The sequence below is a fragment of the Galeopterus variegatus genome, unplaced genomic scaffold (assembly GCF_000696425.1).
Source record: "Galeopterus variegatus unplaced genomic scaffold, G_variegatus-3.0.2 Scaffold183, whole genome shotgun sequence".
NCBI classification, from domain to species: domain Eukaryota; kingdom Metazoa; phylum Chordata; class Mammalia; order Dermoptera; family Cynocephalidae; genus Galeopterus; species Galeopterus variegatus.
In genome coordinates this window covers 305,703-377,791 of record NW_007726294.1, presented here as the reverse complement: position 1 = coordinate 377,791, position 72,089 = coordinate 305,703, and positions in this window count along the sequence as shown.

Below are 72,089 nucleotides of genomic sequence, written 5' to 3'. Positions count from 1 at the left end.
GTTTAGATTCGAAGAAAACCTTTTGTATTGATTTTTCCTTAGATCACCAACTTCTCTATACTACTCCAAATGTTGAGCACAAAATAACCTTTAATAATAAGAATCACTTTGATATATTTCAGGCATTTATCTGGTTATTTTTAATATTTTAAAACTTTCTTCAATATCAATTGCTTGTTATTTAAAAAAACTTATTTAAAATGTTTTTATTCCAACACAAACAAATAGCAGTTGCACAAGACTGGCTTTAACTGGAATGGAAGAGGTTCTCCGGACTCTCACTTAAGAAATGAGGAAGAGAGAGATAAAGTTGATGCTGTTCTGGTTTAGATTTAAAAAAAAAAAAAAGATTTTGTTTCCAGGATGAAGCATTGTGACACCTCGTATCATCATCTTTTTCCTATTTGCTAGGAAAATGCCATGTTCATAGAAAACTTTAAGATTTAACATTGAGTTGCATCAGTCCAAGTAAGATATGTTGGAGTCCTAATCCCCAGTTCCTCAGAATGTGACTTTATTTGGAGGTAGGATATTTACAGAGATAATCAAGTTAAAATTAGGTTATTATAATGGGCCTTACTCCAATACAACCAGTTTCCATATAAAAAGGGGAAATTTGAACAAAAACATATGCACATAGGGAAAATGCCATGAAAAGAGAAGGCAGGGATTAGGGTGATTCATCTACAAGCCAAGGAACATAAAAGATTGCCAACAAACTATCAGAAGGTAGGAGAGAAGCATGGAACAGATTGTCCCTCACAGCCTTCAGAAGGAATCAACACTGCTGACACCTTGATGTTTCCAGGGTCTAAAGCTGCTGAAACCTTGATATTTCCAGGATCTAAAGCTGAGGGGCAGTAAATTGCTGTTGCTTAAGCCATCCAGTTTGTGGTACTTTGCTATGGCAGGTCTAGGAAACAAACATGCAAGAAACATAAGCCTTAAGATGTTTAGATGGGTCTCACAAGTAGCAAAGAATTCACATATAAGTAGGAGATAACAGATAAGGCAAATGTCTCTGAGATTAGTGTGAGGATGACAGTAGAAAGGTGAGTCTTACTTCTCTATACTCATCTGGTCCTACTCTTCCCCTTGTCCCAAATTTCTGTGCTTCAGAAAGAGTGGCCCTATTTCACATCCTCTAATGTGCCATTGTCACCAATTCCTCACATGTTCTGTTCCCTCCACCTGTTAAACTCCTGTCATGTATCATTCAGTTATATAACAACCTAAATGCCATTTCCATCAGGAAGCCTTCTAGAATCCCAAAGGTCCACCAAAGCCCTGTACGTCTCCATCACTGTTGAAAATAACAATATTTTTATAATTTTTATTTAATGCTTGTTGAGACTCTAGATTGTAGCACTCATTAGAGCAAGGATGATGTATCTGTTTGTTAACTATTGTATTCCTATTACCTGGCTTATTTCTTGGCTCATATCTGTGTACTCAAAATAATTTTTGATTGGTGATGTGAGTATCCTACATTCTGCCAACATGTGCTGATAATTAAATCAATGTTAGAAACAGGGCGTATTCAAAATGACAATTATTGGTACCTAACTAAAATTATTTACATCTCTATTTCTAATATTTTAGGAAACAGCATAACGATGCTAAAATTGCCTGAGGCTATTTGATCCAGATTAGTTTTTATTTCCTTTCTGTGTTGCTCCAATACCCAAAATACCATCACTACTCCAAAGAGAATTCAACTAAAAGGCCAATTAAGTTTCTTCCTAGAGTGTTTTGCATGGTAATTGAAAAATGTCCTGTGCACGCATGTCACTGTAGCTAAAGCTGTAGTAATTTTGCTGAAGTTTATATTGCGATTTTAACATTACTCAGACTCACATGTTCTTGTAATTAAGGTAAAATCCTATTGAAAAGAAATTTGCATATCAATTGGCAGAGTATTTTCCTAAATTCCTGTTATAAATATTTAACCTTGTAACCTATTTGAGATATATAGTAAAAACTCCCTTTTTAAAGCAACTGAGTACAGTTGCACTTGAATACTCTTGTTCCCGTGATATGAGTCACCCTGTGTCTTACATGTATGTTTTGAGATATACAAATTGGAAATGTCACCTGGGAGGCTCTTGGTCTGTTTTTAAACTTATGTCTGTATTGTCTTAAAAATTTAAATTATTTTTAATTAAGAAAAGTACACCTGATTTATTTTTTATCTGATTTGAACATATACATATTAAAATATTCACAAGGGCATATAAAGTAGATTTAATCTTGCTTTCATCCAAGATCCTATTTGCACTCATTAGAGATTACTGTCAACAATAGTTTATTTTTCCTTGCAAAAAATTTCAATCACTGAATATATACACATATATGCATGTACATGTTTTTATTTTGTTGACAAATGGAATAAATTCTATGCATAATTTTATATTGTTTCCACTCAAAAATACACTTTGAATATCTTTCCATAGTAGCAAATAACAGATTTATCTTGGTTTCATTAAAGTTACATGATATTCCATGGTAGAAATGTGTCATTTAGCCTGTCTCTCTATAATGGAAATTTAGGTTGTTTGTATATTTTGCTATTTAATCTGATAGGAAAAAATCATTCACATACATATATCTAAATAGAGACATAAAAGTATATGTTCAGAATCAATTGCTACTTGAGTAACTGAAATTTTGTCAAATTGCATTTCAAAGAATTTGTGTCAATTTACGTTCTTATGAAGCTATGCCCATTTCTTCAGATCCTGGTAAACCCTGTGAATTACCTACATTTTTTAAATCTATGATCTGCTGATAAGAATAAGAATACCAGTTAACCCTTTGTTCCAGAAACTATACACTATGTGTGTTCTTGGATGTATTTGTGTACATTTGTGTGCATGTATATATAATGCATATATACATATTTACACATATAAAATTATATATATATTTAGGGAGAGGCTTAAACAGTTGTCTCATTTTTGTTAGTTTCATAAGCAGTAATTATGGGTCAGGATTACTATCATTTGATGTATGTACAAACACATACCACACATATATACTAGAGAAGTGTGCATAAATAGTGGCATATAAGTAGAACATTTTTAAATAATTCACAAAAAGTTTTTATAAGATTTTCGCTAGGAAAGGGATTTGGCAAAAGGTGTTATTACACTTTTGAAATTAACTTTTTATGTATGATTACATTTTTTACATATGATTGCATTTCTGTAATCAATGAAAAAACTAATTAATTGAAGAAGGAGAAAGAGGGGGAGAAGGTGGTTGGAAAAGGAGGAGGATAAATTACACTCAGAAGCTCCAATCCTGCCTAGGTGTAGTGGTATTTTTTTCAAGCTTTCAAGAAGCAGATAATAATTGGCTTATTTAAATGCTTCTAGAGCATATAGAGAGAAATACAGATACCAAATTATTTTCTTTTAATAAGAAAGTAATAGTATTAAAACTAAATAAATACAAAAACTAAAATTTATAGATCATCTTCATTTATTAATCATGAGGAAATAATTCTAACAATGGCACGATTTTCTGTCTAATTTGAAAAATCTTCTCTCACTGAAAATGTGTTATTCTAATGCACCTGCTATGTTAGACCACTACATTATAATTCTCACTTTTACACATGAATTTTAGAATTAAATAATGAAATGAAAATTGTGAACAAAAAAGTTATGGCTTCTAATTTTTGCTGCTATTAATCTAGTGGTGAAGACAGAATATAGGCAAGTAATTTAAGATGATGCATATCATGGTATGGGTGGTATAGAATGATATATTTTTAGTGATTCAGGAAATTCTTCCCTGAGGATGTTTTATTTGAACTGTGACCTAAACTTTATGTATAATTTACCCATAGAAGTTAGGGGTAGAAGTGGGATGAGAAGGTATTCCAGATGAAAAAATAGATCAGGAAGAGTAGTGGCACAAAGAAATAAATGAACCTGGCATGGTTGAATAACAGCGAGAGTGGGGGTGTTACATTAAATGACCCTGGAGATTTAGGCATGGGATTTATTGTGGAGAGCACTGTCAGCCATGTTAAGAAATTTAAACTTTAGCTTAAAGGAAGTTGCTTTACTCAACAAATAAATATTGTTAAATTATTCCAGAGATGTTTCTAGATCTGGAGTTTCATCAGTGTACGAAACAGACAAAATCCCCTGACTTCATGAAGCTCACATCCTAGTGTGTCTTGCAGTGCAGCGGATTGAATTATGTCCCCCCAAAACTCCCTGAAACTTGAATTGTGTCCCCCAAGTTCTATGTATTAGAAACTTATCCCCCACTGTGAATGTTAAGAGGGTGGGAAACCCTATTATGGTAATTGGAAGGTGGAGCCTTGAAGAGGTGATTGGATTGTAGGACCGTGCAGTAGTGAATGGATTAGAAATAGTGGTCAGGGACGTAGTTCTGGAGGCTTTAAAAGGAGAAAGTCTGTTTCTCTTGCTCTCGCTCTGCTCTCTCTGCTTCCACCATCTTGCAACGTGAGACCCCTGAGTCACTGTCACCACCACCAGATGGACTTTGGACTTCTCAGTCTCAGAAACTGTAAGCAATAAATTTCATTTTCTTTATAAGTCACCCAGATTCAGGTATTTTGTTGTAAGCACCAGAAATGGACTAATACACGCAGGTAGCTGTCATTAGACTTAAATTGGGATTAGCATCTGCAGAATAAATCTGGCTGAATGAAGCACAGATGTACAAACCAAGCACAAGGCCACCCAAGATGCCACAATCAGTAATAGATCACATCAGATGTCTTGTATATGGCTTCACCCACATGTGTGTTCTTCCCTTCTATGATATCTCATATTTGAACCAATTACAGTGGCTTACTTAGTAATCACTTTTGTTATGAAACACTTCTTAAAGTGAAATGGCTTCTGATTTTAGCATTGCAGGGCACAAGTCACAAACCAGTCAATAGTTTTATTGTATTGTATTGTATTGTATTTAGTTATATATTTTTTTAGAATTGTAGATGAAGTAGTGCTTAAAATGTAGGTGATCCTAGAGAAAGAAATAAAAGAACAAGATAAATAATTATGAGTTATTTCCCAAATCCTGGGTGTCACTAGCCCAGGCCCCATTTTCCCTATGTGTTTTTGAAAGAAATAATTTGATTTATAAAAATGGTGCAGTTGAGCTGGCCCGGTGGCACACTGCTACAGTGCGCCACTTGAGAGCGCGGTGGCGCTCCCGCAGAGGGTTCGGATCCCCCATACAGACTGGTTCCCGCTCACTGGCTGAGCGAGGGGCGGGCACAGCACTGAGGGTTGCGATCCCATTGCCGGTCCCGGTCCAGTACGGGCATGACACTGAGGGTTGCGGTCCGTTGCCGGACACGAAAAAAGACAAAAAGGAAAAAAAAAAAAATGGTGCAGTTGAGAAAGTCTGGTATAGGAAGGTAAATAGTTAAGATACTGCTAAATGTACACACCATATGACATGTGTAGGGTTTTCTAGTGATCAGGATTTCTTCACAAACATTAGAGAAAAGAGAAAAACAATAGAATATATTGAAGGAAAAAAGAAGCATTTTGTTGCATGTATACCACGTACAGACAATCAAATATATGCTTGTTATTTATACAACATTTTCTTTAATCCTTACAATACTCTTGCACACTGGCTTTTACAATAGAAAAAACAGGAAACTTAACTTAACTTACAATGTCACACAAATGGACTAAGTCTTTAAATACACATCTGCCCAATTTCAAAGCTTTGAGATCATGGAACTCCATAATTCAGAAGTATTTCAAGAGCTCTTAGTTCTCTGGAGACATGTGCATGTTCTGCTTTTGCCATAAAAAATGGAAACTTTTATTAATAAAAATAATATTCTTATTAATTTTTATTAAAGATAATATGGACATCTTACTTCATTTTTCTATTACAAGAAATTCTATTTAAGGAAAATCTGTTTTTTTTGCTCATTTTTGTGATTTAAAAAATTTTTTTCATTGACACATAATTATTGTACATATTTATGGGGTACAGAGTAATTTTTCAGCACATGTATATACTGTGTGATGATCAAATCAGGCTGATTAGCATATCTATCAGCATTTGAACTCTCAGGATGGAAGAGTGAGAAATAATTGAAGGACGTTAATATTAAAAAGTATCTTTCATTTTCTAGTCATCTCCTAAAGTGAAAAGATATTGCTACTTGCTGTCCAATGTGCTTTGAATACTTTTAAATTTGTTCACATGGCTTTACTGTGATACCAATCTACTTTTTTCCTCTTTCACTTCCACCATATCTTACTTTTTGGCTTGTTTAAAAAACATGCCATGAACTTTTGGGACTCTTTTATGCACCTCACATTGGTCTTTCTACCACTCTTTGTCAAAGATTCTTCCTCAAACTCTTTTTGATATCGTTGATATCCTTTAAGAACTAAGTCAGATGTCACTTTCTCTTTGAAACTTCTCATTGTGAGACAAAAGTAACTACTCTTTATTTTGTTTAAGTTTCTGTCAAAATATATGACACGTATCTTCCTTGGAAAAATGTCTAGTCCTTTGACCACTTTTTAATAAGGGTATTGGGTTTTTTGTTGTTGTTTTGTTTTGTTTTTGCTATTGAGTTATAGGAGTTTCTTATATATTTTGGATATTAACCCCTTATGTGATTACGGTTTGCAAATATTTTCTCTCATTCCATAAGTTGCCTTTTCACTTTGTTTATTATTTTCTTTGCTATGCAGAAGATTTTGAGTTTGATGTAATTCCACTTGTCTATTTTTTGCTTCTGTTGTTTGTGCTTTCAGTGGCATATCCAAGAAATCATTGCCAAGACCAATGTTATAAACATTCCCCATATTTTCTTCTGGGAGTTTTATGGTTTCAGATCTTATGTTTTAAGCCTTTAATCCATTTTGTGTTGATTTTTTGCATGTACATGTAAGACAGGGATCCAACTACATTCTTTTGCATGTGAATATCCATTTTTCTCAAAACCATTTGTTAAAAAGACTATTCTTTCACCATTGTGTATTTTTGGCACCCTTCTTGAAGGTCAGTTGACTGTATAGTCATGGATTTATTTCTGGGCTCTCTATTCTGTTCCATTGTTCTATATGTCTGTCTTTATGCCAGTACCATCCTTTTTTAATTACTATAGTTTTGTAATATATTTTGAAATCAGGAAATATGATTTTTCTGGCTTTGTTTTACTTTCTCGAGATCACTTTGGCTATGCTGAGTCTTTTCCAATCCTTAGATTGCTTTTTCTATTTTGTAAAGAAAACGACATTGGAATTTGTATGGGGATAGCATTGAATCTGTAAATCACTTTGGGTGGTATGGACATTTTCACAATACAGTCGTCCTCCTTCATCCATGATTTCATTTTCCACAGTTTTTAATTACCCATAGTCAACAGCAGTCCAAAAATATTAAATAAAACATCCCAGAAGTAAACAATTCATAAGTTCTAAGTTGCACTTTATCCTGAGTAATGTGGTCAAATCTTGCACCATCCTGCTCCATCCCACCTGGGACATAAGTCATCCCTTGTCTAGCATATCCAAGCTGTCTACCTTACCTGCCTATTAGTCACTTAGTAGCTGTCTTGATTATCAGATCGACTGTCACAGTATCATAGTGCTTGTATTCAAGGAACACTTAATTTTACTTAATAATTGCCCCAAAGCATAAAAGTAACAATGCTGGCAACTTGGATATACCAAAAAGAAGTCATGAAGTCCTCCCTTTAAGTGAAAAGGTGAAAGTTCTTGACCTAATAAAGCAAAAAAATTGTATGCTGAGGTTGTTAAGATCTATGGTAAGAATGAATCTTCTATCCATGAAATTGTGAAAACAGAAAGAGAAATTCATGCTAGTTTTGCTGTTACATCTTAAACTGCAAAAGTTACAGCCACAGTGCTTGATAAGTGTTTAGTCAAGATGGAAAAGTCATTACATTTCTGGATGGGAGACAAAAAGAGATATGTGTTTTGATTGATGGCAATCGAGTTCAGCACTCTCCACAGTCTCAGGCACCCACTGGGGGTCTGAGAATGTATCCCCCATGGACAGAGGACTGCTGTATTGAGTCTTATAAACACAGAGTGTCCTTTCATTTATTTCTGTCTTCTTTAATATCTTTTGTCAATGTTCTGTTGTTTTCAGAGTTTCACCTCCTCAGTTAAATTTATTCCTAGGTATTTTATTATTTTGATATTATTGTAAATGGTAGTATTTTCTTAGTTTTTTTTTTTTCCTCAGGATTGTTCACTGATAGTATACAAAAACATAACTAATTCTTGTATGTTGAAATGCTATTCTGCAAATTTACTGAATTCATTTATTAGTTCTAACAGTATTTTTGAGAAGAGGCTTTAGAGTTTTCTGTATATAAGATTCTCCAAAGAAGACTTACAGATGGCCACCAGGTATATAAAAATGTGCTCAACATCACTAATCGTAAGAGAAATGCAAATCAAAATCACAATGAGATATCACTTCACACCTGTTAGGATGGTTACAATGAAAACAAAAGATAACAAGTGTTGACAAAGATATGGAAAAACTGGAACACTTGTACACCTTTGGTGGGAGTGTAAAATGATGCCCCCACTATGCAAAAGAGTATGGAGGTTCCTGAAATAATTAAAAGTAGAACTACCAGATGATTCTGCAATGCCACTTCTGAATAAATACGTAAAAGAACTGAAATCAGAATCTCAAAGAGATACCTGCATTCCTGTATTCACTGCAGTGTCATTCACAATAAGCAAGATATGAAAACAAACCAAATGTCCACTGATGGATAAATGGATGCATTAGTCCATTTTGTGATGCTATAACAGAAATACCTGAGACTGGGTAATTTATAAGGAAAAGAGGTTTATTTTCCTCCGATTCTGGGACAGCAGCCTCTGGCATGGGTCTTAGGCTGCTTCCACTCATGGTGGAAAGCGACAGGTAGCCGGCAGGTACTGGCAGATCACATGGTGAGAGGAAGAAAGGGAGAGCAGAGAGAGGACGTGCCAGAGTCCTATAAACAACCAGCTCTCACAGGAAATAATAAAGTGAGAACTCGCTCATTACTCCCCCCACCTAGGGAGAGCACTAATCCATTCATGAGGGATCTGCTCCCAAGACTCAAACAGTTTCCAACACTGCCACATTGGGGATCAAATTTCCACATGAGTTTTGGAGGGGACAACACATCCAAACTCCATCAATGGATAAAGAAAATATGGTATATACATGCAATGTAATGTTACTTAACCTTTAAAAGAAATAAAATTCTGCTGTATGCAACAACATGGATGAACCTGGACAACACTATACTAAGAGAAATAAGCCAGTCACCGAATGACAAGTACTGCGTGATTCTACTTATACAAGTATCTAAAATAGTCAAACTCATAGAAGGAGAAAACAGAATGGTGGTTTCCAGGGGCTGGTGGGAGGAAGACATGGAAATTGTTGCTCACTGGGTGTAAAGTTTCAGTTGCATATGATGAATAAGTTCTAGAGATCTGCCATACCACGTTGTGCCTATAGCTTACGATACAGTATTGCACACTAAAAAAATTTGTAAAAGGGTAGATATCATGTTAAATATTCTTACCACAAAAAAGAGAACAAAAACCACAGAGGGACATAAGGAAACTTCTGGAGGTTTATGTTGTTTTGGATATGTTTATTTACCTTGATTTTGGTGATGGTATCATGGACATATGCATATACACTCTAATTGTTTACATTAAACATGTGTAGTTTCTTTGTAAAATATGTGCGTGTGTGTGTGTGTGTACATATACATATGACATACTTAGAGCTACATTAAATAGTAGTATTTGTATAATCAATATTTTTTTAATTGGAGTAAGAATTCCAGGTAAAATAATAACAAATTTTAGATAAATTGTTATAGAAAAAGGAGAAAAAGAGTTGGGTTTGGCAGTTGTCATAGGAGATCCTATGCATTTGGTCTGTGAGGAACCCAAAACTTATTTGTGTATATTCTTGGGTAAATGAGCCATTTGTAGGAAACATAACTTATAAGGTATGGCAAACAGGTAAAAACAGCAAAAAAAAAAAGCGTTAGAGTGACAACAGGACAGCCCAGTAACAGGAAACCCATTCCAGCAACCTGTGTCAGAAAAGTTTATTTGCAGTCAACAGGATCCCTGTGGCCATTTTGGAGTCTAGAAATTGGAAAGTTTATGAGGATCAAAGAAAAAAGACAGAAAGAAAGTAAGGATTCACAGATGAACAATTGTTAGATGAATTGTTAAAACAGGAATTCAACATAAGTGAAATACAAAAGAAGAGTTGTCAGAATTGGGATCCCATGAGAATGTAATACTCAGGACAGGAGAGGCTTGATACCAAACCCCAAATATTTTTGATGGGATTTTAACTCTTTTCTGTCTTAGTTAAAATTAGTATATTTCAGTGATTCTCAAACGTGCATGATTATCAAAATGACTGGGTGCTATTATAATACAAATGCCACTACCAGAGAAAGAATCAGTAAGACTATATTTTAAGGAAAAAAAAAAAAAAGATAAAGACAGCTCATTCTAATTTTCAGCCTGTTTGTTCTAGGCTGGAAACATGGCACAGTTAGGATCAGCTCGTCCTTGATTCTGTTTTTCTCTCTATCTAGAGCTTTTAATTTCATTTTACCTGTTTTTCCACTGGAAACATTTCTCATTTGCAACATCTTACTCTGATTATTTTCATAGTTCTGTCTCTTGGATATCTTGCTTTGTTTAGTGGTCTATTTTATTTCTGTTTCGAGGAAAGATCTCAGGTGTCTGATGATAAGCTTTCTTCTGCTTTCGCAGTAGAGCTCAACCTCAAATCCATGTTCATAAGTAAGCTAGCATCTTTGGTTTTACTTTCACTAGCATCAAGAAGTCCTATTTTGACTTAATACTTTCTATACTCACTTATGTGTCAACAGATTTTTCAAGAATTTCTGTAATTAATATGCATATGCTAGTGTTAATGGTACAATTGCAAACCTGTAATTAACACTTCAGCATATAATTAATACTAACATTTCAACCATATATTACAGCTGACAAGCTTCTGATTAAATGAACGAGCTGAATTCAGCAAACGTTTATTTACAACTATAATAATTAGATGAAGATTGTAGGACAATGACAAATCAATTCCAAAGGCAAATTTGCAATATCTTGAAAATGAAAAAAAAAAATGCTGGCAATGTAGCCATGTTATGATTTTAATAATGTTAAAGCACTAGCACATATGTTACATACAAACCATGTATAATAGGGCATTTTATTATATTCAACTATAGTTCAATGTAGAGTTGGAATTTTTTTTCTGTAAAGAGTCAGATAATATTTTCAGCTTTGTGTACCACACAGTTCTGCCACAACTATTCAATATTTCTGCTATAATGTGAAAGCAGCCATAGACGATACATAAAAGAATATATGTGCTGTGTTCCAATGAACTTTATTTACAAAAAAAAATAAAAAGGCAAGTGACTGAATTTGCCACCCAGGTTGCACTTTACTAATTCCTGTTTTGGTAGGCATGCTTTGATCTGTACAATGTAATATGAAAATACACATTCAAGATATGATAAACCTTGTATAAAATGTAACAAATTATTTTCACAATATGAAAGTTCTACAATTCATGTCATCAAGTATTTATCACAGTCTCTATGTTGCATGATGCAAGGGGCAAAGGAAGAGGACAGCATTAATTGCTATGAAATTCTTTCTGGCAAGCTTTGTTTCAAACTGGTTGCACTAGTTTCCTATGACTGCTGTAACAAATTTCCACAACTCTGGTGGTTTAAAACAAGACAAATTTATTTGTTCACAGTTCTGGAGAATAGACACCTGAAATCAAGGTATTAGCAGGGCTAAACTCCCTCCAAAATCTCTAGCAAAGAATCCTCCCTGTCTTTGTCCTGCCTTCTTTTGGCTCTCAGCAGTCCTTAGCATTCCTAGATATTTAGCTGCATCACTCCAAACATCTCTAAATAGCCTTCTCTTCATGAGTCTCTGTGTCCTTTCTTCTTATAAGAGCATTAGTCATCAGACTTAGGCCTACCTTAAATCCAGGATGATATCATCTTGAGATCCTTAACTATTAACATCTGCAAAAACCCTATTTCCAAATAAGGTCACATTCTGAGATTCCAGATGGATATAAGTTTTGAGGGAAGCTATTCAATCCACTACACTTACCATTACTTGTGGTTTTGTTTTTGTTTTAATGTGAGCATGTTCTGATGATACCTTCAATTTCTCCCAAGCAGAACTATTTTGCTTTTAACTTTTCAAACAGCAGAATTCAAAACCTTTATCAATTTGGTTCTGTTGAGAAACAGAACCACTACAGGTATCAGCAGAATCAGGGCTGTAAATAAAATTTAGGGTTTACATAAATGTGAAAGTATTGGTATAAATTTATGGAAGGCCATAGCTGAAAAATAGGAAAAAAAGTCATTCGAGTGACAGTAGAGGCCGAGACACATGGAGATTTCTGAGATGCCACAACTTTGCTCCATCAAAACTACAAAGTGAGAGCCAATGGAAGATGTCATGTGTACCTGCCATGACTGCAAGGTGAGAACTCATTGAAGGACTATAAAACCGATGCTTATAGCCTGCATAATTTTCTGAGAATAACAGCTTCCATTTCACTTTCCTTTTCAAAATCTTGCATAATTTCCTTTTATTGGCAAAGTCAAGCCCAGAAGTATACAGAGAAGGGGATTCTTGAACATATATCTCCCCCCCTTCACAGGGAATGGTGATAAACAATTATCAACAGGCAATTCAGCAAAGTCCACTCCTTTATTAACCTGAATTCTATTAACACCTTCTTAATCATATTACTTTACAAATAAGATCAATAACCTGTGAAAAACAGGATCAAATTCTACAATCAGTGCAGTAGTTCTGCCATTTGCATAGTGGTTCATTGGTATGAGGAGCTAAAATTGACCTTGTGGCCATCTCAGCTTTCATTCTTTTGGACTATGGTGGAAAACACTACAAATCAGTGCCTTTCTTTTTTGAGTGGGAGTGGGTGGGAAAGGAAGGTAGTTTCCCAGTACACAAGTGCCTGACTCAGAAAAGTGGTATTGTATTGTATTGCACTGTATTATATTGCATTGTACTATATTGTGTTGTATTGTATTGTATCATGTCACCAGAATTAGCATTAGCACAGAACTATTATCCAATAATATCCTCAAATGCTGAGTATCATCATTTCTCCAATATACAGCCACCAAAAAAATGTGGTGATAATTTATATAAAGGGAGAAAAAGAATTGGCAGTATAATTGTTGGCACTGTTAAGAGTATCTTTCATTAAAGACCTAAACTGTCCTTCTTTTAAGGATTTCTGGGCTTGCGAACTGGCTCAAATCTGCAAAATGCATGAGGGGCCATGATTAATATTAAACCATGTTGTTTATATACATCCTTAAGATTTCAGTTTTATGGATATCATGATGTACTGGCAAAAGATTGTCCAAGACCTTAGAGGGCAAAATCATTCTTAGTATTTCTCTGCTCCTGCTACATATTACACTCACCAAACCTAGGTTGTCTCTAGTGATTAAGTGGCACTGCTTGACCCCTTCATTACAGAATTCCATCATTCCATTGAATTTAACAATTCCATTTTAATAGCACCATTGCTCACTGTCGATCTCTGCTTGCAGAGAATAGCCACTATCCTGCTTTTCAAAAGTCCTGTTGCTTCCCTCAGTGTGTGAGTTGAATTGTTTCCTACAAAAGATATGTTGAAGATTTAACCCCTGGTACCTGTGATTGTGACCTTATTTAGAAATGGAGCCTTTCAGGGCCAGCCCGTGGCGCACTCGGGAGAGTGCGGCACGGGGAGCGCAGCGACGCTCCCGCCGCGGGTTCGGATCCTATATGGGACTGGCCGGTACGCTCACTGGCTGAGCGAGGTGTGGGCAACACCACACCAAAGGGTTGCGATCCCCTTACCGGTCACGAAAAAAAAAAAAAAAAAAAAAAAAAAAAGAAAAAGAAAAAGAAATGGAGCCTTTCAGATATTATCAAATTAAGATGAGATCATAATGGATTAGAGTGGGCCTTAAATTCAGTGACTGGTGTGCTTATAAGGAGAGAGATTTTAGAGACACAGAAGAGAGGCACAAGCAACAAGACCACGTGAAGACAAGGGTAGAAATTGGAGTTAACGTTGTCAAAAACCGAGAAATGCCAATCATTATTTGCAAACACCCAAAACTAGAAGAGGCAAAAGAAGATTCTCCTTGGAGCCTTCAGAGGGAGCATGTCACTGTCAATACTTGGCTTTTTATTTCTAGCCTCCAGAACTGTGAGAAAATAAATTTCTGTTGTTTTAAGCCACTAAGTTTGTGGTAACTTGTTAGGGCAGACTTAGGAAACAGATACACTCACTAATGCATCTATCAAAGCTATGCTGAACGAGAAGTTCTCTGGATCCTCTCAAGGAGTAGTTCTCTGGATCTTCTTTGGATCCTTGTAAAGCGTAAGAGAACAGGTTAAATACAATAAATCCACTCCAGCATTCTTATCTCCTTAAGCCTTGAACACCAAAAAATTTTCTGGCATCTCAAAATAAATTAATTAATTAATTAAATTTTTAAAAATTTTATATATATATATATATATATGAGTGTAAGTAGCTTATATATTTTCAATGACATTTATGTTGTAAAATACATTATAATAAAATTTGCCATTTTAACCATTTTTTTTAGAACAATATTACTAGCATACATATTGTTACAAATGGTAATTTTTCTTTATGTCCAATCTCTCCCCGTGGCCTTCTCCCTCGCCCCTCTAGTTACCCTAGATTTCTTCTCTTCTTCTGAAAGAATAATGGTTACTCCATTTGTTGCTTAGATGATATATCCAATGCTGAGAGGTGTGATCAGGTCCCCCAATATTATCACAGAGCAGGTGCTTCCTCTGTCACTCTGAAATGGGCATTGTGGAGAGAGACATCCTCTTCTTTTCTTTATTTCTGCTGGTGACTCTCCTTGTGTCAATGCACTCCTGCCATGGTTATTGTGGTGGGCCGCCCACATGGAGGTGATATTTTTGGCATGCTCTTTGGTGCTGGAGGTGAGCCTGGTTGTGGGGTGTGTCTGGTCCCCAGATCCATGCCTCAGGTCTCCAGACAGGCCCCGAGGTACTGGTGTGGTGTGCCTGGTTGTGAGTGGGGGTTCCAGTTCCCAGCTCCATACCTCAGATCACCGGGTGGACCATGAGGTGCTGGCATGGTGTGCTTGGTTGTGGGAGTGGGGTAAGGTGCCCTTCTCCATGCCTCAGGTCCTCAAATACATATTTTTTTAAGTGTTGGCCTTTATCATATCCTAATTACCACAGGTCATGAGACCATTTAAATTTAATCAGATCAGAGGATTTATTCTAGATTCCAAAGCTTAAGTCTGTTCCTACAGAAATACCTGATATATTCTAGGAAATACAGTCACTACAATCTTTCAGGGGAAGAGTTTAATATAAGAATTTGAGCTTGAACAAATGCAGAAAGACATGTTAGAGAGAAGGTCTGGAGTACTTTAACTGAAGGATTGGAAAAACAGTTGCTAATGACTTTAAACTGGAGCAGGTAAGGCTAAGACAATACTATACTGTCTGCCACTATCACAAAGAGGGAGTTTGTTGCAGTGCACCATGGCTGTAGTGTCTTGGCTCCAACAAGTAATGGCTTCTAAATCTCACCTAACCTCCTCTCATTGGCAAGCTCCAAACCAACACCATACAGTGAGGAAGTTTCCCAGCTTGGGCAATAGTTATGGGTAGAAGAACATGGTAGCTCAGACACCAGGCCCTTCCATTCCAAACTAAAAACAGTTCTGTAATATTACTCTCTACATATTTCCACATATAAGTTCTTCATTGGAAACTGAGGTGAGACACTTCCTTAAAATACTATGCTAAATTGTATTTCTATGTTAAATGCTACTGACCCAAATCAGTTTCCAAGTCTTATTGCCTATATATAGGTTGGAAAACATTGTAATTTCCTCTATGGTTAATTTTAGTACAAAGAGTAAATGGAAGATTTTTAACAATCATCTTGATGAGATTTCAATGAAACTGTCTGCTTATATCATGGAAACATCTGACTTAAACTCAATTTTGAAAACAATATGACCCATAGCTTTGGAAAACACAAGCCAGAAACCTTGATGGCATTCACTTGGTATTAGGCCTGCAGGCTCACAGAATGCCAGAGCTGTGAAGGCTTAGGAACCTCCACCCAGGTTTCAAAGGATGTGTGGAAAAGCCTGGGGTCCCAGGAAGAGATCTGTCATGGGGCAGAGTCACAGCTTTTGCTAGAGCAATGTCAAAAGGAAATATGGGGTTAGAGTCGCAGCAGAAAAATTCCACCAAGGCCATGCCTAGTGGAGCATTAGGAGTGGGACTACCATGGAGACCCCGAACTGCAAAGCTGCCAGCATGCAACACTAGCTTGTGAGAATGAAAGCATCACCTCAAACCAGGAAAGTCATAGAAGTGGAGCTGCCCGAGATCTTGGGGACCCAAACCTCACACCAGCATGCAGGGGACTTCAAACAGGGAGTCAAGGTACATGATTTGCCAACTTTGAGATTTGATACCTGCTCTGTTGGGTTTTGAACTTGTTTGAGACCTATTACCCTTTTCTTCTGGTCTATTTCTCCATTTGGGAATGGGAATATGCACCCTATGTTTCTCCCACCATTGTATCTTGGAAGTAGATACTTTGTTTTGATTTCACAAATGAGACTTTGGACTTTTGAGTTGAAACAAGTTAAGACTTTGGTGGTAGAATGAATGTATTTACCTGTGAGAAAGACATAAACTTTGGGGGACTGAGGTGGAATGATACGGATTGAATTGTGTACCCACCATTTTATGTTTTGAAGCTTAATCCCCATTGTAACTGTTGACGGTGGGAAATCCTATTATGGTAATTGAAAGGTGGAGCCTTGAAGAGGTGATTATATTGTAGGGCCATGCCATGATGAATGGATTAATAATTGTGGTCATGGGTGTGGTACTTAGGGCTTTAAAAGAAAAAGGGTGTGAGAGTCTCTCTCTCTTTGCTTCCACCATTCATAATGTGATACCCTGTGTCATTGAAGCCACCACCAAGGAAGGCCATCACCAGATGCATACCCTGGACATTGGACTTCCCAGCCTCCAAAACTTTAAGCAATATTTTTTTCTCACAAAGTAACTAGTTCCAGATATTTTCCTATAAGCAATAAAAACAGATTAATGCACATATATAGCCACTTCTGACTGCCTCCTCTTCCACAATATGTACCTTATCTCCATTGTTAGAGGCAAAATACAGAATGACAGAATCACAAAAAAATATTCTCTTAGGTTTGCATATTCTTAGCATATTTTGAAGGTACATATATGAAACTAGAGTTCAGCTTTCATTGGTGGAAATTTTTCAAAGTCCATTTATTCAGTAGTTCTTATTTTTTAAGTACCTACTATACAGGATACTCTATTGGACACCAAATTGGTAATAGTCAAATTTAAAAGCTATATTCATTTAGGAGGTTTAAATATTTTTCTCATTATATTCAGGTATATTCAGGGAAATTTGGTCTGTAATGTTGTTTTCTATGCATCAACTTTTAGAGTATTATTTGGAGGAAAAAATCAAACATGTAATTATACTTAAATTTTATTAAATGTTGAGTTGTCAGGTCATTAAGGCATAGAAATATAGAGGTTTTGTGTGTGTGTGACTGGTAAAATAAGATATTCCAGATGAAGCCAAATGAAGCCTATGAAGCTAAAAAAAAAAACATATTTCCAAAACAACACTGTAGTGGTTAAAAAGCACAAGCTCTGGAGTTAAACAACCCAGTTTGAAACCAGCTTAAAACAGTCCTCAAAAATTCCTGTCAGTGAGAACTCTGGGAAGTGATTTAATTTTGCTGTGCTTTGGTTTCCCTTTTGTAAAAATTAGGATAATAATGACTCCGACTTCATACATAAAACATGTCAACATTTAAAACGGTGCCAAGCATAAGGAAAAGGTGCAAGAGTTATTATTATTACTCGTTAAAATTTCAAATATATTTTGTCCAATTAAATAGAAACATGGAACATACATGTTGGCCTTTACATAGCTGGGTTCCCTTCAACACAGTCAATTACTATATGATTTAACTTTAGACATTCTTGCAATTGTAACTTAGATGTGCCATATTTTTCCAGAGTTTAAAAGTAAAGCTTCTTATTAATGTTACCACAGGAAGTATAGTTTTGGGTTATCTTTGTTTATTTTTTTCATTCCTTTTTTTTTTCTTCCCTCCTCTGTCCTTCCTTCCTCTTTTCTTTTCTTTCTTTTTAAACCAAGTTTTCCTATCCAAGTATTTCTGAAAATTTTCAGAAAAGATTACATAATCTCTACCAAGCAGATGATTTTAGATCTTAGCTTCACTCTGAAGGTTTCCTAGGTGGTGGTCATTGAAGCATTCCCACATTGTTTTTCTAGTGTAGACACAAGCCACTCACCGAAAGGAGACAGGTACAGTTAATAAAAGTATTACTGAAACAAAAGAAAAGATAAAAACCAAGTTCTATGTATGACTGCAGGCCTAAAGCAGATATGTCTTTCCTGACTCCAACTTCCCCACTCCTCGAAGTTTCTGTAAAAAGTAAAAACAAACAAAAAGCCCTCTGCAACACATGGCTTGCCATGAAGCACCCAGCACTCAGGGAAATAGAAAGCAACTATTTCCTTTATGAACACGTTCCTGAGTTCATGGATTATTTTTCTTTTATTCTGATTATTTGCAAAGATTGTGTTTATAGTTTGATAGATAAATTATTTCAAAAGATATCAATTCATATTCAAGATATTAATCCTGAAATTTCAAACGTCAATTTAGCACCAAAAACACAACAACATAATAGGTAAAATTAGACACAATAATTTATTAATTTCTATTAAAGTATCAAAAATAAAGGTTTTGTTTTTAATTTTTGAAACCAAGTATTATTCATGGCATCAAATCTTTAAAACATCTTATAGACAGGTTTTGGTACTTGAAACGCTTATTTTGAATTAAATAACATTTAAAAATAAAAATTATAAAAACCACTAATGAAATAAGTACATTGTGTAGGTAAAAATGCCCACTTTTTATTTTGATCACATGCATGTAATACAAATTTATTTGGGGTGGAGGGAAGAGGTGTGGTATATCAGATTCTTACTCAATGTTGGCCGAGGTTTGACCACAACAGTGAGAGTGATTTGACCCCTGTATGTTGGTATTGTTAGTTCACCTGTTGCAGTGCTATCTTTAACCATTTCAATGCATATATTTACTTATTTATTTATTTGAATTTCTGGTGCCTGAAGTTAAGTAAATTTTACTCCTTAGTCTATGACATACCACCTCCATTACAAGGTATTACTCCTATTTTAATTTATTTGATTGTGTTCCGCCTCAATATTTTACCATCACTGCCATTCCTTTCCTCCTATAAACACACAATCTTACGATTTTCGTAAAATGTTATTTATGTACTATCATTGTCTCTGGAGAGAAAAATCTAAAACAAGATGCTAAAATAAAAACAATACGCAGTGAAAGACCTACCATTGTGCTTTACAAGGCTTGTTTCTAGTGTTTTCCCCCAAACTAAAAACAACAATAGTAATGAAATAGTCAAACTAAAAAATCACTCCTTTGCAATGTTTTCTATTTACCACTTTAGGGCAATAGAAAAAAGTATTAAATTTAAATGTTGTTTTCCAGAAATAACATTGTTCAAAATGGATTTTTCTCACAAGGTCTACATTAACTTGTTGAAATTTCTTTACAACTTTCATTATAGAGTCATAATCTTTCATTTGTTTAAATGCCAATATAAATGTGCCGAACCTATCTTTACTGTACCTGGGCCATGAAGGATATGTATCATAATTGCATGATTTTAAGAGGCACAGGAAAACATTACTGCTACTGATTTACTATAGCTGCCTCCGTAAGTCTCAATTTTTAATGCAATGGCAATCACACAGGTGGTAGAAAGGGATATAGAGTAAAAAATAACTATATTCTGTATTAAGTATAAGTTGGTGGTGCAAAGCAACAGAGACCCTCTTCGTTTTCTGACTGAACATGTCAGTGTTGGATTTCTTGAGATGGCACAGAGTGGCAAGAAAGGGAAGGTTTAGACACCTACACATACTACTATTTATGGCTAACCACTGCCTTATAATCTAATGACAACTGAGATGAATGGCAACTTTATAAGGACCAGCCCTGTTTATGTAATAATCACAGCATATTAACTATGCTTTCCAAATTGCTTTTTTAAAAATTCTAATGCTCTTATTGGTGATGAGGGAAGTACTATTTAAAGACAAATAACACTGCAACTCTAATGGAGATAGTAGAAAGAATTGAACTAGTTATTCCAACTTCTTTAAAGCAAACATCATGCTTTGAACCTGTTTTATGTTAACGACAGTACTTTGCATGATAATAGGCAAATTGAAGAACAGTATTCCTGTTATGCTGTTGTTGGTTACAAGATCAATTTGTATGCTTTGGATTAGAAATCACTTTCTCCTACATATTCACAAACTAATGAGTATAACTCATTGGTTACAAGATAACTTGATGAGACTTGGAGACTGAACTTAGTAAAGTCAATTTTCGCCAGGGAGCAATAAAGAGACCATGCCACTCCTGTACTGAAAAATAGGGCAGTAAAATGAAGAATAAAACAAGAAGACATAGAAAGTGAAGGCACAGTATAAATTTACAAGTATTTGCAGCCAGAGCAGCCCAACTCCTTATGAGAAAGGCAGTAACTGGACATTCATCTGCTTTCATAGGGAATCTACAAGCTAGGAAAATATGTGTGGCAATGAGGCAGAGAAAGCAAAAAACAATTACAACAAGTTGAAGAAGAAAAATTAGCAAAGGTTTTATAAGACCATTGACAAGATGACATTCCAAAATGGAAAGGATGGTGTATTAAAGTCAAATGGATGAAGAAATTTGTTATAGATGTAATGTTATTAGATAGCTGTGATACTAATCATCATCATCATCAGCAGCAGCAGCATAGCTAACAACCACTAAGTACTTACCTTGTGTCAGACACTACTCTGGTGTCTATCAACCCCTCCAGGTAGCTATTTTCTACAATTTGCAGATAAGTAAATTAAGGTGGTAGGAGTTTCCTATAGCCCTACTATGAAATCAAATAATTTGCCTTTAAATCAAATGGAATTAGACTTGAATCCCAGTTTTATTTTGTTTTTTTTAACCTTATCCGTTAGTAGAATGACCTTGGGCAAATGTTTCAACCTCTTAACCTCTTGTTTAATTGTGACTTATTTTATCAAATCAGCTTTAATTGTTAAAAATTGCCCTGTATTTGTTGTAGATCGTTTGTGTTATTGATACAGTATGGTAGTTTAAAGGCTTAAATAAAAGAATACTGTGTTTGTTTATAGAATTTTAAAATATAATGTTCCTTTATTAAGTTAATTTTCCTAAACATGTTCTTTACAATAATAGCTGTATGTCCAGAGTTTACATGTAACAATAGTTTTTCATTCCTTCTTAACACTAAATATTCTACCTCACATTCAAACTGGCACACAAATTCTATAAAGAGATGTCTATAAACCAATCTTTTTGCTTAAGTATAGGATATAGTTATTGGGTTTTCTTTAAAATGATTTATAAAAAATATGTTGATGGGGCCGGCCCGGTGGCGCACTGCTACAGTGCGCTGCTTGGGAAGCGCGGCAGTGCTCCCGCCGAGGGTTCGGATCCCACATACAGACCTGCCGCTCACTGGCTGAGCGAGGGGCAGGTGCAACACCGAGGGTTGCGATCCCGTTGCCGGTCCCGGTCCGGTACGGGCGTGACACTGAGGGTTGCGATCTGTTGCCGGTCATGAAAAAAGACAAAAAGGGAAAAAAATAATAATAATAAATATGTTGATGGTATATTAATAATTTGGTAAGCCGATGAATTGTATAAATCTGACAAAAGTATTGCACAATTACGTACTTTTTATTTGTTCATGCTACAGAAATGAAAAAAAATATATATTAGGCTTCTATGTAGGCTTACATTTCATTCTCAAGATTATACTTGAGTATATAAAATATTCTCAGATTTTATGCATTTTTCTAATAAAGGGGATAATGAGATAGACAATTTTAAGTTGTAAACAATTTTAAAATATTTTTATTAAGCTCAGTATAAATTTATTTTGAAGCAGATTTATTTTCTCAGATGTACTTGTCTTAGGCTCAAATTTTCTTTTAATTTTTGAATATATGATCCATTGAATAATCAGTTAGGTCATTGGATGCCCTAAAATTTCATGGAAACAGAGAAAAATAATCCTATTCTACTATTCCATAAGATAGAACTGGAACAAAAGAAACCTTCTTAAAACTGGGTAGAATTGTCAGGTATAAACAAAGGGAAGACTTAGGATATAGGGTTTGAGTTCAGTTGTTTATTCTAAAAACTCTGATGTAATTCAAGTAACTTTATTAACATTAATATTTCTCCCATTCATTTCTGCTGTCCTTTACATGTCAAAGAAAATGACACATAGATGCAAACAGTTTCCCCTGCCTCATTTGCTATGAACAGTTTGATATTCTCCTTGGCAGCATTTACAATGATGGAAGGAGGAAATGACAGATGCATTCAGTGAAATTTCATTTTTGCAATCATTCTAATTTTTTAACAATTTCTCCTTACATATATATTTCAAAAATATATGTTCATCCCCAATTTTGAATTTTGGTTCTTTGTGACTCTAATAAATAGGAAGGTGCATGTTTTAAAGCTGTCATCTGGGAATGAGTCTGTGTTCTGCAGATCATTGGCAAGTAGGCCAAAGGGTTATTCTACCAGATTATATTCCCAGCAGGAGTGAATGTAGACACTCTAAAAAAAACTCTGGGCACAGTGACATCTGTATCTGTGGAAAAGGACCAATTTGCATACCATCTGGCGTGAGAGAGTTGAGTTACTTGAAGTCATAATGGAGACATTTTGATTCTGGCATTCAGGGTTTCAGCTACGTGGTGAGTTAAACATGCCACACAGAGATGCTGACAGTAGTATTACAGCCTTGAAAAAGACAAAATAGGGTGGTATCATTGTGCTGGCTGGAATTATCACAACAAAAGGAAAGCATCTAACTTGAGAATTTCTCTTCTTTTGGAGAATTCATAAGGGCTTATATTTTTTATTAATTCCTTGTATTTGAGTTCACCCTTTAAAAATATGATATTTCTTAAGACATTATCTTTGAGACTCAATAAAAAAAAAAGGCAGTAATGTTCTTTCCAAGGTGCAGCATACTGTGTCTGTAAGTAGCAGCTTGAGAGAAAATTACAGTCATTAGGGTGCAATGGTAAAGAGTTTTTACTTCTATTTAATTCAAATTAAATCTGATTCAAAATACATGGGGAACAGGGGTGGTTATTGCCAGGAATGCTGTTAAAGCTTCTGTTCAGCATTTCCGTAGACCCTTTATTAAAATGGAACTGACAGTATCCTCCCCTCTATTGCCATTCTGTTCAACTCCCTTCCCCACAATCCTAAACACAATTGCTTTTGGTTGGAAGTAGAATCAGGGGCAGAGACAGAAGGGCGGGGGAAAGAAGGCATGAGTAGAAACAATTACGTATTATAGTTTATGAAAGAATAAATTTAAAACTTTTACTCACCATTTTCAAGATCGGGTTTATAAAAAGAAACTCTGCACTTGGATTGTGATACCTCAATGTTTAAAATAAGTTAAAGCATTTCTGTTCTTTTCTTTTTTTCTTGCAATTTTGTGCTCATAATAAATTAATTTTCATGTAAATTTCTACCAACACCTAAGAAGAAAATATTTAATGTACCTCCTTTAAAATTTTGTTTTCAACAATTCACATGCTATTTTCTGCCCGTCATTGTTTATGATTATTTCTCTCTGTCTATACACTTTTGGTCTCCTTTATTCACATCAGCCACAGATGTTACTTGTAGTAAAACATTCTTATTTCTTCCAATATCTCTTATTTTCTTTACTTCCTTCTTTTTTTTTTTTCCTCTCTTTTCGTTTTCATTTTCTTTTATTCCTGGAAGCAGATTTTATTAGTTTCCTGTGGTAGCTGTAACAAATTATCACCAACATACTGGTTTAGAATAACACAAATTTAATGTCCTGTAGTTCTGGGGGTCAAAAGTCTTGAAATCAGTGTGTCAACAGGGTTGTGTTTCTTATGAGATTCCAGGGCAGAATCTATTTCCTTCCTTTTTGGGCTTATAGAGGTTGTCCACATCCCTTGGCACAGAGACCCCTCCAGCAATGACATCACTCCGACCTCTACTTCTGATGTCTCCTTCTTAAAAGGACCCTTGTGAACACACTAGGCCCACCTGGAAAATCCAAGATAATCTGCCTATTTTAAGATCCTTAATTTATTTACATCTGCAAAGTCCTCTTTGCCATGTGCCACAAGTTTCAGAGATTAGGACACAGACAACTTTGTAGGAGCATTATGTCACCTACCACGTACATAGAAAGCACTAAATGATCATAACAAAAGGTAACAATCTCTACCAGTGTTAACTGCCATCGTACTCTGACACATTGTGCAAGGCGGTTAAAATCATCAGTAATGTTCTCTCTGATGGAAGGAAATGAAAGTCACACTCCTGCCTCTAGAGAGTCATTGATTCACATACACATGAGTCTTATTGGACAATATTCTGAGACTATGGAAGAAACAAATGTCTCCCTTCTGAAGAAGTTTAAAATCTACTCTAAGCACAAAGATTGTAAGGGAGGACAACTTGGTAAACTCTATGAATGTTGCTGAATCAAATGCACCAGGAGACAGGACAGAGAGAGCACTTCTAATCAGGGTGACCAGAGAATACTTTATTTTTATTTATTTATTTAGCAGATACTTACATAGCTTTTATTTTGCTCAAGGCATTATTCTACGTATTTTTTTAATATCACTTATTTCTTACAACTACCCTCTGTGAAACTTTATTATTATCATTATTATCACCCCAGTTTTACAGATGAGTAAGCTGAGGCACAAATAGATTAAAAAGTTAAACAAAGTCACATACCTACAAAGTGGTTTAAATTCAGGCAGTTTAGCTCCGGATTCTTTTTCTTAACCACCACACAAAACTGCCATCTGGTGATAGAGGCATTTGGACCAGGCCCTTTAAGTACTGTATTAAATAAAGTTTACAAGTGGAAACGACAGTAGCACGCTGGGTGATACAAGCTATTTGTCTGAAGACAGAAAGGCAAGGAAGAACACATTGTTCAGGTGGATTTCATGATATTCACCTGATTACCTAGAAGAGCATGAAGATATGAAGGTGTATGTCATTTTGCACTCACACATTTAGAGTCAAACAAAAACCCAAATCACTGGGCCATGCCACCTCTCCAAGGGCATCTTAAACTTTCAAATCCCTTCACCTGAACCTTTGAGTTGAGCACAAATGTGCAACCGTGGAATCTTGGTGTGACGAATGTTGATTTATTAGCATTTACCTGTCCGGGTATTTAGATTGTTTCATGTCTAGAACTTCCTCTCTCAGTTTTTGAAATATGTTTTTCTCATTATAAAAATTTTTAACTTCATGATACCAAGAAACAAGACAGTATAGTGGTAAATACTTTTAGAATCAGAAATACCTCTATTTGAATCACATCTCCACTATTTGCTAGTTGTGTATAACCTACTCCCATCTTAAAGCTCATTTTTTTCATCTGTAAAATGGAGATAAAGCCCATTACCTACTTCTTCAAGTAGTAATTATAAATACTAAATTACAGAGCCCATTCTAAATTCCGTAGTACAGAATCTGGTACTTATTAATTACTCAGGAAATGTTATATACTATTACTATTTTAAGCCAATCATCTGATTTTTATACTGATATAATATGGAAGGGATTGAGATTTGAGGTGTTAATAATGCAGCAAACCTAAAATTTTCAATGTTAAAAAGCTCATTGTTAGATAATGATAAAGAAGGCAGTGAAGCATAGCATTTAGCGGAATAGATTTTTGAATAATACAGACTGGGCTGGAGTTCTAGCTCCATGACTTACCATACTTACAACTGTGTGACTTTGAATGTGTCAGTTAAATAAGTCTATTCTTGGCATCTTAATAAAATAATATGAATAATATTATATATTCAAAAGTTATACATATAGAAACCTACTACATTGCCAGAAACATAGTAGATGATAAGCAAAAATGTGTTGTTTAACAGTTCTAATGAAACGCCAGTTATCCCTTTCTGAAATGTTATTTGCAATAAAAGCTTCAATAGTGAGAATGGAAAAGTAGAAGAATAACAGATTATTGGCATATCAGTGTTTGATGAAGAATTTACTAATGCTTTCAAGATAACATAACATTTAGTAACTTTACATTGGACCCCAATAATTATTCGATGAAAGAAATTATATCTCATGGATTATTTTTCATTACATAGATTTTGCCTGAATTTTCCTATTTGGTTTTTTGACGAAAGTAGTCAAATTGATCATCATTGGGGAAAATTGTGTTTTCAAAAAATATAAACTGAAAGCAGTATAATACCCAATTTTGTTGAAATTCGAGTTTTAGAATTTATATACATAGTCTAATTAATAGTTGCTGACTGAATCAAAGAAATTAGTTTGGAAAATTTAGAACAGTTCCTGGCTCTGTTTTTGTCCTGCTGAACTTTTACAGCAGGAGGGGCAATTATTATAAACTAAACATTTCCACCAGCAGGAAAGAGCTGACTTTACAACTGATAATGGGTCTAAAAAATTTAAAGCACATATTCAGATAGTCCCAGAATTATATATACACCCTCCCTAGTACCAATAATTTTATCTAGCATTTTTTGAGAATTTCTAGTGCCAAACACTTTACAGAAAGTTCCACATTTAATGGCAGATTAAGTCATCATTACACAGACCTGTGTGTAGCCATTTTTATTGCTCCCCTCCATTTTCCAGATGAGTAAACCAATGCTTAGATGGGTTTAAAAATATCTGTTTAAGTCACGTAGTTAGTAAGTGGCAGATTGAGGATTTGAATTTACATATGGCCAATTTTAAGTCTATTTATTTATTTATTTATTTATTTATTTATTTATTTATTTATTTATTTATTTATTTATTTATTTATTTATTTATTTATTTATTTATTTATTTATTTATTTATTTATTTATTTATTTATTTATTTATTTATTTATTTATTTATTTATTTATTTATTTATTTATTTATTTATTTATTTATTTATTTATTTATTTATTTATTTATTTATTTATTTATTTATTTATTTATTTATTTATTTATTTATTTATTTATTTATTTATTTATTTATTTATTTATTTATTTATTTATTTATTTATTTATTTATTTATTTATTTATTTATTTATTTATTTATTTATTTATTTATTTATTTATTTATTTATTTATTTATTTATTTATTTATTTATTTATTTTCCTTTTTGTCTTTTTTACTGACCAGTAACGGGATCGCAACCCTCGGTGTCATGCCCGTAGGGAGCGCTGCCGCGCTCCCAAGCGGCGCACTCTCCAGTGCGCCACCGGGCCGGCCCAAGTCTATTTTTTTAAACTGTTCTATTTTTAATATTTTGTAGATAATCACAATAAATCATATCTGTATAGGTAATCCCAGGGAGTATCTGTTCTGATCTGTTGTCCGTAGGTATTACTCATATCTCCCAAAGCATATCACATAATGTTTCTCACCTCTGTTCTTGCTGTCTTCTTTACCATTGTTGTAGTCTGGGTTCCTATACTTCTCCCAACCCCTAAATCCTCCAACCACTGCAGACCCATTTCATGTATCCTTCTCGCCGGACTTCCTTCACCATTTCACTGACTCTCTGCCATCCTGCATGTCTGGAGCAGGGTGTCCAGAGAGAGAAGATCAGAGTAGGTAATTCCTGCTTTCTGCATTGCAAGTCCCAATGGATACTGCAAAGCAACTATAATAAAATGACTGGATTGTTCAGTCTGGAATTTTCTCTATGAAATAGATCGTTTATTTCCTATGTTGACATACTCAAAAAACCCTCTGCTTTTAAATCAATTTTGTTTTATCACTTTGAGGTTTAATTTCAAGAGGTGACTATAGTGGAACCAAGGAAGGGAGATTTTTTAATCCTGTGTTTTTTCGTAGCTTTCAACAGAACCCATTATAAAAAAATGAAATAAAACTACCAAAATGTAGTTCTTATTGGTGACTACAAGCTAAAGTGAATGTTTAAAGACTCATTTTCTGTAGAAGGCCTAGAAGGACGAGGAACCATGAAAGAAAAGAGAAAGAAGGCATCTACTGGAGTGAGAATAAGTGCAAACACAAAGAAGATAGAGGGCAAAGGATAAAAAATGAAAAATACAGAAGATTTGAAAGCAGAAGCATCACCAAGAGAATTTTACGGTAAACCATTCCACAGACACTGGATCCATCTATATTACTGTCCACCAGATTCTAATTAAAATCTTGGCTCTACTCTTGATAAGCTTCCAAGCCTGGGAGTAGGGAAACTTTCTGGACCTCAGCTTCGTGCTTTAGAAAGTCACAATAAAGACCAAATGAGACAACATTTTTTGCACTTTGCAAACTGAGCTTTGCAAAGGAATATGGTTTTACGTCAGGAAGTTTAAAAAGCCAAAGAATAAATATGAGACATGCCTACTGAGTTACAATCTATTTTAGGCATTTAAAATATTATTTGTAGGTTAAAACAAACATGTATTTTGAAATAGCAAAAGGATTCTACATTTTTTTTCAGATAATGCACAGAGTTTTAAAAATTAATGTATGCAAAGTAGTTTAAATAATGCTTGGCCTAATAATCACTATTTTTTTTATCTTATTAAAAGTTAAATGTCCTGTAAGATTTTAAAAGAGGTTATAGTTTTCATGGTGAGATGCATTTGAGGAACATGGTATGTTGTATCTTATAATGTGTATTGGCACATTAGCATTAAAGATGTTGAAGAATTCTACAGGAAAGAACTTGTTTCATTTTATTCAACTCCAGCATAAATCAATGAAATTCTACCCATGAAATTATATTTTTCTTTGGAATATCTATTAATAACTCTGGGAACACAAATGGTCTCAGGGAAAACTTTGAGAAAGCTGTTCCTTTGCTTGCCAGCTATCATAAATACTTCTCTCTCTCTCTGAAAATGCACAATTTGAATTCCCAGTAAATATCTTACAAAGGACTTTTCAAACATATCTCAAATGTAAGGTATGTAATGTAAGAACTATTTTTACGTGATACAATTTTTCTAAGTATTACACTCCTTCCCTTCCTCTGACCATAATGGAAAAAAATAGTTAGTTCTCTATCCATTTCTTATATGAAAGTTGCCATACAGAGAGATGAAATATCTTCAATATTGTATGTACCTTATTTTTTTCACAAAATGCAGAAAAACATTTTAAAAAATTAAGTGTCCCATTCAGATCCTTAGTGATTATGCAAATGCAAGTCTAAAGTCACTTATAAGACAATTCTGTTATTAAAACATTTTAGAATATACTAGAAATTTTGTCATTTCTCTGGAAACATTAACCAAGAACTTTCTAGAATCTTCAATGTAATTATTTTAATACAGTCAACTGTTTATGTAAGGACAAGAAGAGGACAACAATAGTGTACTGAAGTGGGTGTATAGGGCATTCACTTATGCTCACTATTTGTTAAATTAAAAAAATAATTTCTGTGAATTCTTCAAATTCTCACCTCATCAAAATCACACTCTACTACATAAGTAGAACCCCTGGGTTCCTACAGAACAGCCAAAATTGTAAATTCTGAATCTTCCACTGCTAACACTATACTTTCCTCTATTAAAAAATACATATGTCCTAACTAATAATGTCAAGTGAGAGTTTGAGCACACAAATTATATCACTGTGCTGATTAAATCAAGGAAAACATTCAAACCCTTTTCTTACTTGAACATACCAGTTTCCATGAAAAAATGTCAACCTCAACATTCTTGTAATCAATTACTTACATAAAGAGATCTTTGTGTTTTGTATGTTCATTGTCTTGAATGACATCAAAACAAAATTTTCCATGTAAGCTACATGGTTAGATGCCAATATAGTCATCAATATAGAAACCTGTGATTAACGATCTCCTCAAACATGGATTATTGATTAGTTTCTCTGATTGCATTACTTAGTATAAAAACAACTATTCCAACAATACTAAATACTTTAAGTTAAAGTATTTGATAATTGAGATGAAGTGGCTTAAATTTCCTCCATCAGTAAGTCATTTTAGTTTAGTGTGTTTAGAAAAACGAATTGTTTTTAAGCATATTTAAATAATCTACTGTATTCCATCAGTTCAAATGCTAATCAGAAATTCTTCTTATATATTTTTACCTGCATCTTAAAATTAGTTTTCAAGTTGTCAATATTGATCTGGTCAAATTAGAGCTGCTAGATTTAATTAAAGAAATAAACTTTTTATTATAGAATTCAAACTATTCAGCAATTCAATTATCTTTCTTTCTTTCTTTTTGTTTCTATGTAAGAACTTAACTCATATGTTCCTAACTTTAAATGCATGTTACTTGTTATTTTGTTTTTGTTATTATTGTTGTTAAGAAAGTCTTCTAAACACAGTATTCTGTGCTTCAAACTGACTGGAAGTTTACATTTTTTTTAATGAACATTAAAATCTATCAGGACAGATAATAGAATCTTATGGATTACTAGCTTTCTTGAGACTACAGTCAGAAGCTCTGGAAATAAAGTAGTTACTATAATAAACAATCGTGATACTTTTAATAACATTGACTTAGGTTAAATATATTAAATTGCATACTTCATATTTGAGGATATATTTCAAAAAATATAGAGTGAAGAAAACTTCTGTAACAAATCTTTTCACCTCTACTTGAACCTAAGATCATTTCAAAATATCATCACTAAAATTAATCTCAAAATTAATTTTGAATTAAGCTCAAAAGTATGTTAGCTTTACAAATAAAAAATTAAGTATTTTGAATCAGATCTTTTGAATTGTAGTAAGATCACTAAGCATGAGAACTACCCTCAACAAGTTTTTAAATGTACAACACAATATTGCTCACTATAGGCACTATGTCATGCAGCACATCTCTAGAACTTAAAATACCTTGCATAACTGGAACTTTATGCCCCTTGAACAGCGACTTCCCATATACTGCATGATTGCACTTACCACGAAGAGCTCTCATTTTACACTTCAGCACAAAGTCTGAAATTAGATATCCAAAATAGTTAAGACACATAGAAGCAGACAGTGGAATAGCAGTTGCCTGGAGCATAGGACAGAAGGAAATAGGGGAATTGAATCACGTAGTTTTAAAAAGTAAGTTGAATTTGTAGGTACATGGTAATATAGTTAATTGTCTTTAACAAAGAGAAAACTATTGAGCTGATAATAGGCTGGTGATTTTTGTCTAGCTATCATCAGAGAAATAGGGAAATGTAAATGTGAGGTATTAGACATATAAGAATATTTGAAGTAAAAGTCAATTTATTTGAGAAAACAAAAAGCCAGGTTTTATTTTACAACAGAAAAAATACATTAAAGTAACTTTTTGATATAATACAATACATCCAAAATGATGCTATGTAATCAATATTTATTACAGAATATTTTATTTAGGTTAATTTTACAAAAGCTCTCAACTGCACAGTGATGCCTCAGAGTCATTGAGAAAACTGGATATGATAAAGGCAAACTATATAAACATACTATAGGAATTGAGCAAATAGATTTGAAATATATGACAACATATATTTTGCAAATAATGTGTATAAACATTTTCTAAGTTGTTTTTTTCAGTCTACCATCAGATTTCAAATCAACTTGAATTAGTTTCCAATAAGGGAGCCCTTTTAAGATGATTGACAAGGATAAGCCAATTATTTTTGTCACATGAAAAATAAAATGAGATTTTTCAATGATGCAGCCTATTGGGAAGAGCTAAGTCATATTGCAGATACAAAAAATAAAACAAAACAAAAGCCTAAAGTCTCAGTGGAATAAAACCACAAGGTTTATCTTCTACTTATTCTTGTTCCTATCTATGTCCACCACTAGTGAGCTAAGGGCTAAGCTCCAAGCCACCCTCACTAATGAAAGAGTAGTCACTAACTAGAAAATAATTTCCATGTCAGAAGGAAGAGAAAATATTGAGCATTATAACCTGGACCCTCAAAACTTCTACCTAGAAGTGACTCATGTCATCAGCACTCACATTTTCCAGGTTGTGCTATTTTGATGTGTACATTTTGATTTTCGTCTGTGGTTCCTGGCTTGTTCTAACCTTCCTTTACCTTTCTATGTCAGAACTGGCCATAAAGAAATATTCTGATCTACCTGATTGTAGGCCAAAAGACCCCCATTCAAGAAAGGGTCCCACCCCAGACCCAGGAGGAAGGAATACATAGGCCAAAAACAAGCTGAAGAAATAGGCATTTCTGGATTTTCCCACCCAGTCTGTTGGTGTTAGATCATCCACTTTCCATCCAATCACATTTCTACAAAGTTGTCCATGGCTCACTCATGTCTACATAATGAAGCTTCTATAAAAACCCAAGTGTACAGGGTTTGGGGAGCTTCTGGGTAGCTGAACACATAGAGGTTCCTGGAGGGTGGCATCCTGAGGAGAGCATGGAAGCTCTTCACCCCTTCTCCCATATCTTGCCCTATGCCACTTTTCATCTGTATCCTTGGTAATATCCTTTGGGAAAAACTGGTAAACATAAGTAAGTGATTTCCTGGGTTCTGTGAGCCACTCAGCAAATCGGGAGAACTGGAGAATGGGTTGTGGAGACCTTGATTTATAACCAGCAGGTCAGAAACAGGTAAAACAACCTGGAGCTTGTGGTTGGTAACCGAAGGGGATGAGGGGAGCAGCCTTGTGGACTGAGTCCTACACCCAAAGGATCTGATGCTATCTCCAGGTAGAGAGTATCAGAATTGAATTGAATTGAAGAACCCCCAGCTGGAGTCTGCTGCAGAACTGCTTGCTTGCTTGCTGATGGAGAGAAATCCCCACACATTTGGTCACAGAAGTCAGTCATCTCTGTTGTTGCTAAGAGTACAGGAAGAAACACTCAATTTGCATTTTTTTCTTCCTTTTCACACTCGTCAAATCAATCAATATGTTCATCCACAACTTCAAAGTATAGAGAAAGTGCAGTCCAGTCAATGTGCCAAGAAAAAGAAGCAGAAGTATTTTTAGACAACGTCAAAGACTATAGCGATCTGCCCTTGGGTCACCAAATATGCAGCTTATGCGAATTTCTACATTTCAGAACACAAGGGCAAACCAAAAGTCACACCTAATCTCTGCATCCAGCACAAAGTCTAAGATCTGAGCATGATGACCGGTTGTCTTTTTATTGGATTTGGACATCATTCCTCTTGGTCCAGAGATCTATAAACTAAAATCCCAATACTCTCAATATATGATGATGAAACATCAAAAGGAAACTCACGATAAATATTCTATTTGATTGGAGAATGGTGGAAGAAGCAGCAGTAACCTACTCAGAGAGAATCTACAGTCCCACTTGCTTGTGTTGCAAGATCTCCTACTCTAGGTTATGGGATGTATCATAATTAGGCTGTAGTTCTTTTCCACCAGAGTTCTAACCAGTCTGTTATGCCCTGGCAGTAGCTTCTGCGTGGTTCTTCCTTTCTTATTTGAGCAAATTTTCACGGGGAACTAAAAAATATAAGATTCCAGGCAATCCATATGCCAGGAACTCAAAGCAATTTTTTATCTAGACATACTTCTTAGATTTGTTATATTTTACTGCTTTATATCGATTTGCCTCTCTTTTTTTCTTTATTTAATTTCATGTCACCTGGGCCTATCAGACCTCGTGGATGTGGAAGGTGCAATAATGACCCTTCCAAAGATGTCCATGGCCTAATTTCCAGACCTTGTGCATGTGTTACCTTACATGACAAAAAGGGATTTTGCAAATGTGATTAAGTTAATGACCTTGAGATGGGAAGATTATTCTGGATTTCCCAGGTGGGCCAAATTTAATCACAAGATTCCTTATAAGTGAAAGAGTATTAGGATATGAAAAGACTCGCCAGGCCATTGCTGGATTTGAAGAAAGAAGAGGGTTACAAGCCAAGAAATATGGGCAGGCAGACTCTAAAAGTTGAAAAAAGCAAGACATGGATTCTTCCCTAGAATATTCAGAAAGCAATACAGTCCTGTGGACACCTTGCTTCTCACCCAGTAAAACTCATTTCAGACACCTGACTGCCCGAATTAGAAGTTAATAAATACATGTTGTTTTAAGCTACTAAGTTTGTGGTAATTTGTCACAGTAGTAATACGAAATGAATAACAATTTCAGTACCAGAAGAGTATTGATGCTGTAACAAATATCTAAAATTGTGAATGTGGTTTTGGAATTGGACAATGGGCAAAGGCTAGAGGAGTTTTGAGGAGCGTAATAGAACAGGCTTAGATTGCCTTGAACAGAGTATTCTTAGCAATATGTATGTTACTGATTCTGCTTGTGACAAAGTGGGAAGCATAGCAATAGAAGTACGTATTACCGCATAGAATACCTAAATAGTCATGACGAGACTTTGGTAGAAATATGAACATTACAGGTGTTGCTGTAAGGGCTCAGATGGAAATGAGAAAGACTTTTGAAATTGAAGGAAAGAGGATCCTTGTGATTTAGAGCTATATAGAGACAGCCTCATTGTGTCCTGTACTCACGTGGAAGGCAAAACTTGTAAATGTTAAACCTGGATGCTTTAATGAGGAGTTTTCTGAGCCTGCTTTTTTCTTGCTGCCAATAGCAGAATGTGAGTGGAAAGAGAGGTTAAGGGAAGAACCATTAATCAAAAAGAAACCAGAATTTTAGGATTTTGGAAATTTTCAGTCTATTCAGATTGGAAAAGCTATTAAAATTAGAAGATTTACTGTCAGCAAAGCTGCTCTGTAGAGAAAGCCAAGTGTGTGATGAGACAAGCTTTTGTAAGTGCTTTAGAATAATCGAAAGGTTGGAGCACTCAGTCATATAGAGGGTGCTCTGAAGAGATGAGTGCATGATTCATGGACTCCCTCAGCCATCTCAGCAGAAGCCAGGAATAAAGGTGGAATTATCTAGGAAAGTACTGTGGAGGAACGTGTCTAATGAGGTCAATGCCCATGGCATGCACAGGAGACCCACCACATTTTTGAGAATTTTATACCATCAGAAACACAGCCAATTTTGACTGAAGGAAATAGAAAGAGGAAGTAATAATAAAAGACTCTTGGCTTTTAAAATTCTAAGGGCAGGTAACAAGCTGGCAAAACTACCTACCTACTGTGATGCCCTTCATGAAAAAGAAAGGATAACTACAAGGGCAAAGCCTCTAGCCACAGAGGAGTATTCCCAGGACTTAGCTCAATGGAGTTTGCTTGATGGAATTTTAAAATTGTTTGGTATTGGTGACTCCACTCTTCCTTCCATTTTCTCCCATTTTGAATGTGAATATCTATAACTGGTGTCCTATACCTGTCCCATTGTTGTATTAAAGGAGCAGATAACCTTTTTTCTAGTTTTGTAAGTCCAGAGATAGAGAGGAATTTTTGCTGTGGATAGATTACACTCAGATTCCCACCCATACCTGAGTTAGATAATTTAAAGAATGAGATTTGGGGCTATGAACTAATCAAATTTAGATGAGATTTTTTAAAACTTTAAGTTGATTCTGAAATGGCTGAGACTTTTGAGGATGTTGGAATAGGGTGAATGAATGCATTTTGCATGTTAGATGAGCATAAATCTTTGGATACAGAGGGCAGATAGTGGTAAGCAGAATAATGATTTCCCAAAGATACCAACACCCTAATTTTACAAGTCTGTGATCATGTTACCTTATATAACAAAAGCTACTTTGTAGATGCAATTAAGTTGGAAATCTTGTAATGGAAAAATTATCCTGGTTAATTCAGGTGGATTCAGTGTAATCAGAAGGTTTCTTATAAGCAAAAGGGGAGGCTGGAGAGGCAGCATCAGAGAAGGAGATGTGACAACAGAAACAGAGGCCAGGGTCATGTGAACTGAAAAAGACTCAACAGGCCATTGTTGGTTTTGAAGAAGGAAGGGAGCCACAAACCAATTAATTTGAGCAGCTTCTAAAAGCTGAAAATGTCAGGATACAGTTTTCCCTAGACACTCTGGAAGAAATACAATCTTTCTGACATTTGATTTTAGTCCAATAAGATCTGTTTTGCACATCTGGTTATCAGTACCATAAGATAATAAAATTTGTGGTTTTAAGTCAGTAAGTTTGTGGTAACTTGTTATATCAGCAACAGGAAACAAATACAGTGGAAGACTATACTTTTATACTTCAAACTACTTAATGATATAAACAATGAAGGTTAATTTTTCACTCGTTTATATGTCTTTGTCAGGTTAAATAGCGGCTCTGCTCTAAGTTATTCTCATTTTGGGACCTAGGCTGACAAAGAAGCCGTTTCCTGGAATACTGCTGGTCACTGTGGCCGAGAGAAGACACAGTATAGTACATCACATTCTGGTTCCAAAGTTTGAGCCCATAACTGACACAAGTCACTTCTGCTCACATTTCATTGTCCAAAACAACCCATATGGTCTCCCAATTGCAAGGTAGGAGGAAGAGAGACCCAGACATAGCTGGTGGGCAGCATTTATGATTACCACACACCTTATTTGAATCCAAGTTTTGGTACACGTGTGTTTAGTTTTCTAGTTGAAAATGAGAAGCGGACTTTCTTAGAGACTTTTAGGCATAATACACAATGGGGTACAACTAGTATTTCAGTGTGTGATGTTCTGAAATGCTGAATACAGCAACAGAGTTTCCTTGTACTGTGAGACACACAATTCTAATGATAAATCCATTATTCTATCCATGCTCGGATTCCTTTTACATTACAGCTAGTCCCATAGTCCAAGAATTATAGAGGAAATCATTAAAACATCATTTTTATGTATTATAGTATTTATACAGAATGACACTATTTATCACACAATATTGTTAATGCCTTAGAAAATGAGTGTAAAATATGGTTTTAACTCATTTGTTTATATCTGTGTGAAAAGATGCTTGACTATCTCATAAGGAGATCATTTTCGCATAAAAATTAGTTGCATAATAACAGCCTAAAATGTGAAAGCAAAAATCAGTGAGATTCCTTTTCAGAATAGTGAAAAGAAAACATAAGGGTATAATCAAGACATGAGTATTTTGTAGTTTCTATTGTAGGGTCAGTTCTGTAGTGGGGCTGGATGGTTATCTCAGTTGGTTAGAGCATGGCCTTGTAACACCAACGTCAAGGGTTTGGTTCCCCATACTCGCCAACTGCCGAAAAAAAAATACTGTATTATCTGTCGTACAGGAATTCCCAAGCACTTGTCTGAGCCACTGCCATATGGACTTTATTAGTGAGGAATAGAGATGGGGACTTCCGTTTTAGACAGTGTCCACACTGGTGTTGTATAACACATACCTGAAGAAGTTCTACAGCATGAGCCCCTTGTGACATTGTTTTCGGACTTCACTGTGGCTTAACTATAGGACTACATAATCTACCTGACACTGGACATTTCAAAATGGTAAAGAGAAGGAAAGCAATTAAGTCACAGAAAAGATGAAGAGTATTGTTAATTTATATCTTGCATTGTTACCAATTTTACAGCATCTTTCAAACCATTTTGTAGGCTTTCTTGTAGAAAGGAAAACCTATCATTTTGTAAACAAGCTGTCAGAATCAAAAAAGAATCACATTCTATGAGAAATACCAAACCTGAGATCACCACAGAGTGCAAGACTTATTAGAAATCCATGATTCTATAAAGCTTGTATGAGACAGAAAGGGTAATAAATGAACTAATGGCAGGAACCTATAGTGAGCAATTACTCCTGTAATGATGCCTTAGTGACCCTCTAATAAATGCTTAATTTGTTTCTTGGCAGGATAGCACCCTTGGAAGGCCTAAGGTGATATGGTCAAAGTAATATGAACAAAAGATTGCTTTTTAATAGCTACATAATGAAGCTTGCAGGACTTTAAAACATTGAAAGAAACTTTACTATTTCACATTGGTATTTCCCTACTCTGAATTTCAAAACTACAATGGCAGTGTGACTTAATTATCTACGTCATCTATATTTTTTAATACTGTATTTTTAACTCTTCACATTTATTGGGATGTATGAATAACTTTAAATTAAGATATAATACTTAACATGGCTTAATATTCCTAAACTCAATAGTAAATTTTGTAGTTTAACAATTCATAAGTATTAGTTTTAGATAAAACACTTGATATTAAGTTTTTATCCCTTAATTAATTAACTCCTATGTTTATCATTTTCTATGTTTTTTCCAATTAAGATATATTGTCAAAGAATCTGGATGCTAACGGAAGTATAACTCTTACTTTTGTCTTTAATACTTAATCAAGAAATTCCACAAAAGTGTTATATACACCTGTATACTTTTGATACTGTTTGTCCTGTGATTTTACTTATGTTCATTGTTTTATGTGTTTCTTCTTCTGAAAAACAAAACATCCAACATATTTGAATTCATAGACAATTATGTCTTGATGTGTATGTTAGAAGTGTCAGTGTTTAACAGAATCATTTCTAAAGCCAGACCTTATCACTTCTTCCACTGTCATTGGATAAGAGCCCAAGTATCCTATAAAAGGCTCCCTTTGTCTCCATTACTGTTTCATATGCACCCCTGATCCTTTCAGATCAATCTCACTAACATCATTGCAAGGTTTCTGAAGTTGCAGCTAAACCACCTTTTAATTTTTTTATTCTGTCTCCGTCTTTGATTTGGTTTTACTGTTTTCGAAGTTCCCTCTTGGTCCAAGAGCCCATTGTTTCCTGTCCGCCATTATTTTCTCATTTCGAGTCCTATATGTACAGGTCCATCTACCCCACTCACATTAACTCTGGACTGTGATGCTCTTATTCCTAAAAAGGTTGTTCAGACAAGGAGATAGAAAAAGTCAGGTAATTCAGCCAGTACCTGCTATAATTGAAAGGATGATAAATTATAGACATGATAACTTCAGAATCCTATAAGGGAAGAGTATGACTCAATATCCTAGAAAAGTATTTCCAGAAGACTAGATCCTGTATGGAAATCAGCAAGATTGTCCACCTAGATTTACAGAATTAAGGGAGAGACTTGGTAAAATTCATCATTATGGCTATGTTACATGAGAAACATGAATGGAGTAAAGGAAAGGAAAGAGAATGAGGAATAGTCCTAAGGCAATTTATAATTAATTCAAATTAATTTATCAATCTTTGATCAGGAATCACAAGTAAATTTCACTTTTAATTGAGTCATTGGCATCACACATGACCAAAGGAGCTATAACAAAGACCAAACTGGAATTAATCTTTGGTTTAAAGCCCAATGTAATCTTAGACTCATAACATTCAAATATACCTAAATGGCATATCAGAAAAGCTTAATGTTGCTTTCACTTAATAAATATGACTTTTAGTTAAATAAGAAAATATTGTAATGAGAAAGTAAAGAGTTCAGTACTGGGCTGTTTCATTATTTCAATTAGTTCAGAATAGCAATTTAATGTAATACATTCAACATTAACAGCAATCCCAATTATTAATCCTCCATATTAGCTTGGGTTCTTCAGAGAAACAGAACCAATAGGACACACACATTATACATATACACACCCCCACACACAAATATATTATATATATATATATACATAGTAAATCTCTTTCTATATAAAGAGATTTATTATAACTAATTAACATATGCTGTTATGGAGACCAAAAAGTCCCAAGATTTGAAGTAACAGAAGAGCTGGCGATGGTTCTAGTCCAAGTCCAAAGGCCTGAGACCAGGAAAGCTGATACTGTAAAATTCCGGTCTGAGTCTGAGTCTGAAGTTAAGAGAAGACCAACACCCTCCCTGTTTGAAGATAGGCAGAGAGAACAAACTCTTCCTTATACTTTTTGATCTATTCAGGCCTTCAATAATTGATTGTAGAGGGCCGCCCACATTGGGGAGAGAAATCTGCTTTACTCAGTCGACAATTCAAATGTTAATCTCATCTGGAAACAACATCACAGACACACCCAGAGTAATGTTTGAACAAATATCTGGGCACTCTGAGGCCCAGTACATACATAAAATTAACCATAACAACCTCCATTAAGTGCAAGGTTCTAAATTGAAAATTGTGTCTTATTTATTCTGAAAGTATAGCTCAATCACTTATAGTCAGTCATTGATCTATCACAAAAATTCATAAGTATTTCCTCTGCTCCTAGAATTATCTAAGTGGGGGACAGGAAACAATTCTACTTTGCCTGAGAGTTTTCTCAGTGGAGCAAGAAACACTAAAAATTGAGGGTAAGCAATAGGTGACAACAAAATAATTTATCTTCTTTCTGTGAACTAACTCTATTCCAGCACGAGGTTACCTGTTGAAGATCACAGTAAAGATGATAGTGTATAGAGTCATTCAACTTAGTGATATTTATTTTCTGCCCTCAACTGTCATGGTGTTGATAGCGATTAGTGAGAAAAAAGTGTAATGTGGCAGTTGGGACTTTTGATCTATAACTACACATTAGGCATTTTATTTTATGGCAATTTTGCAAACCTCTGCTTGACTACACATTTCAAAATTTGTGCTAAGCTAACATATTCTCATCTTTTTGGAGTAAAAGGAGAGTATTATTGTATTATTGTGTATAATATTTTCAAAACTTTTTCTTTTTAAATAATTTTAGATTTATCAAATAATCACAAAGATATGGAGAGTTTTATTATACCGTGCACTCAACTATCCCTAATGTTAACATTTTACATAACGATGGTACATATATTTTGAAATAATTCCCACATAATCAAGTAAATTTGTAGTAAAAAGGAACTTATAGACATTGGCATATTGAATGAGAAACCAGCAACCTGCCTGGAGGCTTGAAAAAATGAGTCCCCTTGAGACTAAGGAACTGATTATGTGAGTGAAATTTCATTAACAAGAGAAAGCATTTTAGGACTCTTTAAGACTTTCAGTAGTGTGTAAAAAGTTATTTAGAAACTAGAAACCACTTCCGCATCTCATTTACCTAACTGATGAGAGATAAATGAGCTAAGCATTTAAAACACGTCCTTGAGGTATTTTTTTTCATATGAACGACAGTCTAACTCTGCTAAAAGACAAGAGAATCATTAACTTTCTGCTACCACAGTGCCAGCAGCAGTCACTAACCTCTCCTACCATAAATAGTTTCAGAAATAGTAATAGAACAATTACAAATCATGATTCTTATTCTGATTTAGTACAGTTTTATAAACATAAACCAGAGACCCTATGAATGGTCATACTTTAATATGTTTAAGTAGGTTGTTATTATTTATTTAAAAAATGCCACTAAATCTCACTGTGATATTGTGAATATAATTATACCACTTTGAGAGGTATTTTATATAAATCAACTGAGATATAAATATTCTATAGATTGCTTTAGAAACAGATGGAAGTTTCATTTGCTGAGAAGACTGGACATCACCACCATTAGGGCAATGCTGAAATCAGACTTGAGGCTATTGTCAAGAGTAGAATCACTCTTGCTGATACAAAAGCTGGTGATAAAATGTCTACATTTAAAATGAGATGGAATTGACATTAATTTGAAAATAAGAAAATGAACTCTAGTACTGTCTGTCCTGTAAAGCTCCACTTTGCATTTGCATTGCAATGAGATGGGTGACATTAGCATTGCACAACAGCACGGTTTATATAAACTACTGATCTGCGTCTCATGACACCTACATACTAAGTAATCCAAATGCTGACACAAAGTTGTATCTCTGTATCCTGTTTTCACCATTTCACTAAAGCGTCTGTAAGCACTGTGCAAAACACACACACACACACACACACACACACAGAAACACACAAGACACACATACCCCAAACATAGGTAGGACCTTTACAACATAGACTCTTCCAATCCATGGAACATAGCACAACAACACTTCATCTGTTTAGATTGGCTTTTATTCTGTTTTGCATTTACATAGAGAAGCTTTGCTAAATTTATTTATTGTAGTTCATACAGTTTTTTTCTTTTTTATTTTGTAAGTAACCATTTTGTGTTCAGATAATGAGAATTTATTTCCTACTTTTCAATACACATGATGTCTACTTCTTTGTTCTTTCTTTCTTCCTTTTTTTTTTTGCTATATTAATGGAAGTGGTGATGGGGTGATCTTTTTCCCTCTGTGCCACTATCTGGGGAGTGGAGGAAGGGAAAGGGCCAAAGGGAAGAGTAACTTTTAAAATTTTACCACCAAGTAGGATGAATGATCTAAGTTTTTTGCTGGTAGTCATTAGTATATAAAAGAAGACTCTTTGTATATTTAACAGACTAATAATTGTTTTAAAATTATGAATGGGTATTAAATTCAGCAAAGGCTATTTTTAAACATATTCTGCATGTTTTAGTCCAAATCCTCATTTTTTATGGACATTGAATAAATAACTAGGAGTGTGATTCCTGGATTGGATGACAGACCAATGTTCAGCTTTCTAACAAACTACCAAACTGTCTTCCAAATGGCTATACCACTTTTCTATTTTCACCAACAGATGGGAATTTTTATTGCTCTGCATCTTCACCAGCCTTGAGTCATGTTTGTTTTTTTTTAGCAAGTCCTTAACGATATATGATGCTGTGCATCTTTTTGTATGCCTATTTGCCATCTGCATATCTTCTCAAGTAAGGTATCTCTTTAAATCTTTTGCCCATTTTTTAAATTAGGTTGTTGATTTTTTTGTTGAGTTGTAAGAGTTCTTTGCATATTTTGGTTAACAGTCCTTTATTATATGTATGTTTTATAAATATTTTCTCTCGGGCCGGCCCGGTGGCACACTGCTACAGTGTGCCGCTTGGGAGCGCGGTGGCGCTCCCACTGAGGGTTCGGATCCCACATACAGACCGGTTCCCGTTCACTGGCTGAGCGAGGTGCAGGCGCGACACGGAGGGTTGCGATCCGTTGCCAGACACGAAAAAAGACAAAAAGGAAAAAAAATTAAATAAATAAATAAATATTTTCTCTCATCTGTGGTTTATCTTTTCTTTCTCTGAGTGTCTTTTTCAGAGCATAGTTTTTAATTTTAATAAATTTAATATTTTTTCTTTCATATATCGTGTTTTTGTATTCTGTCTATGAACTTATCACTGAACCCAAGGTCACCTAATTTTTCTCTTATGCTTTCTTCTAGAAGTTTTATAGTTTTGCATTTTACATTTAGATTTATAATCCATTTTGAGTTAACTTTTGTAAAAGATGTACGTTATTTGTCTAAGTTCACTTTTTGCTTTTGGATTCTCAGTTGGTTCAGAACTGTTTGTTAAAGGTATAATATTCCTCCATTGAATTGCCTCTGTTCCTTTGTCAAAGATAAGTTGGCTGTATTCTGTTGGAGTATTTCTGGGCTTTAAGTTTTGTTCCTTTGATGTATGTGTCTAATAATTTTCACCAAAATTATGTTGTCGTGATTGATGTAGTTTTATATAGTCTCAAAATTGAGTAGTGTGAATCCTTCAACTTTCTCCTTCACTATTATGTTGACTATTCTAAGTCTGCTGCCTTTCCATATAAATTTAGAGTTGGTTTGCTGAGAAAATAAATTATTTGGGCCTGGTGCTTTATCTTTTGGAAGGTTAATCATTGATCTGATTTCTTCAATAGTAATAGAGAAATTTAGGTTAATTGTTTCTCCTTGTGTCAGTTTTGATAGATTGTATGGAATTAGTCCATTTCACTAAGCTATCAAATTTGTGGGCATAGAATTGTTAGTAGTATTAGTTTATTGTATTTTTAATGTCTATGGTATCAGTAGATCAGAAATCTTTTATTCCTGATACCGATAGTTTGTTTCTTCTCTCCTTTTTTTTTTGTTAGTCTGCCTAGAGGTTTATTAATTGTATTGATTTACTCAAAGAACCAGCATTTAGTTTTGTTAATTTTCTCTCTTTTCTTGGCATGACTTATTGTTGCTTTGTGTTGCTTCACCCCCCACGGATTTGTCACTCCACTTCCCCTGGGTGACGGAGATGCAAAGGATTACTCAAAGCCCATCTCTACTGAGCAGTGAGAAGCCTTGAAGTGGTTAACTTTCCCAGGACCCTCCATCAAGGGAGATCCTTTCCTTGGGAAAATTAATGCCAAATTGGGGTTCTCTTCCTACATTTATTTTCCAGACCAGGAAGTTACAGGAAGAGAACAAAGGTTGGGATATAGTTTAACAATATAAGCTGGTAACTTTCAGTGAAACAAGCCAGATGACATTCCAGTAAAGCAATTAATTGATCTTATCAACACAAGCTTGATCTTAGCAAACATTCCTTCTTACAGCAATTTCTCAGTATCTTTACATAACAATCAGTAACTAGTCTGCCTTTGAGCCAGCAACCTGCTGTGCCACAAATCTTTATCTTACACCAGAGACTTATAGTCTGAGGAAAATTTCCTGTCCTTACAAGGTCAATATTTGAAACTGCAAGGCTTTGGAAAACCAGGCCCTGTGAAGTACATATGCTTTATAGTATATTCCACAACTTGAAATATTTTGTTGAAAGCCAGACATGTTGTATCATGTAGTAGGAATATCTTATGGCTTCAGCCACTTCTATTCCAGATAAGCAGATCTCAGCTGTGACTCTCTGTATGGACCTGTCTCTATAAATTTGGGGATGGTAGTTGGCCCTGCAACCTAAATTCTCTGATATGTATAAGAAAAGTCATTGATTTTCAGTTATTCAAGCTTCTTCTTGTTGTAATGACAGGAATTGTGACATCCAAGCTCTTTTCATGTTGAAGCTGAAAAAGGAATCCTGTCTTTTTTTCCTAAATGGGACAAAAAAACTCAGAATTTTTTTTTGCATAATATATTAAGTAGAATCTGTGATTATTTCAACAATGAAAACTATTTATTTATTAAAAGATCCACTAACAATATACAGTTATTAATGTCTAAGTTCATTCATTGATGAAACATATCTGTGTAGAGAAGGGAGCTTTTATAACTAAAAAGTTTGACTAAATAATTGCCTGGTCAATAGTAGGAACTTAATCATTTACTTATCATTAATGTTATTATCTTATTAATTTTAAAAAGGTAATAAGTGACACCAAAATCACTATCTATGAAAGGAAATTGATAAGTAGAACTTTATTAAAATGTAAAACTTCTACTGTACAAATAATGCTGTTAACAGAAAAAAACAAGCAACAGGCTAGTAGAAAATATTTATAAAACATATATCTGATAAAGGACTTGTATGCACAATATACAAAGAACTTTTAACACTTAACTATAAGAAAACAAATGATGCAATTAAAAATGGGCAAATGATCTGAACATACACCTCACCAAACAAGATACACAGATGGCAATCATATTAATAGAAGCTAAACAGCATGGCATTAGAGAAATGCAAATTAAAACAATATGATACCACTGTATACTTAGCAATGACTAAAATCTAAAATACTGACAACATCAAATCTCTGAGAATCTGAAACAACAGGAATTCTCATCCATTGATTGTAGAAATTTATAATAGTAAAGCTAGTTTGGAAGATAGTTTGCAGTTTCTCACAAGGCCAAGCTATTCTTACCATATGATTCACCAATTTCTCTCTGAGATGTTTGCTGAAATGAGTTAAAAACTCATGTCTACAAAAAAAAATTGCACATAAGTTTTTATAGGAGCATTAATCATAATTGCCAAAAATTTGAAGCAGCCAAGATGTTTCTGAACAGGTTAATGTATAAACAAACTGTGGTATATCCATAAAATCAAATATACTTTGTTGATAGGAAAAAATGAGCTACCAAGCCACAAAAACACCTGGAGGAAACTTAAATGCATATTTCTAAGTGAAAGAAGCCAGTCTGAAAAGGTTACAAACTATATAATTCCAAATATATGACTTTTTGGAAAAGGCAAGATTATAGAGACAGTAAAAAGATCAGTACCAGGGCTTAGTGGGGAGCAAGGAATGAATAGGTAGAGAATAGAGGATTTTAAGGGCCTTGAAACTATTCTATATCATACTGTAATGATGGATATGTGACATTATATAAAAGGGATAGTTCAGTGAAAGAGATGTAAGGAGAACTTAATTGCCAAATGCATATGATGGATCATTTTGACTTGTACTTGTAATATAAACTTGCACCCTACTCCACAAGGACCTTGATTTTTCATCAAAAAATAAGTGTACAATAAATATAGTCTGTTTTTTTCTGGCAATGAAACAAAACAGAACACAAGACATAATTATAAAACTACCATCTGTATGGCATTTTTAGTTTGCAAATGTTATCTCATTTGCAACTCATCATTACTATGCATTTGAAAATAGGGCAAAATATTATTTCTACCATTCCAAGAAACAAAATTTTAAATTAATGATGTATCCAACAGCACATTCCTGGTACATGGTAAAGGAAAAAGAAGTCTTTTAGACTTTGCTGCTCAAAGCTGAACACTTAAGGTTGGCCATTAAATGGTAAATAAATGGATTGTGTTACTAAATGAGGTATTTGTAATTTCTTGACTACATTCACTGATGTTGTAAAGTAAGCAATTTAGGACCCTTAACAATTGTCTAAGCTGTTTTACTGTGTCTGTAAAACCTTACAAGACGAAAAATGATTTCTGCATCTAATGTTAAAGTTGGCTTACTTGTATTGAAATGATATGGTAACCTAATTCTTGCCTACAGTTTGGGTTTATGCACACATCCATTCAATTCTCCTAGTTGTGGTGATCGATCCTCCTTCCCCTCCTTCCTTTAATCCTAAGCAGAATTTAGAGGTGACAGTGAACTAGTTCAGTAACTACTTAGTTGTGATCAATGCTCCTCTGCCCATCCCCTCCCTTTAATCTTACATAGAATTCAGAGGTGACAGTGAAAGCATTCAGTAACTGAGCATATCTTTATTGATTTATGCCTCCAAGCTAGAGAGAAGGCTAAACTCAAGCTCTGCTTCTTGGAGCTCTGAATTCAATGTCAAGTGGAAACTTCATTCAGTCAGCTAGCATCTTTGAGAATCCTCTAATGTTCTGAAAGGGATTTTCTTCTTTCTTATCTCCTGATATATTATTTGACAAATTGCTGCCACAATAAACAAATTATTTTTGTACCCTTTACAAATAAATATTTTTCAAAAACGAAGGGCATGCACTTCTTTCCCAGAAGACACTGAAGTAGACTACGTGGCCTATTTCTACCATCACTAAGACTTTCCTTGAATTTGTTAGATGATTCTGAACACCCAGAAATAGACTACAAAATTATTAAGTTCTTAAACCAAAGGCAATGTCAGAATAATAGTGTTCTCCCTTCTCCCCCTCCACCTCATCTATTTGGATGCTGCAATCCATTTTTCTGGCATGAATTCCCCTGTCTGGTTCTCTCTGGCCATAAAAGTGAGAAAATTTTTTTGCAATGATAATCAGATTTCAGGGAAATGCTCAATGAGATGTTGTGCTGCCCAAACCAAAGAAAATTCTGGCCTCTGCCAAAGCCTGAAGTCATTTAAAAGCAAACTCCTTATAATATAATTGGCAGTTCATAAAATTGAGTAAGATTACTCAAATTGTGTAATACTGGATATAAAATGACACTATGCAATTAAAGGTCAACTTCTAAATCTCGAGTTCTTTTTTTTAAAAAAAGGAAAAAGGAAAAATAAAATTTTTGTTTCAGAACAATTTTTCCAAGATAAGAATACTCAGATTTGAATTTTTTGTACTGTATTATTCTTCAGCTTTGATAAAAGACTTGGTTGTTTTTTGCTGAAATCATTGGATAGATTTCCTATTCTGAGTATGTTTGTGAGTGTGTGTGTGTGAGAAAGAGATACTCTCTTCTAATATAAAGAGCCTACTTTTTCAGCTACTATGATTTTTCTGTCTTCCTAGGTCTAAATGTTTAACATTTTTTGTTACCAGGGTTACTTTTTCTTGGCTTTGCTGCCTGAATCTCTCTTTCCCAAGTATCTTCATGACTTCTAATACTTTCCACCAATGTTTGTCTCTTTGTTAGTGATCGTTCTCTTTTCTCTTTCAATAGGCTCATCTTCTTAAGAATCTTCTTTGAAGTTCCAGTTTCTAAAGCCAAGCAAATTATTGACATGAATCATCTTCATATTTTATTCCTCCCACACACATTGAGTTCTGAGGTATTTGAGGATGCTACTGTAGATGACATCTATTTGTCTGAGAGTGGCTTAAAACTTCACACTAACTATACCTGAAAGCATTTTGATTGATACTAGCTAGAGCTAGCTTTATTCAGAGCAGGTTGTCATTAGAAGGCTTACAGGAGCTAAAGAAATGACTCTTTGCTCTCAAATATTTCTTATATCAACAGGATATTTCTGCCATGGAATGTTTATTAATTGTGCTTCATACATGTTAATGTCTGAATTCCTATTAAAACACAGATTTTTTTAATCAATATGCATTTTATATTTTAAAATGGCTATGTTTAAAATAAGAAAATTCCCCTGGGATGCCATCACTACTCCATTTCCAATGCAGGGAAGTCCTAATCTCCACACAGTCATGAGCCCTAATATCTACCAACTGAAGGGTTAAATTCTCCCTAGTCCCTGAGCCAAGCCTAACAGAAGCAGAATCAATTCTTACAAACTCACCTAGGTAAATCATTCTCAAAATACAGCACAGAGGTTAAAACATAAGCTCTGGGGCTGGAGTGTGTGGGCTTGAAACCTTAGAATTGTACCTACTTGCTGTAAGACAGAACAAACTATTCAGCTTCTCTGTATTTGTTTCCTTATCTTAAAATTAGGTAGGAGTTAATTCACATGCTTCATAGGGTTTTGCTGAGAATTAAATGAGTAAATGTAAAATTGTTAGAATAGCGCCTACCACAAAATAAGCACTGATTTCAGTTTATTATGACTGCCTGCTCATGTCGTCAGTACTGGTAAGCTATATATATATTGTTCTCCCAAGTTCTTATGGTGTGAACCCAGGCCCATGACATGGTGACTGCCTTGAGTTTGTTTTCTTTAGTTTATTCACTGCGACCCCATCACCTTGCCTCTGTTTTTGTTTATGATGAGAACTCTGTGTGTGTGCTTTATATTTTATTCGATTATTTTTACTATTACCCTAGACCTTCTGAAAGGCCATGTCCCTGGGGACTAGTCACTTGGATGATTCCTGATGATTGTCCTCATTAAGAAATACTGCTTTCCTTCAGGTACCCTGGCACTAGCTTATCATATGTCCGGTTGGTTTGCAGCTTGGTGAATTTTTATAACCAATTCTCTGCCCTGGTTTTTAATTATTTTGTTAACTTCTCACTGTTTTTCTTTCCCTACTTATTCTGAGCATCTTTATTTCTACATCTTCATGCAAGTAATATAGTGATAATACTTGACTGCCATTTCTATTTATATAGAAGTATTTTTATTTTTATTTATTTATTTATTTATTTTTGTCTTTTTTGTGACTGGTAAGGGGATCGCAACCCTTGGTGTGGTGTCGCCCACACTACGCTCAGCCAGTGAGCGCACCGGCCATTCCTATATAGGATCCGAACCTGCGGTGGGAGCATCGCTGCGCTCCCAGCGCCGCACTCTCCCGAGTGCACCACGGGGCCGGCCCTGTATAGAAGTATTTTTAAAGTTATGATTATTTAAACAGAAAACTCTTGTCAAATTTCTTAAGTAAATTAGAATATGCTTCCTCATATTCAAGAATCACAGCTGAGTTCCTCAAAATCTCCCTCTCCCACTACAACTCTAAACCCCTATTTCTTTTTCTTTAAACCACTATTCTTCCTATTTTCTCTTGAGAAGACAAAGCCCTTTACAGTGATATTCAATTTATGGGTGTGTGTGTGTCTCTCTACTTGTTCTAAATTCATGAGGCTCTCTTTGGGTGTACCTCTATTTGTTAAGTTAAAATTGCATCACGAAAGCCTAAACACACAGCTGACACAAAAGGAATACCCACCAGATATGGGTGGGGATGGACAATCACAATGGAGAAATATAAGAATCTTATTGAACATAGAGAAAGGAAAGGGACTGAAAATACACAAATGTAGATATCTATATCTTGTCACAGATGGGAAAGGAAGCCAACATTGCAAATAATTTGTTCCTCATTTTCTGCCATAGTTGCTAAAATATTAATGATTCTTCAAGGGTAATTAAAGATTATATTGTTCATAATTCCAGCATATATGTTCCCAGAATCAATTAATAAAGTATTATATCATATTAAATACTCATATATCTCCTCATAAGTTCTACCACTTTTTATCAGTATATGTGGATGGTGGAATGTTTCACCTCATGAAGGTGGTTGTAAAATTATATTATTAACCTCAATTTTTAAGTTTGCAATATGTTCCAGACTCTTCTAAGCATTTACCCTCCTCAACTCTAAATTGTTGTAGTATTTTTATTATATGTTTTATGGATGAGAAAATGAGAGCATAAAAGTAATTTTTTAAATGAAGATCAAGTAAAATTGATATAAATTGATGATACAGGAGTATGATAGGCGGAATAGTACCCCCTCCCAAGACGCTCATGCCTTAATCCCCAAGACCTGTAAATATGCCATCTTACATGTAAAATGGGACTTTGCATGTGTGATTAAGTTAAGGGTCTTGAGAAGAGGAGATTAGCCTGGATTTTCCAGGTGGCCTTAGTGTAATCACAAGAGTCTTTATAAAAAAGAAACAGGAGAGTCAGGGTCAGAAGGGATGTGATTATTAAAGCAGAAGTCATAGTGATGAGACCACAAGCCAAGCATGGAATTCAGCAGTGTCTCCAAGCTGAAAAGAGTAAGGGATGGGTTCTCCCCTAGAGTCTTCAGAAAGTGTGGCTCTGCTGATGTTTTGATTTTCCCCCATAAGAACTATTTCATATTTTTGACCTCCAGAACTATGATATAATAAGTTTGTGTTGCTTACCACTATGTTCATGGTAATTTGTTACAGCAGTAATAGGACACTGATATGAAACAGGAATAGTGAAAGAAGTGAAAGGTTAGAGTACTTGTGAGAGAACTGACACCAGACCAAGGGGATAGGCTTTTTTTAAAAAGATTTTTCTCTCTTCTTTATCACCATAATACGTGTGTGTGTGTGTGTGTGTGTGTGTGTGTGTGTGTGTATAAAGAGTTCAATATATATTTGTTGGATTATAAAAGGCTGTAAATAGCCCTGAAAACATAGACCATCCTTCTCTGTACTTTGAAGAACTATGTACATTTTAAGACATGATGCTGACTTGTACATTCACCTAGATTTGCCTACCCTGCTCCTTTTAAAACCCTTTCTACTAACATGATCTCTGAAAAGACTAAAGGAACATTTGTGAAAATGGGGTGGAGAGAGATGCAAATAAATAACAAAAAACAGAGAAAGGATTTATTCTGGAGATGTCAAGTAAATTCTGAAAGTCATAATGTTGAGAACAATAGATGGAGGGGAAGACCAGCCCATCTCCAACTGATCACATGTGCAAGAAGATTGACTCTGGTCAACACACAGAACAGTCACCAGGAGAAAGCACTAGTATCTTGTATCTCTGGAAAAAAGTTAGATGGGGTTGGAGGTAGAGATCCTGTTAGAGTTTCTTGTATGTGGAAAGACCATCTAGGAAAGGAAAACTGCGTTAGGTCCTGATGTACAAGAGAAAAGACAGTCTTTCATGGCCCTTTATGATAGCTGCCATGCCAGCTCAATCATGGTGGCCCATCCTACCTAACATGGTGATGGCATAATTACAAGTAAAGATAACTTTTAACACTGATGATAGTAGTCTCACTAGAAGCGACCACCAAGGACACTTTCCTTTTGTTTTCTGTTTCCTGTTGCTGGATGCCTGGATGGTAGAAGTAAAACCACAACACATATAAGGTTTCTTATCTCCTCCCTCTACATATGAAAAAAATATTCAGTATGAATTTGTACCGGCACACAAATTGCAACGTTTTTCCTCTTTCCATCTTTCTCCATGAGTAGTTAGGATGATCTTCCTAAACTACAAAACTCATCATGACATTTCTGTGCTGGAAACACTTAAAAGGCTTGTGTTTCCCTCAAGATAATCTCCTTAACGAGGAACCCTCCTTATCAGGCCTCTGCCGACAACCCCAGCCCGAAAAGTTCTCTCACACCTCAGAAACCTGGAATGATGTTTATTTCTTCTAAAATTCAATATTCTCTCATCTCAGAAGCTTTGAGCGTACAGTAGTTCTGTCTATTTGGAATTGTTTGCCTCTCCCACCCTCTAGGTCCTCACCCTCATAAATCTAGTGTGGCTGACTTGGACACACTTCCGGTCTCAGCTGAGAAGTCACTTCCTCCTAAATGTAGTTCTCCTGTGACCCACCACAAAGGAAAATGTGTTTGTCTCCTAGATGTCCCCACAGCACTTGGCACTGTCCCATCATTGTGCTCTATTTCACATTTTGGAAGTACAGAAAACTATGATACCAAAATTTCTTTTTGAAAGAGTACTGTCTTTTTGTTTTGTTTTTGTTTTTATTTTTTTGGCAAAGAAATACATTGGCAAGCTATGCAAGGGGATTCTCAGGAAATTATCACCAAATTGCTATACATGAGTCTATGAAGGAAATTTATTTTGTTTTTCAGAAGGAGAAGAGAGAAACATATACAGAAAAGAGGAGAATAAAAGAGGGGTGCAGGTAGATAACCCAACTGCTGTCTATTCACTGGTCCGTGCCCTAACATACACCAATGTTTCAAACATGATCATCTCTAGATAAAGTCATTATTCGTAATTTTTAATTTCCTTTGTACTTCTTTTTACTTTTAAGTGTTCTGAAATAAGCAATTTTACTTTTGAAATTTAAAGAAGGATTACTTGTTGATTTGTTTATTCATTGAACAAACATATATTGGACCTTTACTATAGCTCTTTTCCAGGCACTGGAATAAAACAGTGAACAAGACAGATAAGGTGCCCGTTTTCAAGGAACTTGCATTTGTAGAAAGCGTAGAAAAATAAGCTCGACGTATGTTAAAGCAGTATCAGATACTGAGAAGTAATAAGTAACATAACAAAGTAATACACCAGAAAGTGAGTTAGTGGTTAGGAAAGAACCTATTCAGTGACAAGAAGGCATTGTTCATGTGAACATGACAGGAAGAGCCCTCCAGGCACTGAGAACAGCCAATTGCAAAATCCTGACCATGGAAAAATCTTGAGATGTTACAGAAGTAAAATGAAGACCAGTAGGAATTAAGTGTGGTGACCAAGGGAGACAGATGTTTAAGATAGCAGGGACCAGAGGATGTAGGACCTTAGAGTCCAGTATGATAAATCTAGATTTTATTCTCCATGTGCTGATAGCAAATTTATTATAAGCCTTTCCCAATTTTACTAAGTGTTCTTCTAAAATACCATTTTAATGATCACATTATTCTGTCATGTGGATGTGCTAAGATTCAATTAATCATTCCCTTATTATTGGACACTTAGGTTATAAGACTTGGCCAAAATCCAACTTGAATCAATTAATAAAACAGAATGGATCCACCTTTTTGCCACTTCAATCAAATGCCAGTTAGTAGCAATTAGTATTCACTGAAGATGATATATGACACTGGAAATTATAATCAGATAAAAAAATGCATTATTTTTCCTGATATAACTTATTTTGACATGTGTGAAAAATAAATTAAAATTAATCTCATACATGTTTTTAACCCCCTCTGGGGAGCTGTTACAAATCTAGTAAGTGGATACACTAGTATAAATAATACAACAATTTTAAACATGTTTTATTTGAAATAAATAGAATATTCATTTCACAAAAGATATTCAAGAGGTATTAAAATAAACATAGCATGTAGGTAATTTGAAAGAATAATAGAGAAGAGTTACATTTATAATGGACCAGCCATCATATTAAAGGAAGAGTTAAAAAATACATGTGCCCACAGTGGTCAGGGATCCTGCCTACCTACCACTTCTAGATTTCTGAGGTTTGAGTCACATCTGCAATAGCTGCCAATTCCTTTTTCTGCCTTCACTAGGATCCCCTAGAGCAGGAGCCTTAATATATTTACTGTTATTACCCCTTTAGAGTTCGGCAAAGCCTATGGATTCCTTCTCAGAATTCTGGTTTTAACTGTATGAAATTAAATACATGGTAATATAAAGGAAACTAATCATATTGAAATATAGTTCGATCCATCGTCCTGGGACTCTAAGTTGAAGTAGAAGACTCTTCTGACACTTGACTCAAGTAAATATATGAGCAGTGTAGAGAATGTTTGACAGTAGTGTGGTCTGTGTTTATAAAAATTGGTCCCTCAGGCTACAAGAGCCTGGATGTACAGTTCAGTGTGTAAGTAAATTCTAAAAAGCCTAACTTTGCATTTGGGCCCCAGGAACACCAGCCTGCCACAGTCCATTCCTTTACTTTGGTTCAGCAGTTGATAAATAGAGGGTCCTTTTTTTTTCCCCCTAAAAGTTGTCATCCCCTGGGTCAGATATAAATTGGGAGGTAGCACCCAATGGGCTGTCATGTTAGGCCTGCAGGGATGCTGCTGGTTATAAGGAGAGCTAATTTCTCTCATGGTCACTGCAAGTATTGAATTCCCATGGCAGCGCCAGCTTCACTGGACACAAGACTAGCAAACCCCGAGTCCTGCTGGGATGGAGCTGCTAGTATGGCTCACCACTCCTTACAAAGAGGTGCTGTGCCCATGCCCACGTATCCTTTCTCCTTGCCTCAGGGCAAAACTCACTCAGAGAAATTATACCACATAATCCTAGATACGAAGACAGACCATATCTGGCTACGAATTTGAGCTTTTTTGTTGCCGTTTGCTTGATTTTGTTTTATGACATTTTGTTGTTGTTGTTGTTTTTAATTTCTGGCAACTTCAAAGATTGGGGAGTAATGTTTGTTCTCTGGCCCACTGTTCTCCACAGAGCTACACACTGTTTCCCAGAAACCAATCTTTATTCCTTCTTCCCGCAGTTATTGATCAGTTGCTTCTCTTAAAATTCAAGTAGCAAACTAGATTTGAAACTAATTTTTTATGGTCCTCTCCTTTTTTATTATTATTGGTTATGAATATTCATGAGGTACAAAGCAAATTGTTACCACTCGTGCCTAAGATGTGATGGCCAGATCCATACTAGCAGCATGCCCATTACCACAAAGTGTGATTATACCCCGTGTCCCCCACCCAATTATCCCCAACCTCCCGCCTCATCTCCCTTTCCCCACTTCACTTTGTATCTGTAGGAATGCTCTCTCTCTTGAGAAGTCCAATGCACCACTGTAGTCTTTCTTTCCTTCCTTTTTTCTCTCTTAGCTCCCACTTATGAGTGGGTGCATATGGTATTTATCCCTCTGTGCTTTGCTTATTTTGCTTAACTGCACTCCCATGTTCATCACAGCTCTGTTTACAATAGCCAAGATATGGTACCAACCTAAATGTCCAACAATGGATGATTGGATAAGGAAACTGTGGTATATATACACTACGGAATACTACTCTGCCATAAAAAAGAATGAAATACTCCCATTTGCAACAACATGGATGAACCTGGAGAAACTTATGTTGAGTGAAATAAGCAAAGCACAAAGGGATAAATACTGCATATGTTCTGGGAGCTAAGAGAGAAGGGAAGGAAGGAAAGAAAGACCACAGTAGAGCCGTGGTCTTGCAGAGGGAGAGAACATTCCTAGGTCTACAAAGTGGAGTGTGGGGGAGAGGGGAAGGGAGGTTGGGGGATAATTGAGTGGAGTCCTGGGCTACAAAAGTAATTTCTGGTAATGGGTATGCTCCCAGTATGAATCTGGCCTTCACATCATGGGCATGAGGGGTGACAATTAGATTTGTATCTCATGAATATTCTTAATAAATAATAATAATTAATAATAATAATAATAAAGTTTCTCCAAGCTCATCCATGTTGTTGCAAATGGGAGAATTTCATTCCTTTTATGGTAGAGTGGTATTCCACGGTGTATATATACCACATTTTCCTACTCCAATCATCCATTGATGGATATTTAGGCTGATTGCTAGCCAATTTTGAGTTGTATAATTTTCTTTGGACTTTTGCTACACGTGAAATGGTCAACTTTTGATTTATATGCCAGTTTTTCCCACACCCAGTTTTCTAATATGTGTTTATGCATGTGCACATTAGTGAGTAGAGAGATGCCCATTCATATCTGTGAGTTTCTGCTATTGGAATTTAAATATTGGAAGCAATATGTGGTTTGTAAAGTTTTTGTTTGTTTGTTTTTTTGGTTTTTTAGATGATATATAGAGGATTGTAAGGAAGGAGCTATGCACATCTTTTTCTGGGTAATTGTATCTTTCCAAGGGTGCATGTGGGCATTCACGTGGGAACCAATGTGCTTTAAAATCATGCTGATTTGGAAGTGAAACAGAAAACTGAAGGAGAAACAGAGATTCTGACACAGAATAAGCAAGCAGCCTGAGGTTTGGAGATGATCCTGCGATTTTCTCCTCCATCGACTACATGCTATGTAGCCTCAGATGGTTGTTCTTGGCTTCAGTTTTTCATCTTTAAACAAAGAATATATATGATTATTTGAGAATTAAATGCTTGGCACAATGCAAGGGATCAATATATGTGATCAATAAATGGAAGGTTCCTTCCCTTGCCCCAGTCAGCAAGTGCTGCTTTTAAAACCTGTAATGCTTAGTAATCAAATTTGTATAGGACCATAAAAATAGCAACCTCTATTGAGTTCTTAATATACAGGAGGTGCTTTACACAGTGCTTTAAATCTTTCACATCATTTAATATCTGTAAACATCTATGTGACATGTATTTATGTTACTTGTACCTTACAAGCAAGTAAACTGAGGCACAGAGATAGTAGCATGCTGAAGACCACAGAGCTCATAAGAGAGCAGGGATTTGGGTCCCAGCAGTCTTACTCTATATTCCAAAACACCTCTTAAAAAGTAGGTAGAGGGCCAGCCCTGTGACTCACTCGGGAGAGTGCGGTGCTGGGAGCGCCAAGGCCATGGGTTCGGATCCTATATAGGGATGGCCGGTGCGCTCTCTGGCTGAGCGTGGTGCGGACAGCACCAAGCCAAGGGTTGCGATCCCCTTACTGATCAAAATAAAAAAAAAAATTAAAAAGTGGGTAGAATTGGGAGAGCTAGGCAGGATGCTAAGGACAGAAAGGCCTGCCTACAGTTGCAGTTTTTGGGAATTCAGAGGGAATAAAATGGTCTCTTGGAGAATGGATAGTGAGTCAGTATCATACAAAAATTGGGGCTGTTTGAAAAAGACACCGGGGTTCACTTTGCATTCTTTGGACAACAAACTAGCCAGGTCTCAGAGGACTTTTTATTGTCCCAGCTAGAGGAGGAACCAAGCTCAGCTTTCTACAGAATTAGTGGCTCCGTCTTCCTGGCAAGTAACATCCCATGAACTTCTTCAGCTCTATTCTGGTCAACAGGTACAGGGAACTTGGCTTTCCAAGACACTGTAAGCAGGTGGCATCCTCTAATAGAAAATGTCTATGTCAAATACCCTGTTTATTTTCTCCTGAGAAAATACCTTCTTTGAAATTATCCTAAATGAAGAAATTCACAGGTAGCAGTAGGAGTGTAATGAATCTCACAATTCATGAGATAAAAGGAAACTGAGGACTGCCTCCATTCTCTGCCTTGTAGACTCTAACCACAAAGGTTATCTTGTAGACCACACCATGTCACATTCTGGAATTTTCCCAACCCCATGCATGGCATGTAACAGACCTAAAATATCCCACTTTGCATGAGAGTTTGTCATCAACATAAAGAAACTGGAGACCATCAGTTCAACCATTCAGTGGCTGAAATGAAATGCTACGTCAGCAGGTTGATGATGATGGTAAGACTTCACGTTTGTACATCACTTCGCAGTTACAAAAGCATTTTCTCATCTATTATTACATTTTATTCAGAAAATAGAGTAAAAATTATCCACATATTACATCTGAGAGGACCAGGACATAGAGATACGGAGGCTTCCTAGTTTGACTGCTAGGAAATTTGACAATTAGTACTATAGGTTAGGCCTTCTGGTTGTTTTACGGTCTTGAGAAATATCGGGCTATTAATTCAAAACTATTAACTTGAAATATCAGTTTAGAGATTGGTCCCTGATGAGTTGGAGTCCTGTGTTCAATGAATTATAATATTAGTTAAATATAACAAAGACACGTATAAATCATAACTAGTCTGGGCAAATTGCAGTTACACTCTGTATGTTTCCTCTGTACAGGCAGCATGCAAGGTCAGCAGAGCGGAGAAACCTTTCCATTTACAGCATATTTGGATATCGTTTAGCATATTGCTTCTATCAGCATGTTTTTCTTTCCTGGTAGATTGACTATTATCCTTTATTTACTAAGACAATCTGATAGTCATCCAATTAACTGAAAGGAACAAGGACAATCTTATTTCCCAAAAGCCAATGTTTTTCTATTATCCATTGCTTTTTTTTTTTTTTTTTTTTTTTTTTTTTTTTGGTAGTCATTGTAAAATTGTTGCCTCTATGTGGACTTTTTATAGTTACATATTTTCTCAGCCAAGCTCCCCATCTTGGCACAAAAAGAGTTTGCATACACAAATTGAACATGAGGCTGTTGTCAAAGGTGTGGACAGTAGCCCTATAAGAACTTAAGTAATTGACACCACCCTTGTCTTTGGATCATTCCTTTGCCACACACAGACATTTTGTCAGTACTGAAACCTTGCCAAAAATTGCTAAAACTCAGGTCTGAGTGGTATTGATCCCTTGTACATTAACTTTTGTATTGGACATCAGTTAAAACCATTGTCTTTTTCAAAACTCATCACAAGGGATTGAGTATGATATATTTAACTTTTAAGCTTTCACCACATATAAATAACTTTTCTTGTGTACATATATCTATTGGATTTGAAAAGGTCAACACTGTTTCACAGGAAGAATTAGTCAAGAAAGTAACAAATCATACATATCAAATATAGATTAGTTTACTCTTCAAATTCAATGATGGTACCTACTCTGCCATGAGATAAATATTGTATGATTGTGTATACTGACAGAAAACAAGCAAACAAATGTGCATTCAGTAATTCATTTATTGTTTGGGCTATTATTTTAGACATAACAATATGTATATTGTTATATATGTGTTATTTATATTGTTATATCTATGTTATAATTATAACTCACTTTAGTGCAAGGAGTTTGCATTCTAAATACTCTATCACTGACTCATTCTGTTCTAATGAAGATTGATCCACATATATTTTGAAATAAATTGCATGAATCCCAGAAAGACTATCGTGGGATCCGAACCCTCGGGCGGGAGCGCCGCCGCACTTCCCAAGCGGCGCACTATCCAGTGCGCCACCGGGCCGGCCCGAGACTATCATTTTTTTAAAAAAAGGAAATAACAATGAAAAAACAGAATATTACTTTTTAAATTAAATTTTTATTTCCCCCCTATAATTTGGTACCCAGGCATCTTTTTTTTTTTTTTTTCCTGAGCGACATAATCTTAGGAATTTTATAAATATCCACATTCCGGTATTGTGAAACTCATGTATTAACAAATTGACAATTTCTCCATAGTCTGGTAACAGAATATAAAGGATTAGTTTCTAGTATTGAGTTTTTCACCCTGCCTTTCAGTGTCAGAAGTCTCGATATTGTTATATCCAAATGAGTTTTTAAAAATAATATGAAATAGCCAGTTGATATTTATCACACTCTTTATGGGTAATAGACATTTAATTGAGTCAGTATAGTATTATTTGAACTGTGTTTCATATTCTGATCTTTGTAATTCTGTTCTATCTAGTGTATAGCATCTCCCTCTTGTCCTGAGTCCAGAGAGAGCTAACCATATCATATCAAACACAAACACTAGCCAAGATATTGTAATCAAACGATGGTGACTGAAGACACTTCGTCGATAAATAAAAATAGTTGATGGCTACATTTCATTTAATTTCTCAATATCCAGTTTTTGGTTTTTGTTTTTAATGCAAGAACAGATTCAAGATAAATGGTTTAGTTTCGGGATCCTTTTGGATTGGCTTGGTTAGAATGGGGGAATTTCTTGATTGGCATGATTCTAAAGACAACATTCTCTTTCTCTTATTTTGCACTCCTTTTCCCAAAGAGCCCCTCCAACCAATTTAAAAGTGCTAAAATTCTGCTATTACTACTGCTTTCATACTTTAACCTCTGTTAAAAGCAAATTCCTCTTTGCAGAATAATAATTAAAGCAATTACTGTTGATAAGCACCTCAGAGTATTTTGCCAGTAAAGTTTTCCATGAAGGGAAGAGAAAAAATATGCCCAGAAATAAAATAAATATAGAATGAAGACAGATTTCACCTACTTCACTGTTTTTCTAAGGTCAGCTATAGAAACTAAGCAGGTAAAATTCACAGTACTACACAGTAGAGCTTGTTACTACTGAATTGTGAGTCAAAGGATAACTCCTAATCATATGGGCATATGATTAGGAATTTCCTGACCTACTGAGTTGCAAATCATCTTTATATAATATAGAACAATAGAGCAACCTGAATAAGTACATACTTTCAGAACCTTAGAAAATTCTGCTTTCAGAACTGTAAATGAAACAAATGAAAATTGATTGACAATTTAATTTTGAAATCACAAACACAGACACATACTCAGAATCATCAGTGAACACCATTCTAAAATTGTGCTAACGTAAAGTGTAATATGATATACAGTTGGGTGAGATTGTTTTTGAAAATGAAAATTCCTTACAAGGAGAGAGGCCTGAGAGCTTCCAGGCCCACACGCCCAAGGCACTCATGCCAGAACAGGTAGGTGTCGAGGCAGAACTCCCAGCCCAGGCCAGTCCCTGCAGCCCAGAATGGCCCGAGCTTCCCACCCACAGGCACAGAGGCAATTATGCCAAATTGGCCGTCCCTGCCCACAGACTGATGGACTGTATTAAAAAGGAGGACCCAACTATATGCTGCCTTCAAGAGACCCACCTCACCTACAAAGACTCACATAGACTAAGAGTGAAAGGATGGAAAAAGACTTACCATGCAAACAAAAATGAAAAACGAGCTGGAGTAGCTATTCTTATATCAGATAAAATGGACTTTAAACCAAAAACCATAAAAAGAGATAAAGAAGGCCAGTATATAATGATAAAAGGATGTATCCATCAAGAAGGCATAACAAACACAAATATATATGCACCCAAAGTCGGAGCAGCCAGATTTAAAAAGCAAACACTATTAGACCTACAAACTGAGATAGACACTAATACCATAATGGCAGGGGACCTGAACACCCCTTTCTTGCTATTGGTCAGACCATCAAGGCAAAGAATCAGCAGAGAAACACAAGATCTAAATAACACTTTAGAACAATTGGACTTGGCAGATATCTACAGAACATTCCATCCAACAACCTCAGAATATTCATTCTTTTCATCAGCACATGGAACATTCTTTAGGATAGATAACATGTTAGGTCACAAATCAAGTCTCAACAAATTCAAAAAAATTGGAATTATCCCATGTATTTTCTCATGTCACAATGGATTAAAATTAGAAATCAATAACAAATGAAACTCTGGAAACTATATAAGAACATGGAAATTAAACAGCATTCTGCCTAATGACATATGGATCCAAGAACAAATTAAACAGGAAATCAAAAATTATTGAAACTAATGAAAATAATGATTCATCATACCAAAACCTGTGGGATACTGCAAAAGAAATACTAAGGAGGAAATGTATCACATTAAATGCTTACTTCAGAAGAATGGAAAGATAGCAAGTAAACAACCTAACACTTCACCTTAAAGAACTATAAAAACAAGAACAATCCAAATCCAAAGTTAGCAGATGGAAAGAAATCATTAAGATCAGAGCAGAACTTAATGAAATAGAAATACCCCCCAAAATACAAAAAATCAATGAATCTAAAAGTAGGTCTTTTGAAAAGATAAATAAGATTGACAAACCATTAGCAAGGCTAACTAAAAAAAGAAGAGAGAAGACCCAAATAACAAAAAGTAGAAATGAAAAAGGTGATATTATAACTAATACCTCAGAAATAAAGAAACCATTAGAGACTATGATAAATAACTACATGCCAACAAATTTAAAAATCTGGAGTAAATGGATAAATTTCTGGACACACACAAACTACCAAAACTGAGCCAAGAAGATGTAGAAAATATGAACAGACCTATAACAATAAAAGAGACTGAGGTTGTTATCAGAAGGCATCCAAAAAGATGAACCACAAAGAAAAGCCCTGGATCAGATGGGTCCACTGCAGAAATCTACCAAACCTTAAAAGAGGAATTGATACAAATTCTCTACAAACTATTCCAAAAGAATGAAACAGAGGCCATTCTCTCAAACTCATTCTATGAAGCAAACATAACCCTGATACCAAAACCAAAGACACAACAAAACAAGAAAACTACAGGCTAATATCCTTGAGGAATATAGGTGCAAAAATCCTCAATAAAATACTAACTAACAGAACATAGCAACACATACACAAAATTAAACACCATGATCAAGTGGGATTCATCCCAGGGATGCAAGGTTGGTTCAGCATATGCAAATCAATAAATGTGATACACCACATCAATAAAATCAAAGACAAAGACCACATGATCATCTCTATAGATGTTGAAAAAGCATTTGACAAAATTCAATATTCGTTCATGATAAAGACTCTCTACAAGTTAAGTATAGATGGAAAGTATCTTGATGTAATTAAAGCCATATACGATAAGACCACTGCCAATATCATTCTGAATGGTGAAAAGGTGAAAGCCTTTGCCTTAAGAACAGGAACTAGACAAGGATGCCCACTCTCACCACTCCTATTCAACATAATGTTGAAAGTACTACCCAGACCAATAAGAGAAGAAAAGGAAATAAAGTGCATCCAGATTGAAAAAGACAAAGTCAAACTGTCCCTGTTTGCAGATAACATGATCCTGTATATCAAACAGCCTAAAGCCTCTACAAAAACCTCTTAGAGTTGATAAATGATTTCAGCAAAGTTGCAGGATACAAAATCAACACACAAAAATAAGTAGCATTTCTATACTCCACCAGTGAACATGCAGAAAATGATATCACAAAAACCAGCCAATTAACAATAGCCACCAAAAAAATAAAATGCTTAGGAATAAAGTTAACCAAGGATGTGAAGAATCTCTACAATGAGAACTACAAACCACTGCTGAAAGAAATTAAAGAGGACACAAGAAGATGGAAAGATATCCCCTGCTCTTGGATTAGAAGAATTAACATCATGAAAATGTCCATACTACCCACGGTGATCTACAAATTCAATGCAATCCCCATAAAAATTCCAATGACATTTTTCTCTGAAATGGAAAAAACTATCCTAACATTTATATAGAATAACAAAATACCATGAATAACCAAACAAATTCTGAGCAAATAAATAAATAAATAAATAAAGCTGGAGGCAAAACACTACCTGACTTTAAGCTATACTGCAAAGCTATAATAACCAAACAGCATGGTACTGGCATAAAAAGAGACACACGGATCAATGCAATAGAATAGAGAATCCTGAAATCAACCCACACACCTACAGCCTTCTGATCTTTGACAAAGGCACCAAGTCTACACACTGGGAAGAGACTGACTCTTCAACAAAAAGTGCTGGGAAAACTGGATATCCAAATTGAGGAGAATGAAACTAGACTCATACCTCTCACCATATAACAAAATCAACTCAAAATGGATTGAATATTTAAATGTACACCCTGAAACAATAAAACTCCTTAAAGAAAACATAGCGGAAACATTCCAGGAAGTAGGATTGGGTACAGACTTCATGAATATGACTCCCAAAGCAAAGAAAAAATAAACAAATGGGATTATATCAAACTAAAAACCATCTGCACAGCAAAATTAGCAGAGTTAAAAGACAACCAACAGAGTGGGAGAAAATATTTGGAAAATATACATCTGACAAAGGATTAATATTCAGAATATACAAGGAACTCAAACAACTTAACAGCAAAAAAGACAAGTAACCCAATTAAATTATGGGCAAAGGAGCTGGGTAGGCATTTCTCAAAGGAAGATATATTAATAGCCAACAAACACATGAAAAAATGCTTAACATCACTCAGCATCCAGGAAATGCAAACCAAAACCACACTGCGATACCATCTCACTACAGTTAGGATGGCTAATATCCAAAAGACTGAGAATGATAAATGCTGGTGAGGTTGCAAAGAAAAAAGAACTCTCCTATACTGCTGGTGGGACTGCAAAATGGTGCAGCCTTTATGGAAAATGGTATGGTCGTTCCTCAAACAATTACAGATAGATCTACCATATGACCCAGCTATTCCACTGCTGGGAATATGTCCAGAGGAATGGAAATCTTCATGTTGAAGGGATACCTGTTCTCCAGTGTTTATTGCATCACTATTTACAATAGCCAAGAGTTGGAACCAGTCCAAATGTTCATCATCAGATGAGTGGATACATAAAATGTTGTATATCTAGACAATGGAATTCTACTCTGCTGTAAAAAAGAATGAAATACTACCATTCACAGCAATATGGATAGACTTAGAAAAAATTATATTAAGTGAAATAATTCAGGCACAGAAAGAGAAATACCACATGTTCTCACTTACTTGTGTGATCTAAAAATAAATAAATACACAAACAAATGGGGATGGGGCAGGGAAGAAGACACAACAATCACAATTCCTTGAACTTGTTAAGACAAGTGAACAGATATGATGTTGATGTGTGGGAGCAGGGGTTAGTAATCTGTAAAGGGACATGAAAATCAACTACATTGTGTATTGATAAAATAAAAATATATATATTTCATGGTCAGAAAAAAAAATTCCTTACAAGACCAAAATTACCTAATGGTATTCAATAATATATATATATACTTAATGTTCTATATATTTATTCAATAAATTAAAGTTATAATTAAATCTTACATTTATGGAATTTATGGGCCAGAAGACTTCAATTTTTTTTTTTTTTTTTTTTTTTTTTGTGGTGGCTGCCCAGTATGTGGCTCAAAACCCATGACCTTGGCATTATAAAACTGCGCTCTAACCAACAGAGCTAATTAGTCAGTCCATACTCATTGATTCTACCAAATGCTTAAGACAGATATATTATCAGTTTTAAACATAGAAAACTGAACAGGATAAAACACTTTTTAATTCATCTTATGAGGTTAATACAATCTTGATGGTAAAACCCAACAAAGTCATTGTTAAAAAAATATAGACTGATATATTTCATAAATATAATTGAAAGAGACACTCTGTGGGATATTCTATATTTCTACATACTCTTCCTTGTTTTCATTGAAGAGTACCAGTCCAATTTTCAGTTGGTAGTCAGAATCAATCACCATACCCTGCACAGTAGCTCTCTTTTTTTGCCTATTGATTGAGAGTCATGAAGAGTCCTAATTAGCCAGGTTGCAGTCTTAATTTCAAGTCTTAAGTTAAATGGATTCATTTTTGTGACTGTGATGGAAGCATTCTTTCCTGTGGAACTAAAACCTTTAGGCCACAACTTCAGTTTTCTTTCTTTATGCCAGCAATGAACAACCCAAATAGGAAATTAAGAAAGTGATTCTATTTAAATAACGTCCAAAAGAATAAAATACCTCAGAATAAATTTAACCAAGGAGGTGAGATATCTAAACCAACTGAAAACTATAAAACATTTTTTGAAAGAAATGAGAGATTTAATTGAATGGAATGGTACCCCATGTGAATGAATTGGAAGACAATATTGTTAAAATGGCAATACTTCCAAACTGATCTACAAATTCAGTGCAGTTCCAACTAAAGTCCCAGTGGCCTATGGAAGAAATGTAAAAGTTGATTCTCAAATTCGTATGAAAGTTTAAGTGTCCCTGCATGGCAAGCACAATGTTGAAAAAGAAATATATTAGGGGATACATGCTTCCTGATTTCAAAACATACTATAAACCTACAGTAATCAAAACAGCATGACATTGGCATAAGTAATAGAATCAGGAGCCCAGAAATAAATCCAGACATCCACAGCCAATTGATTTTGGCAAAGGTGCCAAGACCATTCATGGGAAAAGAATAGTCTCTTCAACTACTGGTGCTGGGACAATTAGATAATCACATGCAAAATAATTAAATTGGACCCTTACACTATATAAAAATAAACTCAAATGAACCAGTGACCTAAATAGAAGAGTTAAAACCATAAAACTCCAAGAGGAAACATAAAGGTAATTTCTCATGATTTCAGCTTTTGTAATGGATTCTTAGATTTGACATCAAAAGTACATGCCACAAAGAAAAAATATATAAATTTGACTTTGTCAAAATCAAAAATTTTGTGCCTCAAAAGACATTATCAAGGAAAAAGGAAATCTACAAAATGGAAGAAAATATTTTACAAATCATGTATCATATGAGAATTTAATATCTAGAGAATATAAATAACCCTTATAACTCAACAATAAAAAGACAGAGCTCAATTTAAAAATGGGAAAGGATTGAACAGACATTTTTCCAGTGAAGATAGACAAATGGTAGACAAGCAACTGAAAAGATGTTCAATATTATTGGTCATTAGAAAATACAAATCAAAACTACAATGAGATAGCACTTCACACTTACAAAAATGGCTGTAATCAAAACAAACAAACAGAAAGTTAAAAAAGTTGACAGGATGTGGATAAATAGGAACCCTTGTACATTGCTGGTGGGAATGTAAAATTGTGCAGCTACTGTGGAAAAGAGTTTGGCTGGTACTCAAAAGTTAATTGTAGAATTACTGTATGACCCAGCAATTTCACTCCTAGGTATATGTCCAAGAGAAATAAAAACATATGTCCATGCAAGAACTTGTACAGAAATGTTTATATGAGCATTATTCATAATAGCCAAGATGTGGAAACAACTCGTGTCCATTAATGGATCAATGAATAAACAAATCGTGGCATGTAGTAGAAGAATGTTACCTGATTTCTAGACTTACTACAAAGCTATAGGATTTGTGAGAAGTAGACTTATAGATTAATGGAAAAAGAGACCAAAATGGCCCCACCCATAAATAGTTTACTGATTTTCTACAAAGGTACCAACTCAATTCAATGAGGGAAAAAAAGATTTTTTCAAACAATAGTGCTAGATAAACTGGATTTTCATTTGAGAAAAAAAAAAATGAACATTGACTCTTACCTACATCAGACAAAAAAGTTAACACAAATTAAATCAGTCATAAATGAATAACTGTAAATCCCCTAGAAGAAAATATAGGAGAAAATTTTGTAACACTTGAAAAGGCAGGTTATAGAATAGAAACTTTTAAAAATTATAAATTGGAATGTACCAAATTTAATAATTTTTTTTTTTCAAACGCAGTCACATTCTGAGGTACTTTTTTTTTTCTGATTAGAGGACACCAATAAGAAATAAAACAGCAAGTCACAGAATGGGAGAAAATATTTGCAGTACATCCGTATAACAGAATAGACAATAAGAAGGAAAATAACTCAATTATAAAATTGGCCTCATTACTGAGCTTATAATACCAGAGAGAACCTCCTCCTTCCATTAGTTGAATATCACATAATTCTACACTATAGTCCCAGTTTGGGTCACTACTAAAACGTGCAAAATTACACAGAATTTTAAAACTTAGTACTTTTTACAAAAAGCAAAATACCTCATTAGTTACTTTTGCATAGATTGCAAATTTAAATTACAATATTTATTATATATTGTGTTAAATATGATGTATTATTACAATTCGCTTCACTTTGTTGTGCTTTTTTCCATGTGACTACTAGAAACATTAAAATTAAATATGTGGTTCGCATTTGTGTCTCATATCTATTGCTGTTAAACAGCACTTTAGAGGGTACAAACCACAAAGAGTAAAACAAAACAACTGGTTCTTTTAGTAGCATTGAGATTGAATCTCTTCAATCTACATGCTAGAAACAATATAGATCATATTACAAGTACATTTGATTTAACAAAATCTTTATTATGTCAGCTGGATATCTAACATATCATCATTCTGCAGAACTTATGCTTATCAATATATAATTTGGGGAGAATTTTAGCCATGCTTAGAAAAGGCTAAAAAAAATCCCTAAGTCACAAGGTAACGTACAACAAAATGTCTTACATTCACGTTCTTGCTACTGAACATCTTATTGATTGTGAACTACACACATTCATTGCTCTAGAGTTTTCTCTTGTGGTTCTGTTTTTCATAGCTTTTTTTTAAGCAAATAAATAATTTTTAAATCTGTTTCATATCCTTGACCTTGCCTTGGCCTTATATTTGGTTTCAGTTTCTTTTTCCATGGCTTTGCTAGTGACATTCCCACTCAGACATAGCTTTGGCTATTTTCAGATTTTCCATTCTTTATCCTCTGAATATAGCTATAGGAATTGAAGTGGTAAAAGGATGATGAAAGATATTGCATTAGATATTACTATTTACCAGTAGTGTCTAAAGTATGGGATAATTTTCAGAAAATATTCAAAATATAACTGCTACTATAAATTTCCCAATACAAAGAAAAACTCAGATATTACATGGGGATTGCAAAAGTACTTTAGAGGAAGATTCATTTATAATAAATGCATGGATAAGGTTGTAGCTGTTCTAACAAACTATCAGTCCTATAAATTTAAATTTAATAGGGGAAATTGTTTTTCTTTATAGTCAAGGTTTGATTATAAAGTACTAATGCGGAGTTATCAAATTAATACCTTTTTAATCTTTTAAATAAATCTGTATCTGGCGTATAGCAGATGAGACTCAAAATTCTAAACAATGTGCAATACGTAAAATAAAGAGGGTCTAAATTCCAGAGAAAACATATTGTATGTTGATGATAACATTATTACCCAGATTTTATATCTGAAAAAAAAATGTTAAGAACACACGGGTTATTCATTGTGAAAAGCAGAACAATTTTAGGAATAGAGTGGACTCAGATATTAAAGAAAAATAATAATAAAGATAAAGACAATAAAGAAAAGTGTCTTTTTCTAGGTCTGACATTTATGTAAACCTGAAAAGGTAGAGGGTTAATGTTCTATATACAAATGGTATTGCATTTGAAAATATATTATTTTGAGAACATTTTCAAGAAAAGTTTTCAAAATTAAAAAGTGAGGTATTCTTTTTATAAAAGTGAAGTGAAATTGCATGAATTAAACAGTGTTTGAAAGGGAAGTACTCTTAAAACTTACTGTTTGTTAAATGGATGGAATTTAGATTTGCAGACAATATTCCAAACAAGATTAAGAAAATATAACTCACTAATGTTAAAATTAATTAGCATTTGAAAAAAAACAGAGTAGTCTCTAGATAAAATGACTCATTCGTTGGTAAAAACTGCTAAAGAGCATAAAGGGAAAAATGTTAGAATATCTTTAATCATGGCAATTACCCTTCATCATATGATTTTTCTAAAATAAAAAGTTAGTAATGAAATGGAACACTGATTTGCTTTGCATAAAAATAATGATTTATTCTAACAGGGAAGCATAAAATGAAATTAGAGGTATGTAGGTGTGTTGTTAAGTAGTTGAACTGGTCAAGGCTTGATTATAAAGTGCTAATACGGACTTATAGAATCTATCTCATTAATTCCTTGAACACTTGAGCATTTTCCATGAGAAAGGCACTTTGCACCATGGGCTGTACCAAAACTAATAAGTATGATTTCAGCTGTAAAACAAAATAGTGTAAAAAGTAATTTATAAGTGATCCCAAAGAAAGAAAACACCTTTGAATCATATTGAACAACAGAGCAGAGAAAGGCTGAAATCTTGGCAATGATCATTATAACAAAAATAATTTGGAGCACAGTCTGGGTCTCCTTGCCCTCAGATCCATTCCTTGGCCTTTACTTTAATACTCTATAAAACTGGTAAGCTGATCTTATGAGCTGGGCTTCCAAGGTTCTCTTTTAACTTGGCTTCTAGTTGGGTTCTTCCAATGGGAGGATAGAAGGGCAAGAAGAAGGGAGAAAGCAGGGTATTCATCATCTATCTCATCATCTGCTCATCACCAGGAAGTGCCTGCATCTCCTTCAAGGCACCAGCTTCTGTCCTGCGACTTTGCCCATGAGCTATCATAATATCACCTCATCCTTTTGTCTCTAAGGACCTGTGTTATTCTTTTGTGGATTGCCTGACCCGTGGCTTCCTGCGTTTTCTTCAGCTTTTTTATCACCTGTGTAAAAGTTATGTACCTTAAATTTCTCTATTTTAAATACATCGAGTCTTTCTGTTTCTTATTTTTGTTTTTGTTTAGACCCTGAGAATAAAAATACCACTATTATGGACTGAACATTTGTGTCCCTTAAAATTCACATGTTGAAATCTTAATCCACCATGTGATGGTATTAGAAGGTGGGGCCTTTGGGAGGTAAAGAGAACATGAGGGTGGATCTCTGTCTTATAAGAGGAGACAGGAGAGCTTGCTCTCTCTCTGCTCTCCACCATGTGAGGACAAAAGAAGAAGGCCATATGTAAACCAGCAGGAGTACCCTCACCAGATACCAGGTCTGCTGGTACCTTAATATAGACTCCTCAACCTACAGAATTGCAAGAAATAAATTTTTGTTGTTTAATCCACCTGGTCTACGGTATTTGTTATAGCAGCTCGAACTGACTAAGCCTACTGCCAGGTATTTACTGGGTGCCAGGCACTATGAAGAGTCTTTATATATGATATTGCATATATCCCTTACAACATGCATAGAAGTAGGTATCACTAGCAGTATTATTTGGCAGATGAGAAAACTGAATTTTAAAGTGGTAGAATAATTGTCACAATGTCACACAAGTATAAGTGGCAGAGCTAGAATTTAAATTCAGGCAATCAGAATATAAAGTTAATTCTCTTAACCACTAGAATACTAGGTAAAAATTAGCCTTATCACCTAGGGTGATGCCCAAGAGGATAAGTCCAAGCTTACCAAATCATCAAAAGATGAATCTGGTTTGAATATTAATATCTAACAGGGTAGGGCAAGGCACAATTGCTGCAATTCTTTAATATACTATGACAAAATCCCCTGATTCTATGGAGCTTACAAATTATTAGAGTGTAAAAGATAATAAATAAATGAATAAAGTAAATATATCACCATGGTATCAGCTAGAGATAAGTCCTAAAATAGAAAGTAAAAAATGAAAAATCAAAAGAAATTCTGATCTAATCAGAATAGTTAGCATATCTATCACCTAAATATCTATCATTTCTTTGTGGTTGTAACATTTAAGATCCTCTCTTATGGCTCTCTTGAAATATACAATACAATATTATTAGCTAGTGTCACCCTAGAGCCCCAGAACTTAACTTTGTACCAGTGTACCAACTGTTACCTGGCCCCTTCTCTCCTCCCTTTTCCTGCCTCTGGTAATCACTATTCTACTCACTTTTTCTCTTTTTTTCCCCTCTTTTTAATTTATTTCTCTTTATTGACCCATGGTAATTTTATATATTACTGTGTATTATTGTAATTATATATCATATTGTTGTATGGAGTACAATATGATATTTGGGAACATTTATACTGTGTGCAGTGATCGTATCAGGGTGTTTAGTATATCCATGATCTCAAACATGTGTCACTTCTTTGTGTTAGGAACATTCAGCATCATCTTGACTAGCTATTCAAAGATTCACAGTACTTTGTTGTTAACTGTAGTCTCTATATTGCTATAGAAAATAGATCCCTTTTTTCCTATCTCTTTAATATTTTGTATCC